General features: G+C 38.4%; 1 protein-coding gene across 6 annotated transcripts; it reads right to left on the bottom strand.

Annotated features, from left to right (window-relative positions):
* Nucleotides 1-3105: 3105 nt before the first annotated feature.
* On the bottom strand, nucleotides 3106-58091 carry FYB1 (FYN binding protein 1). Of its 6 annotated transcripts, none has more exons than XM_050329518.1 (19): nucleotides 57786-58091; nucleotides 46741-47863; nucleotides 34305-34479; nucleotides 32590-32639; nucleotides 31401-31420; nucleotides 30521-30567; nucleotides 29370-29487; nucleotides 27108-27264; nucleotides 25951-26095; nucleotides 23051-23079; nucleotides 21797-21872; nucleotides 21117-21257; nucleotides 20403-20434; nucleotides 19287-19353; nucleotides 17929-18022; nucleotides 17505-17622; nucleotides 7206-7239; nucleotides 5970-5993; nucleotides 3106-5854 (listed from the first exon to the last, which is right to left on the bottom strand). In XM_050329518.1, the coding sequence occupies exons 2-18, from the start codon at nucleotides 47834-47836 to the stop codon at nucleotides 5984-5986; spliced, it is 2409 nt and encodes an 802-aa protein (XP_050185475.1). In that variant the 5' UTR covers nucleotides 47837-47863; nucleotides 57786-58091; the 3' UTR covers nucleotides 3106-5854; nucleotides 5970-5983. The 6 variants fall into 6 exon arrangements, with proteins under 6 accessions (XP_050185475.1, XP_050185472.1, XP_050185473.1 ...); XM_050329515.1 differs by having other exon boundaries at nucleotides 3107-5854; nucleotides 17505-17667; XM_050329516.1 differs by lacking the exon at nucleotides 57786-58091 and adding an exon at nucleotides 52671-52786 and having other exon boundaries at nucleotides 3107-5854; nucleotides 17505-17667.
* Between the last annotated feature and the right edge of the window lie 2069 nt (nucleotides 58092-60160).

Here is a 60160-nt window from a genome sequence, read left to right as displayed (position 1 = left end):
TAAACAGCCTAGCACTCAAAATACAAGAATTGTAAGTCTCCTCAGTGCCTGGTGAGTCATAAAACCTCTTCTCGTGTCACCCACAGAGTTAGGAATCTTGCACAAAAAATGAGCATTTAAACAGAGCAGCTTTTAAAAATGGGATAAAAATGAAAGTGCCAGGGACAAATGCAGAAGTAGTGGAACAGTTTAAAAGTATAACAAGAGAAAGGAACAAGGAAGCAGAAAAGCAAAGAACAGAATGCCATGGTCAGAGGATCAAGGAAAAGAGGAATAATTATAGGGAACAGGAAGTAATCAAGAATAAAAGTAGGACAAAGAACATCGTAGGCAGTGAAGGGAGGTAATGACAGTAAAAATATAAGGATTTCTTTAGATCAATACAGAAAAAGAAACCAGGCTTACCTGTGTGAGCTGGAAGGTGCGTGACAATATTGTCCAGGGCAGGACAACATGAAAGAAGCTGAGACGCAGGAGAAGGGAAGGTAGCTTGGCAGTGTGTCCCTTCCGTCAGCAGGAAAAATGGATGGGAGCCCCGGTTTCTGTGTCTGTGTTTTGTGTACATTTTCCACCTGAAGCGCACCCACACGTAAATGAAGGCAGCTTTTCCTGTTAGGAACTTGAAAAATCTGGAATCGGGCCAAAAAAAAAAAAAAAAAAAGGCAGGGAAAAGAGCCAGTGCTGATTTTTCTTTTCTTTGTCTGTCTCATGATGCCAGAGCAGTAGGATTTGCTGATATTACTAAAGTATTGCAAATCGTATAATGTTTCTTAAAACCCTTGGTATCCATCTAATTCGCATTTCATTCATGTTTGCGTTGACATTTTGCATACTTCCTTTATGCCTGATAGTGAACCATTTTAAGCTTAGGCAATACTTATATGTCTGTGTGTTATGAAAAAAGATACACAGTTTCCCATATTCTTTTCAACAAGACCCACAACATAAAATGCCTCAATTGAGAAACTCTGTACATTTAATAATAGCTTAATCTTCTCTCTCTAAGTACTTTGGAAGAAGGTGAATAGATGTGATTTACCAAATTCTGTGTAGGAGCCAGCTGGCTAGAATGAAACACAAAAAGGAAAAACGTGAGATCCTTGTATTTTGCTGCACACAGCCAAAGAAGGTGTCCCGGGACTACTGCATTACTATATAGCACAAGGCTACAACATGTGGTAGTGGTGTTCTGTAGTACCACAGCTACCTGGAGTGGCACTGAAATATCCTCATGTTTTCCAACTGGCTGGGATGCTGGAAACTGCTTAGAATAACCCTCCAGCTGTACTACCACTTTATTTCTCAGCCAAGCTAAGCAGTCAAGGTGAGGGCTTGTAGGACTATGCTGGTATCTTGGGAATTGCTTCTGATAAATAAGTTGACTCTTTCAGAACTGGTTTAGGTGTCTCAGCCAAGGATACGTCCAGACCATATGCACAGAAGGGTTTAATTCTGGCAAAAGCCATAGACATTGCTCAAAGCCGCACCAACAAAGTAGCTGTCAACATGGAAAATGGGAGATAGCAAATTATGTAAATGAAGGTAATAACGTGACCATTATTAGAATTATTCCCCACTTTTTATTAAGTTTCATAATATAATCTAACCTATTATTTACATTAAATTTCAATTGGTATCTCCTATCTGCCTCCCTTTTAATTACTGTAAACATGGTTCAAATCTGATTTCCTTTTATGACAAGGTAACCCATCTAGTTGATCAAGTACAGACTGTTGATGTAATCTTTTTGGATTTCAGAAAAGATTTTGATGGTGTCTCTCCTAGTATCCTTCTGGACAAAATGTCTGGCATACTGCAGTCACGTGACAGTTGAGCAGCTGGTTCACAGGTTGGGCACACAGTGTTGTAGTGCTTGTGACTGGTCACTAGTGGGGTTCTGCCGGGCCCCACCTTAGGCCCTGTGCTCTTCAACATTGTTGTAAACAACTTCTATGCAAGGCTCAGAAGGACACTAAATGATGTTACAAAAATGAGAGCTATTGATTACCTCGAAGGCAGAGAGGCCCTGCAGAGACACGTTGACAAATTAGAGAGATGGACAATCATCAAGCTTATGAATTTTAACAAGGGCAAGTACTGGATTCTGCACCTGGGATGGGGCAACCCTGGTTGTGTGTACAGACTGAGGAATGAGTTAATGGAGAGCAGCACTGTGGAAAGAGACCTGGGAGTCCTGGATGATGGCAAGTTGGACATGAGTCAGCAGTGCCCTGGCAACCAGGAGGGCCAACTGTGTCCGGGGGGGCATCAGGCAAAGCATCACGAGCTGGTCCAGGGAGGGAATTGTCCCACTCTGCTCTGCACTGGGGTGGCCTCACCTGAAATATTGTGTGCAGCTGAGGGCACCAAAATATGTAAAAATATATTGAGCTGTTAAAGAGTGACCAAAGGAGGACAATGAAGATGGTGAAGGACCTCGAGGGGAAACTGTATGAGGAACACCTGAGGACACTTGGTCTGTTCAGCCTGGAGGAGTCTGAGGGGAGATCATTCACAGTCTACAACTTCCTCACAAGGGGTAGACACTGTTTTGACCAGGACCCCAGGGAAGTTGTGTCAGGGGAGATTTAGATTAGATACTTCACCCGGAGGATGGTTGTGCACTGGAACAGGCTCCCTAGGGAGGTGGTCACAGTGCCAAGCCTGATGGAGTTCAAGAAGTTTTTGGACAATGCTCTCAGGCACATGGTGAGATTGTTGGGGCTGTCCTGGGCAGGGCCAGGAGTTGGACTTTGATGATCCTTGTGGGTCCCTTCCAGCTCAGGAGATTCTGTGATTCTGTAGTAATACAAATTTTGCAACCTTTTAAAATGCAAGTTGTTTTCTCTCTTCTGTGTTTAACAACAAGTAGAGGCACAGAAAAGGAAGATAAAATAGTGAGAGTCCTAATCTAGGAAAGTACAAAAAATTAATTAATTTAGCTTTAGCAGTTTGGTTTTATATCCAAGATTAATGGACATCTGCTACAAATTGTTTTCTGTTCACGCTTTCCTTTCAAATGTTAAAATGGTGATAAAATGTTTTCCTCTCTGACAAGATAGATCTATTCCTATTCATGGGAATCTGAGATACCATTGTGATGAATGCCATGAGAAACTTATAATTCTGGGTGCAGCATAAGCTTCAGAAGATTTGCACTAAATAAAGGAGTGGCCAGAAACTGAATGAGCAGGGCTGAACAACTGCCCTTTCTGTTAGCTCTCATCCAGCCCATGCACTAAATGAGGCAGGGATCCTGTGGAAAAAAGTACTGAGCCATCATGTAATTATAGACTGGACACACAGATAATGATGAATCTGCACAAGGAGTCAGAACTAAGGCTTTGAGAATACAAGCAGGTTTATTGCCTTTCCTACCATTTGAGTTCTTCACACTACATGCAAAAGTTTTTCCATGTAGGGTGGTCTATGGCTGCTGAAGAGAAGACATAAGGGTACCCTTTTATGGGTCCATTAGTCTCCTCAGAAGTTGTCTTATTTGACGTAATATATACTCACACACACCAAGGCAAACACATGCATATGCAAACGTGCTTACACTTGTGTCTGTTATAAAGTAATGTAGTGTTAAGGGGTAATCTAAATAATACAGAGAATCTATGTTCCTCCACTGAATTTCCTTCCCCTTACTAAAGGATTGATCTTCACAGCTGAGACAGATTATGCAAAGGGATCACACATAGAGGAAGGTTTTGTTACTACTGTGGGAGGAGTAGCCAGGGGATTTGCAATTATGTGGATCGAGAATATAAACCTCTTACACAGGAATGTGCAGGAGATCAGCTGCATTCCTGCACTGCAGAGCCTGTGGTAACAGCAGAGAAATGCTACAAAGCTACTGAATTAGAGAAGTCTTTTTTGCCGTCCCCGTTTTGGTTTTGCTTAGCCTGTTTACTGGGACAGCATAGAGATACAACACAGATGGAAACCAACTCTGTTTACCTTAACTGGGGTTTTCATGCTGAAGCATAATTTTTATGTCAATATTTTGATGTTTTCGCTGCTGAATGTTTTAGCAGGCACAGCCAAATACTCCAGAATTATAGACTGAATTTGGAGAAGGAAAAATATCACATGAACAGCCTTCCTTTCTTTCTTTATGACTTTTAAAAGATAATAGAATAAATTACAGGTGAGAAACCCTAGAATATAGACTGCCTAGGTATAGATTTTCCTGTCTGGCAGATTTTCTGCTTAAATTTACTTTCTGGGTAGCAATTATTGACAAATACCATGTTGTATTTTTGCTGCCTTTACAACAATAAGAATGTTGATTTTCATTCTGTTAGCTGCTCAGTGATAATTTTGAGAAGCTACTGTGCAGCTACTGTTGTTCTACTTGACAGAAGATTGTGTACTCACATTTCTTGTCAGAAAAAAAAGCATTCTTTTATTCACAGGAATTTTAGAAGGAAGAAAAAATTGCATCCAGTGAATGGCATATTCTATTTTACATGGAAGAAAAAGCTTACAATGCCACTAATTTTTCAATTAGTATTACCTTATAAATACATTTCAACACCCTTCAACAATCATGTTTTATTTGATCTGTGCACAAAATCTTAGCTTAATATATCTTATGATCATTTATTTGATTTAATGTATCATATAGATATAGATGTTAGGAAGAAATTCTTTACAGAGAGGGTAATCAGGCATTGGAATGGCCTACCCAGAGAGGTGGTGGATTCACCATCCCTGGAGGTTTTTAAACAGAGATTGGACGTGGCCCTTAGTGCCATGATATAGTAATTGCAGTTGGATCAAGGGTTGGACTCGATGATCTTGGAGGTCTTTTCCAACTCAATCTATTCTATGATTCTATGATTCTATGATTCTATAATCAATTTAGTCAGTATTATCAATACAGAAGCTCAATGCCTTCAACACATCAATGCTAAGAACAGGGAAAAACTATTCAAAATTTATTTCTGAAAAATCTAAAGAAGAATAAAATTCACTTCTTTTTCAGAGGGACAGAATAATTTTTGTTCTACTGAAGAACATTAATACAAGATGTTCGAAAGGAAAATTCTTTTGTTGGTCTTATTGCAACACATGAAGTTCTACTATCAGTTAAAAACAGAACAAGGCTGGCCATGCATACTAGAATTTAATACAAACTAATTTTGAGACAATTAACTGTATAAAGCATGAAACTACGTATTGTTAACTGCCACATAATTGTTTATTTCTCATGTCTGCATGCCTTCTCAGTTCTTTGGCATATCACTAACTTGTTGCAGATACCCTCTTAAATGCCCCTGAAAAATAAATAAACCACTAGCAGTGACACAGTCAATTAGTCAGACATGTTCATTGCATTTAATGTGCAGAGTCATATTTTGTACCTGGGTGTTGCTGCTGATGCTTACACATGAAATCGGTATTTTTATGCCTGGATGCTGGTTAAGTAGCAAATATAAAAGGGGAAAGTCAAGTTCATGTATAGCTTTTCAGTATTTTATCAGTATTTTTAAATACAGTACAAAAGTAGTTTTTAGGTTATTATCTCCACAGTTAATTTTTTTTTTTATATCCCCATATCCCTCCTCTGAGATGCATTTGAAATGTATTTGATTGTATTTAAGCCATCAATAATGGGAATTTTAATGGCTCAGATAAATGCAATGCAATACAATGTAGTTCAAAGCAGTGCAGGACTAAAGGCTGAACTCCTAAGAAAAGTTAATTCTACATTTACAGGGGTGTAACCAGTTAATTTGTAATTAAGCTTCCAGAAGCAGGAGTCCAAACTAAAGGTGATCTTCATTTAAGTTGTTAGTTCAACAGAATCATGCATCCGAGTTGTTATCATAGATAGATCATATTTCTGAAATGGAAAACAATGCAAAAAATATTAGTATTGTGTAGTGTTTTGGCTCAAGGAGAAAATTATTAATTGTAATTGAATATAGCTACTGTATTCTTTGAAATGTTCAACATACCCTCAAAAACGTTGTCATATATCTCTTCATCGCAGTAAGTTAAAAAAAAAAGAAAAACAATACATTTAAAAATCGAGACATCAGATATAAATTACTATTTGCATGCAGATAAGAAATAGAGTAGCAGTATGGCAGACAAGCTATCAAGTAATTAATTTGCTAATTAGGAAAATGCAACCTTTGTGGTAATAGAGCAGTGTTTAGCAAGATGGTCAGGTCAGAGGATTTTCAGCAAAGGGTTGACCTGGATACATTTCTTTCTAATATGAATGGCTGGCTTTTTTAAAAGGTTGGAATTTTTCAATTACATTTTTAAGCAACAATTCTCATAGACGTATTTCCTTAAAAAAAATTAAATACTTCCTTGGTTTTTTTTAAATGAACACTAGAAATAATGAAAAAAAAAACCAGTATGACCTTGAAATTAATTTTGTTTCTGTACTTGGCAATGCCATAATAATTTTGGAGGTTTTGCTTTTTAGGTAATGAATTTAGGTAATGTCTATAAAAGATACATGCTTAATGAAAGGAAATTTTCAAAATATTTCACTTAGATATGGGAAGGAGCCCCTGGAAGACAATAAGGCTTTGTATATGTATATATTTATATACATACACAAATATATTTATGTATATATATTAAAAATTCAAATGTGTGTGTGTTTAGATGCCTCTACATTCTAAATGTGACAATTCTAAATATGACATCTATTTGATATTTAAGGGTGTAATATAAAGCCTGTTGAAAGAAATGGAAAGGCTTTGTCTGACAAGAGTTTTGGATTAGAACCGAAATACTGAACCCTATGCAATTATTTGGAGCAAGACTGGGCCAAATCTGCTCAATTGAGGTAATACTGAAATAAAATTAAACCTAAAGAAAATTGATTTTAGTCGATTTTAGTTAAACATTTGAAAAGGATGTCAATACACCTAATCACATTAACTTGCAGTTCATTAATAGGTTCTAATACTAATAATGTTTAATTTATGTAATTTTTCATGGTTTAATCAAAGTTTATGGTTATGCAATGAGAAATGAGGCCCTGGCAAATTTCCAGCATGGATGCATGTGATTAATTCTTGAGAAATTATAACTTCATAAAAAAACCTGCAATTTTCAGGACTAGAATGACAGACTAAAATAATTCCATTTCACTTTTTTTTTTTTAACAGACAGTTTAAAAGAAATTGAGTGTTATAGAAAATTTTTCAAAAAGATCACTTTGTACTTACTTTTGAACTAAATTGCTTCTCAAGACATAGCCATCTGTAAAAGTAAAACATATATGCATTTAACTTAAATACTCTTGTTATTACTTCTGTTGTTAGCACTAGTGAAATGCCTTTTTTCTCTTTTATATACATCCAACAGAAAGACAAAATAGTTGGATAAGAATGTACAATGAACAGTTACTTGATGAAGCTTTTACTATGTCCAGTGTTTTAGTTATTCTTATAATTCTTTATAAATTCTGTTTAGTGTAACACAGTGTCCTATACAGGAAATCAGAATGCTATAGTAGCTGTAAGACCAGTTAGGTATCTACTGTTTTGGATACTTTGCATATTCATAAAATGTTGTTTATCTTGTTTCTTCCTTCACAATAATTTTTTTTTCTGATAGATAAGACATGCAAGTTTTTTGGTTTTTTTTTTTTAATGCATGGTGATGTCCAACTAGAAAATCCCATATTTTTTGTTAAGCCTTTTTGACATCCAAGCCCTAATTCTATTCTATCTGAAATTGTCCTTTCTAAGATCTGTAAATATACTAGTAGAGGGAACCATCCCTTATAAATGTATGTCACACGTAATAAGCTAGTACTGTTCCCAAAAGCTGATAAATATATAATATATAAAAATATCCTATTTTGATATTTTTGGCCAGTGTTTTGATATATAAAAATATCCTATGGTTCCTATATAGAATATTGTAAAAGCTATCCAAAAAGACTAATATCCCAAACAGTCCTGCAAGTAGTAATGAAAAACTTCTTTCTAACAACAGTTTTTTGTTTATGGTTTTTTTAAGGCAAGCTCCTTTTAAAACACCATAATAGGCAGCTTTTTGTCATAAACAAACATTTGTGTCTTTCACTTTAACTTGACATATTTCTGTCTTAAAATAGGTAGATATCAGATGTTATATAGATCTCAAAATTAAATAAGTTTTTTTCCCGGAATATGCTACATATATTAGATTGTGATTTGATCTGTAAAGACCATAATACATTTAAAACCATGAGATTTTAAAAGAAAACTTCTGTCTTGTGCTAGAGCTGAAGTTGCCTAAAAAGGCATTAATTTAATGTGTTAATATTTTATTTTACACTTACCTGCATTAGCTACTGTTTAAGACTTATCAATTACATGAACTAAAAAGTAGTTCTGTGCATTTAATATTTGATTACTGCTATATAAGATAAAATTTGCTTGATTTGCCCATATTTCTATCTTCAGGGTCATGAAGATTTGATACGTACATAAATCCTGCCATAACATGTGCCTACTGAAAGTGTTGAACTGCAAGTAATCTTCAAAAGTCAAGGAACCCAGTGCTCCAGATTTTAAGTCACCTGTGTATTGTCTAAGGCTGAATGCCAGCTGGAACCTATGAAGCTCTGTCTAACCAGATTGTTAGCATGGTTGTCCTTCCCCAGATTTTATAATCTGGGATAAAGTAATGGAAATTGATTTTTTTTTTTTTTTAAAGATGTCATCTTTTTAAAGTTCTCTTTAGGACAGTCCAATAATTTCCAAGACTCCTGAAGTCTTCGTGGAGTAATTTTAAATCATTCTAATCTTCTGAAATACATGGAAGCAAAACTTCTCCACTCACCCTCATGGCATGCAAACACAGTGTGCTCGCAAGTAATGTGCATGTGACAGTGCTTAGATCATGGCAAAGCATAATCTAAGGTCTTCTGATGGTCCCTGGGCCTCAAATAGGTGAGAAATATAGCTCCTACTGATCTCACAGTCTTTCAGAGTTACTAATCCGAAGTTATATGTCCAAAGTTTCAGTTTCTAACTAATTCATTGATTTTTATGGGGCTTCCAAATAGGGAATAAGCTAGCAGGGCAACATCCTCTGTGTTAATTACTTCACCTCACTGAAAGCTATGACACATTGTGCCAGCTGCTCATTTGCATCATAAAGGAAGCTCAGAGAGGAAAAAAACTTTCAGGCACTGAAATTCATTTATATCCTATTGTTTAAGCAAAATCTATGAACTGAATTGAAAGTTTTTGTGTATTTAAAGATGTATGTGTTCAGACCAAGAAGGAATTTAAAAGGGTAAATAAAAATCAGTTCTTTATTTCACTTTTGACATTTCAAATAATTTAATAACAAAATAAGGGATAGAAGAATATGTTCCTAAGATCAGTAGCCCTTGCTTGGAAAGGTGTAAACACATTGCAATATAATTTGTAATTTTAACTGTTAGAAGAGACTTGAAGCTGTGAAGTGCTTCAGAAGTTAATGATTAAATCAAAGAATTCATATGCAAGAAAGTAACAAAGCCATCTCTAATTGCTGATTTTCAGTCTATCTGGCCTTCTGAAGGTAAAATCATAGCTTTAAGATCTGAGGAACTTGATCAACTACAGCAAATAACCAAAACTGTCATGCGTTTACTGAAGTAGAATTCAAACTTCATTAACTAATGTAGAAATTGACAGAGATCTCTACAGAGGTTTTCAGGGAGGATATTTTTATTTGTTTTGCTCTTTTATGCATAGCAAAGCAGTAGCTCCTGTCATTATCTGAAAGGCTTTGAAGACTATGAGACGAAAACAGCCAACATGAACTACTTTCTACTTTGTTATTAGCTTGGTTCAAAAAATGCAGCTTTGAAAGCTGTTTTTTTGGGAAGTGGCTCTACCAGTGAAATCCATATTTTGAAAAACATATGTGTGTTATGCAAGAAATTCTTGCTCACCCTGCAGGCCTGCCAGGAAGAAGGCTGTACTCCAAACTGTAAGAGTAGAGTATAGAGGGTAAAAAAATAGCAGGAAAGTGCTTGAATCCCCTTCAGAGGTTTGTAGCATTAGACTCTCTTCTACATAGGTCAGAGATAAAAAGTAAAGCTGAGAGGGAAGATACTGCTTGTTCAAACGATACTTTGAACCTAGGTTGTTCCAGCACAAAATGAATTTTCATTAGGAGATTTGAAAAGTATTGTAACAGAAGATCATTAAGAAATTGAAACCATCAGGAGATGGTCTGGAATTTTCCAAAAATTCAAAAACTTCTGCCAATGTGTCGTGGTTTTGAGTCTAGGCCTTCCTTGGTAACCAGGCTGTAACCAAGGAACCAAGGCCATGTTCCCAGAATTGTACATAAGCAAGGGTAAAAATAAGAAGGGAAAGAAAACTCTTGCTCTCTTTCTTCCGGCAAAAGGTTCTTTGCTATCATCTGCCTGGGTGAAGGAGTGAGGCCTGGTGTGCCTGGTTGGCCTTGAGAAGCGGATAGTGCCGGCATTTGTTTGGTGCAGTTCACTGCTATCTTGAGGAAAGTATTTGTTTTCTGTCCCTTTTTCCCTTTTTTCCCTTTCCCTTTCTTTTTCCCTTTTGGGGGGTTCCCTGTGGGTGATATCTTGTATATAATTCTATTTATATATATAAATGTGTGTTACTTGGAATTTGGTTTGGGTTCTTTTGATTTTGTACAGTCTTTTCGGTCTGTCCGAGGAGAGGGAGAGGGAGGGGGAAGGTTTTTTCTCTGTGGTCTGGGCACTTGGCTGGGAGCCAAGTCCAACCTGAGACATTTTTTGGAGGTCCCACTGAGATCAGAGTGGGTTGTTTTGGTAACAATTCTTGGGCAGGTGGCCAAGTTCTTGCAAACATAGACTTTGTTTGGGAACAGTTCCAGGAGAGTTGCCAAGAGAGGTTTGCTTATATAAATACACCTCTTGTTTAGGAACAGTGAAAACAACCATATAAATAATGGCCACTTTCTTAATTCTCAATGTAATTTTAGCAGCCCTCGCACATGTTCTGGGCTACTTCATGTGGAAACATCCAAACCCAATGGTGTTTGATTGGAGAGATATTTGGTACAGGTATTCCTCCTTCCTTGACATTAAACGCTGGATGATGGAGATTCCCAAACTGACTGTTGCCTCTAATTATTATCTGAATTGTGTGGCAACAATGTTGTTAATGATGAAGGTAATGGACATATTATTTAGAATTGGAAGGATTGTGTTGTACTGGTTTCCTTGTTATAGGAAAGGTCAAACCTCGAAGGGATTAGCTGGAGCTTTGGAAAGGGGCTTGAAAAGGGCAGTTCCTGGTTGGCAAGGAGCATAGGAAGATTTTGGTATATGGATAGGGCATGTGGCACCTCCCATTACTTGGGACTTCACGCCAGAACAGGTGTTTGATCCTAGTGAGATAACCCATCGTTTAATGGAGGGTTGTCTTTCAAACAAGGATCCAAATACACGAATCTCTGCTCTGTACTGGGGCCTGGCTAGTGCTTATCAAGCCACCATAGACCATCTCAGAAGGCTAAGGGTGAGACAGGGACACAAACTATGCCACTTGGAATCAATGATGTTCCTATGGAGTCCACCAAAATCAGAGTCCAGATGCCACTTGAAACCAACGCTGCTTTTAACGAGTCGCTAAGTGTAAGACTAAGGCACAACCTGAAGCCAGCACAGCTTCTGCCAAACCCGCTGACATTGGAGTTCCAATTATGGACTTTATGAACATGGGAACTCACATGACAACACCTTCAGCCAACGCTATGACTGAGACCGGGGCCCATACCACAGGCTCTGAAAACACTATTGCCCCGTAAAAAAAAGATGTGGATAAGGGAGGATGCAGGGCCCACAAGCCTAGTTCCCTGATTGAGGCATGTAACTGAAGAAGAAGAAGAAGAAGAAGAGGGAGCAAAGGGACCAAGAATTCCCTTTTGTAGGGAGTTTATCGCGTCCAAGTATCAACTAAAGGAAGAGGGGACGGCTGCAACAGATGAAGAAGTAGACGTGAGAGAAGGACCACATCCCAGAGAATTAGGAGCATGTCCAAAAGAGAAGGGGATACGTCCAAAGGAAGAAGAGGCAGCAGCACAGATGGCTAATAAAACACAAAAACCACCAAAGAGAATGTTGACACCCGACTACACCCTTCTTGACTGTTCAACGGAGGAGATGGAATACTATCTGAGATCCTTGTCCCAGGGTCTGGAGGACTATTCGTTACGTCCACCTGTGAGAAGCTTATCCTGGCGCCATGCTCGGTCTCCACCTCCATGTGAGAGAGGCAGAGAGAGAGTGGAAACAGTTCCGCATAGATACATCAAAAGAGAAGTGGAAATTGATACTAGGGACCTCCAACCTGAAGTGGGAGTTGTGCGACTGTCTGAAGTATTATGGTCAATGACCCAGGCAGAGCTCCGGGATTTAAGAAAAGATTACAGTCACCGGCCTGGTGAACGAATTTTAACCTGGCTGGTATGATGCTGGGATAATAGAGCTAGAAGCCACATGCTGGAAAGTCACGAAGCACAGCAGTTGGGATCCCTGGCTCGAGACCGTGAGATCAAACAAGGAATTGCAAGAGAGCCATATAATCATAGTCTCTGGCTCTGGATCCTTAATGCTGTGAGAGAGAGATATCTCCATTTAAAGAATATTTACCGAGTTCTCCAGGAAAGTGGACGACTGCAATACCTGCAGGAATTGACCATGCTTGAACTCATCTATTGTAATCCGGACTATTACGATATTTCAGACCCCATGAATCTCCCATGTACAAATCCAACGTGGAGAAAAGTGATTAAAGGTGCCCCTGCACCATACATCAACTGCTTGATCTCAGTATTCCATCCAAGGGCAGATGAACAGGATGTAGAAACCATGTGTCAATGGATACAGAGCATAGTGGAGAATTTGGAAGATCTGTCTGATGTCCGACATCAACCCTCCCACTCTAGGGAAAGCATGGAGAGAGATCATGAATATTCCAGATATGAGGATGACTACGAAGACAGAGATGACAGAGATTACCGACACTACAGAGACAGACCAGTAAAGTGGTCTAGACCACGAGTTTGACCTCGATCTTGATCTTGGTCCAGATCTCAGTCAACAACTCCTCCCCTTACACGCAGGAGGGAAGGCCTTAAACGCAAATCACGTAACCAACTGTGGTCTTACCTGCGTAAACAGGGAGAGAACATGAAAAAGTAGGATGGGGAACCCAATTCCAAACTTGAGGCCAGAGTAAGAGAGTTGAAGCAGAAGAAAGCCAATAAGAAATTTGTCTATGTGGTTGATGCAGATTTCTTGGAAAAGCAATTGCGATCTCCAAGACACAAGAAGGCTGAAGTCCACTTCTGTGACGACAAGAAGGCCTCTGGTGGAGCAAAGAGGAAATCTGACAGTGAATGCTCTGACAAGGACCAATAGAGGGGCCCTGCCTTCTGCCAGGAGAAGGAAAGGGACCAGAAGGATAATCGGGTTTACTGGGCTGTGTGGGTTCGATGGCCTGGCACATCGGATCCACAGAGATACCGGGCTTTGATAGATACCGGTGCCCAGTGTACATTGATGCCGTCTGAACATAAGACTACAGAGACTGTTTTTATATCTGAAGTGACAGGAAGGTCGCAAGAGTTGTCAGTGGTGGAGGCTGAAGTAAGCTTAACTGGAGACCAATGGGAAAAGCATCCCATTGTGATGGGGCCAGAAGCCCCTTGTATCCTTGGTACTGATTACCTCAGAAGAGGATACTTCAAGGACCCAAAGGGGTACCGATGGGCTTTTGGTGTAGCCACGGTGACTGAGAAGAAATCCAAGCAATTTTCTGCCCTGCCTGGCCTCTCAGAAGATCCTTCTGTTGCAGGATTCCTGCGAGTTGACTGTTAACAAGTGCCAATAGCCACTACAGCAGTGCATAGGTGACAGTACCGGATGAATTGAGATGCTGTTATCCCCATTCATAAGATGATCCAGAAGTTGGAGAGTCAAGGGGTGGTCAGTAGAACACACTCACCTTTCAACAGCCCCATTTGGCCTGTACGCAAATCCGATGGCGAATGGAGATTGACAGTGGACTATCATGGCTTGAATGAAGTCACACCACCATTGAGTGCCGCTGTGCCAGACGTGTTGGAGCTCCAATATGAGCTGGAGTCCAAGGCAGAGAGGTGCTACGCCACTATTGACATTGCAAATGTGTTTTTCTCCATTTCCTTGGCAGCAGAGTGCAGGCTGCAGTTTGCTTTCGTGTGGAGGGGCGTGCAATACACCTGGAATTGGCTGCCCCAGGGATAGAAACACAGTCTCGCCATCTGCCATAGGTTGATTCAGGTTGTACTGGAGAAGGGTGAGGCCCCAAAACACATACAGTACATTGACGGCATCCTTGTATGGGGGGACACAGCCAAGGATGTTTTTGAGAAAGGAGAGAAGATTATCCAGATTCTCCTCAAAGTCGGTTTAGCCATCAAGAAGAGTAAGGTCAAGGGACCTTCCAGAGAGATCCAGTTCTTAGGGGTGAAATGGCAAGATGGAAGGCGCCAGATTCCAACCGACATTATCAATAAAATTGTAGCAATGGCTCCACCGACAAAAAGAGATCCAAGCTTTTCTGGGAATCATAGGCTTCTGGAGGATGCACATCCCCGAGTACAGCCAAATTGTAAGGCCTCTTTACTTGGTGACCCATAAAAAGAACGATTTTCAATGGGGTCCTGAACAACAGCAGGCTTTCAGGCAGATCAAGCAAGAGATTGCACATGCCGTGGCTCTTGGACCAGTTAGGACAGGACCAGATGTAAAGAATCTACTTTACTCTGCAGCTGGAGATAACAGTCCCTCCTGGAGCCTTTGGCAAAAGGTGCCTGGTGAAACACGAGGGTGACCACTGCCAGATGAAGAGATGTGTTATACCCTTTTCACTGATGGTTCTTTCTGTATTATAGGAGGGAACTGGAAGTGGAAAGCAGCCATTTGGAGTCCCACCCACTGAGTGGCAGAGGCCACTGAAGGTAAAGGCGAATTGAATCTGTTTGTGGAACTCAAAGCCATGCAATTGGCCCTGGACATCGCAGAAAGAGAAGGATGGCCAAGGCTCTACATCTACGCCGGCTCATGGATGATAGCCAATGCCCTCTGGAGATGGCTAGAACAATGGAAGAAGATGAGTTGGAAGCGTAGAGGAAGACCCATCTAGGCTGCTGATTTGTGGTAGGACATCACTTCTAGAGTAAAGAAACTGGATGTGAGTCCACCATGTAGATGCCCATGTACCCAAAAGTCGAGCCAACGAAGAACATCATAACAACAGACAAGTGGATCGAGCTGCAAAAATTGAGGTGTCACAAGTAGACCTAAATGGGCAACATAAGGGAGAGTTGTTCCTAGCTTGATGGGCCCATGATGCTTCGGGCCATCAGGGCTGAGATGCCACCTATAGATGGGCATGAGACTGAGGGGTGGACTTAACAATGGACACTATTTCCCAGGTTATCCACAATTGAGAAACCTGTGCTGCCATTAAACAGGCAAGAAGATTGAAGCCTCTGGGGTATGGTGGACGCTGGGACAAATATAAATATGGGGAAGCATGGCAAGTCGATTACATCATGTTGCCACAAACCCTCCAAGGTAAACACTATGTGCTTACCATGGTGGAAGCAACGACTGGATGGTTGGAGGCTTATTCAGTGCCCCATGCAAAAGCCCGGAATACTATTCTGGGTCTTGAAAAGCAGGTCCTGTGGAGACATGGCACTCCAGAGCGAATTGAGTCGGACAATGGGACTCATTTCAAGAATAATCTGGTGGCCACTTGGGCACGGGAGCATGGTATTGAATGGGTCTATCACATTCCATATCACGCACCTGCTGCTGGAAAAGTTGAAAGGTATAATGGACTGTTAAAAACAACTCTAAAGGCACTATGTGGGGGAACTTTCAAGAATTGGGATAAGCACTTAGCCAAGGCCACCTTATTAGTTAATACTAAAGGCTCTGTCAACCGAGCTGGCCCTGCCCAAGCAGAATCCCTCCACATTGTAGACGGAGACAAAGTTCCGTGATTCACCTAAAGAGGTATGTTGGGTAAGGCTGTTTGGATTGCCCCTACCTTGGGCCAAGACAAACCCATTTGTGGAGTTGTCTTCTCTCAAGGGCCAGGTTATACCTGGTGGGTGATGAGGAAAGATGGAAAGATTCAGTGTGTGCCTCAAGGAAATTTATCCTTGGGGAAAAACTAATTCTGTGCTTCAAGTTGTGTTTTACAGGAGACCAGTCACCAAATGAGAGAGACCTGACCAAAGCTGATACTGGTATCTGATGATGAGACAGTGAACCAGCCCTAAACCAGAACTGTGATTGTGACCAAGAAAGAGCCAAAGATCCAAATTGAACTGAGATTGTGTTAGTGAGGATCTGCGACAATAAGACGTCTGCTTTGAAAGATTAAATAAAGATTTTATATATATGTATATATGTGGGATATAGGCAAATGCGAGATGTGTTACGTAAAATAGTATGGAATAAAGGGTGGAGAATGTAGTGGTTTTGAGTCTAGGCCTTCCTTGGTAACCAGGCTGTAACCAAGGAACCAAGGCCATGTTCCCAGAATTCCATACACTTTGTACCTAAGCAAGGGTATAAATAAGAAGGGAGAGGAAGCTTTCACCCTCTTTCTTCCAGCGAACTGAAAGCGAAGGTTCTTTGCTATCATTCTGCCTGGTGAAGGAGTGAGGCCTGGTGCGCCTGGTTGGCCTTGAGAAGCGGATAGTGCCAGGGGTTGTTGGTGGGTTCTCTGCAATCTGAGGAAAGTATTTGATTTTTGTCCCTTTTTCCCTTTTTTCCCTTTCCCTTTCTTTTTCCCTTTTGGGGGGTTCCCTGTGGGTGAGCCAAGTCCAACCTGGGACACAATACAAACCCTAGCCAAGGGCTTCAAAGAAACACTTGAAGGCCTCGTGCAGCTCCCAGAACAAGCAGATGTGCCAACAAGGGCATATGCCTTGGATCAGCTAGGGGCCAGGGGGAAGACTCCTAAGCAATTTTCCCCCCACCTGTTGAAAAGATTAAACTGCATCTCTTGCAACCAAAAGTAAGAGTATTGTTACTGATTTTCTCTTGGCTGCAATCAATGGGCAAGTGTTATCCAAAGGTGCAGCAAGGACCTACTTTACTTTTACTAGACTCTATGGGGTAACATAGCTATACTCCTTCTGGCAAAGAAGGACAGACAGAAGCAACAGAAACATCTGCTGATCCTAGTTGATGCAAAGTAAAATTTACATAATGAAGTTGCCTATTGTTCTCATATTTGGTATATTTTGTTCCTTGGAGTGTTTTAGGTTTTTCTAAGGCAATCTGCTCTTAAAACAGAGCAATGAAATAAAAACAGTCTGCCTCTTGTCAACTACCAGACAAGGTAAAAGACAAGTACTAGGTTCTACTTGGATATGTTAGGGAAGGGAGTTTTCACACATTCCAACTCAATCATTCTCTGATAATTTGATATATACTGCAGTTTTTTCATAAAACTTACATTTTCCCTCTTTGTTACGGCACAGGACCTTGGTGTCATCCGTACTCTCTATAATATCAAGAGACTCTCCCGGTTTAATATGTAATTCTTTAGATCCCCATCTTCTTTTAGGCAAATTCTGAATTGTGGTAGTAGAGAAAAGAACTTTTATTTCACCTACATGCTGAAAAAAAAAAGTGCTCGTTAAAAACCATTAATGTACAGCTTGTGCTCATGCAGTTTTTACTAAATTTTCTAAAATTAGGCAAATAATTGTGTATGCTATATAGTATGTGCCCATGCTTGCAGATGCTCAGACCACTGTTATTACAAGTAGTAATACTTTATCTTCCAAAGGATTAAGGGACACAAATTAAAGCACATCATATAGATATTTTAGTTTTTATATTTTATGGAAAAAAACTTTACTTTGAACAAAACTTACTTTGAATTGTTTCTCTTCTTTTTCCATCTTCTTATGCTTTTGTACATCTTCTTCATCCAATTTCCTTTTTCCAAAGCTTTCTAGATTCGATGAGCTAAAGCAAGAGGTTACAGATAAAACCAAATCAGCAGCACATCTGAGGTACTGGTAAGCCTTCTGATAATTTTGGTGAAAATGCATTTTCTTTCGTGTGTCTTTATCATGTTTTTGTTGCTCTGCAAAACTAGTATGGGTAATACAGATTAATAAATTAAATATAGATTTTATTTCAAAATTAATAAAAAGCTGGGGTTGTCTTTCCTGTTTTTCTCTGATGTTAATATATTATCACAAAAATGAATATTGAAGTATTAAGTATCTATCTATCTGCTACGGCACTTTAGAATTTCTCAGCAAGGAGCAATTTTTATGAAGTCTGTGCGTCTTTGGGCAATAAGTGTCTCACTTACATATGTTAACAGCCTTACATATGTTAGTCCTATATGGCCATAAAAAACCTTGCTGCACCGGGGAATCTGTATTACATAACCCATTTCAAGTTCTGTTGGTTTTTTTCCAAATCCCTGATAGTGTTGCCTTCTGCCAAGCAGCATGGAAGTGTTTCATGCCCTAACTGTCCTTTCTGACACTACCCCTGGGACTGTAAAGAGTGATTCTCCTTTTTGATCCTTCTGATCTCTGTAGGAGTTGTGGATGACAGTTTCATTGGTGATGAATGTTTGTGTGTGTGTGAACTAACCTAGACTTAGGTTAGAAGGACTATGTGTTTCCATTTGGATACACAGTCCAAAGAACTTTCTCTGTTTTAATATCTCCAGACTAGATTATCGTAGGGCACTCTGTTGCTCCATCTGAGTGGAGTAATTGACACCAGAACGTGACATTTTGCAGTCATCATCACAGACGCGTCTGTGCTCATAACAGTCTGTGCTCCAGAGATGACTATAATTTTCTAGTCCAGAATAAGAGTCTTCCAAGCTGAACTTTGCCCCTCCAGATGTATTTCATACTTATAACACAGAGCCCTGTCTCCTTTTCTCTTAAAATACTGGAGCAGCTGAAATCAAGTATGTATCCTAACAGTCCCCGAATTTTGATAGAAGAACTGCATGCAGAGAATCTGCAATGAAAAATACCTTTAGGCCATGCATCCATTTCTACCTCTTACTTTTTCTATAGTCTAATTATTGTTTCAATCTGAAATGGAGGAAGGAGCATTCAACTGCCATTTGGTTTGTGACAACTACAAAACCTGACAACACCAAATAAAGCAGACATTAGTAGCAATATGCCTCTAGTAAATACTTGAAAAATGTGTCTCAATGTGTTAGATTTCTAATCATAATATTTCCACTTACATAGCATCAGGCGGTGGTGGAGGGAAGTCTGAAGAATCCACGTCATCATACACATCCTCTCCACAATCTGAAATACGAGTATTTAGAGAATGAAACATTAATATGTGAAACTTGGAATACATTGTGTTACAATCTATGGTATTTTACTGAAGTTGACAAGAAAGTAAGGCAAGTACTGTAGCCATTTACTGTCTATAGTAACTGTGGATTCTGTTTAGCACAATCTACTGTGCAACACTACCCAGTCTTTTCAGATTAAGACTCTTTAATAGTAATAACCAGTAGTCACTGAAATTTTAATCTTCTGAAGCTTAAGCAAGTTTTAGCACATGCTGGCTAATGCAATAGCCTTTAATCTTCACTTCAATTAATCTGTGTCCCACTATAGTGCATCAAGATATATTTTTGGAGTCTGATTTTAATGTATATTTCAGGACTTCTATAGCACTCTTGTCAATCCAGCATTACTTAGAAGTGGATATGAATCCCGTGTATGTTAGTTTTTAGGCCATATTGCAATACCAAAGCAGCAAAAAAAAATCTTAGCCCGAGAATATTCTTTGAATCACATTCAGTGTATTTGTAGAGAAGAAGCAATTCTTCAGCTCATCAAATCAATGCCTAGAAAAATCAGTAGGATATAAAAGGTTTACAACTCAGTCCTGAAAACAGCCTCAAAAATTGGAAGAAGTTGCTTTTTATTCCATGGCTGAGCCAATGGTTATGAGTATTTATTATTTCACAGGGATACTGCAAGTGATAAAAGTAACAGCAAACATCGCTATTCACTTTTGAAGTCTTTCACTGAATGCTTCTTTCCAAGTGTATCTGTTCAAATTAAGTTCCAATAAAATGAAATAGTGTAAATCTCACATAGGAAAATCACATTAAATACATTAAATTGTTTTCTAGAGAGCCTGCAATATATACGTATCTCCTTGTCTGTAGCAAATCAGTCACAATATTTGAAATTTGTTTACTGGAACTGGGTAAGCAATAGGAAATCCTGTTTCCTTCCTTGGATGTATTTTTGTGACTAGAATGATACAGAGCAACATATACAGAAAAAAAGGGTCAGGAATCAATACAGACACTGAACAATAGGTTATTAATTACCTTTTCCAGACAGGTTTGTTGAAGGAGACGTGCTGGGGGGAGGAGGGGGGGAGGAAAGAAAGCTTATTAAGTATTTATATCACATTCACAGGCTTTTTGTAACATAAATAATTTAAAAAACTTGCAACACCGGGCTACAAGTAATCTCCAGCCATTTTGAAGTGCCACCGACACCAACAATGTTTAGTGACTAAATGTATTTTTTACCACTGAATCAAAGTAAACTTTTTCAGAACTGAATGACTAACACAGGTGATAAAAACACCAGTTGCTGATCTAACCTCTAGGTCAGATGGGTAGAAGACAATTTTTGCATTTTTCTGTTTGGCAGATTATTCCTAGAATTTGGATTAACGGGTCTAGATCTACCAGTTTATCTCATGTACATTGTACTGGTAAGCAAAGTACATTCTAACTGAGGATACAGCAAGTTTGCATCACCAGAGTGGCACAAAGGTGATGGATTATTTTGGTGCTTTTCACTGAAAAGAAAATTTGGCATATTTTAATTACTAGACTTTTGCAAAATACAGCTTGTTAAGAGAATCATTATGCAGGTGAAAAGAAAGCTCAGTGTTTTTGCAGAAAGTATCACCCTGAGCTGCAATTTTATGTATGATTCATTAGGCTGCTGTGAGGACATGTTAGTAGCATGTGATCAATGATTTATTAGAATTAGTTAATGTGCACTGTGATTTCCTGGCAGACTCTTACAACAAATTTCCATTATCTTCTGCCCCATTGCCTTTGGTTGTTTTTTCTCGTATACTTTTCTTTTTGTCATCTTTGACCTTTAGCCTCTTCAAGATTCCCCAGGACCAGATACCATTCTTATCTTCATCCTGTGATACAGACCTTTGGAGTATGCATGCGATTATCACAATGTAAAATGTAATGTTCTTTTTATAAGGCCCAGTTTAAATTATCCATTGATGCATATAATTATCATTAATGCCAACAATGTATATATACCACGAAGTGAGGTCACTTACCCAAATGCTAAAATGCTAAACTAGAAATATGTGCATTATGTTGCTTGTAGATACTGAGATGTATTTGTAGTATAGATATTAATCTAGTGGCTTACTGTTTTCATGCTGTTACTCAGGTTGCTAGCAATTTAGTTTGTTGTTTTGATTTCAGATCTATTCTGTCTACTTGGAGATTTGGAGATTTTCATCATTGCAACTGCTTTTGCTGACCTACCAAAATTAATTACAGAACAAACCTTCTCCAAAAGACAGAAGAATATTTTTAGTTTAGCTTCACAAATTCATACTGATGTATACCCACTTCCTGATCATCCTAATACTTGCTAATTGTTATGTCTAATTAAAAAATACTAAAACCTGAAAACATTCTGTTAAGGTATAATAAATTGTATAAAAACTTACCTTGCTATGGGCTCTCCATCACCAATTTCATCGTAAATATCTTCATTGGAAGGAGGTGGAGGAAATGGGAACACATCTTTGACAGATCAAACAGTGAATTAATGCAAATATATTTAATATAATATATATAACATATATAATATATATTTTATATATTTAATGCTGCAGAATAGGGTATTCATTACAGGCCTCTTAACTATATCAGATGTGTGTGCAGTTTAGGCAATATCCTTGTAAATGGAATATTTCTGTAAACCAGCACAGTCTGTTTTTTTAAAACAGTGATTTAAACTTATCCCAGCTGGGAATGCCATCCATAGAATTTTAATGTGGCATTGCCAATCACAAGAGCATGGATACTGAATACAAATGCTTCTGTGCTGTAGTCAATGAAATTCTAAATGATTGATTCGGCCCAGACATTAGGATGACCTTTAAATTTTCATGTCTGACTCAAGTGACAACTGAAGATGTCAGACCAACACTCTCAGCAAGGGTCAACTTGTCTTCATCCACAGAAGTCAGAGACAAGTGAGATGTAAGCTCCCCATTTTGGTCTCAGCTTTGACCTTTGGGCCCCACCTCCTTCAGCGCAGGGTTAGCTCAGTTTGCATGTCCAATTCCAGCCACTGGTCAGAGTAATCACTGAAATCTGTACTTAGCTGGCAGCAGCTCCATTCAGTACTGCCAAGGGATGCTTCTACCATGACCAGTAGAAAACTCTAAGCTGAGAAGATGAGCTGTGCTCTTGTGATCAGCAGAGAATGCTATATAAATATATAGGCTACCAAAGGGGAAACTGGGTTTGAATGTGTGTTCTTGACCATGTGGGGCTGCTGCATCTGGGACTCCAGTGTGTTACTGTAACTGAAGTTAACTCTGTTAGCAAAGCGCAGTTTTATTTGGTAGCATTACTGGCTTTTTCAGAACTAGATTTCTCCCGCACAGAAACCCTTGCTCATCTTAGTATTTTGACAGCTATATCTGTGCTGTTTTGGGTATGATTTACCTTCGCACACACACAAGAACAAAGTTCGGTCATCTGTCTTGCTAGTGATTCACAGTATCTGAAGACAAAACTTCTGTCTCACTAAGGTTCCTGTAAGCGGTGGGGAAGTTCATTTGGCCACTATACTTCCTTGTTTGTTGCCCATTAGCAAACATTTAATATGCTTATGGATAATTAGTGCATTATTTGGAAGCTGTAAGAAATACACACTAACAACTCCCCCAAAATGTATATGTAGAACTTACTTCCAGCTCCGCTACTGTCAGCGCTCAGGCTGGAAAAGCAAATAAAAGATATTTTAGAGAAGAGCAGTCATCCTTGAGTAAAAGAAAACATCATGATCACCCATCCCTTTGCAGTTATTAATTGTAAAACTTTTGGCCTTGGCACTTGTGTACATGTCAGCTGAACATTACAACATACACTGGAAGCTCAGACACGTGCTTGTGTTTTCTATATGGGCAACAACTAAATGTGCCAGCTCTTCCTTTCTCTCTGCTTTCACCACACATCAGTTTCTTACAGTCAGATAAGTAGTTTGCATTCTCACTAATGCCAAAGAAATGTGTAATCTAGTTCAGACTTGAACTATCTCCTAGATGAAGAAAAATTAACTCTTACTAATAAAGCAGGAAAAATGCTCCATTGCTTTTTGCTTTTTTCCTTGAAAATAAATAGTTATAAATCATAAAAGAGTATTTTAATAAATCACTGAAAGGAACTGAAAGGGGAATAAAAAGTTAATCAGTACAATCCTTAGTATTTTATAAGTAAAGCTGGGAAACAAATTCTCAGTTTTCACAAATCAATGCAAATATTTCAAGCCAGGGAAGGTGCACTTTTTCGTATAAGCAGAATATTGTGTCCTAATTGTTAGCAATTGTTAGCAATTTCCAGTGAAGTGTCATTTTTCAACAAAATCCAAATTGACGTCTACAGCTGTAAAGATTTACTATATAAAGAATATACTTTATATTCCTGTTGATATCTTTAAACTAAAGTGCAAAATATGCCTTTGGGTCATAGGATAATTTATGTTGGAGGGGACCTTTAGGAGTCATGTAGTCTGACTTGATGGGAATAAAAATATAATCCAACTGAACACTACAGAGTGCATCCAGACCTTCAGATTCATTCCTTATGAGAGGATCTTCATGAAATGAAGTGTTAAACAAATCAATGTATTGCTCAACTATCTTTCACTGGGTACAATTTAAACCTCTAACTGCATGTTTCTAACATTTCAAAGTTTCCATGTTAGCCATGTTCTAATAGTAGTAGAGAAAGCCCTGTGAGTTTCACAGTAGCTGAGATTATTTCCAGGTTAGAGTCTTACTTAAAATTATACATCAAAACAAGTTATTTGTTAAACTTTTGTGCCAAGAACTCCTGAAATACAACAGCCGTGATCACTTATTAATTTTGGAATATTAGCAATACTCCTGATAATGAGCTAATACTATTTGGTCAAGAGATTTTTTTAGAATGGCATTTTTACAGTGGTTTCAAAACATGTTGATGTATGTCAGACCTTCCAATAATTCATGCTCATGAACTGAACAGAATGCTATTAATCACTAGAGAAGATAAAAATGTTAAAATACAGCTTAAAGGATTTAATGAATCTGAGCCAATCATTCATCCTTCGAAGTTCCTTGGAATACACTATTATTTTAGTACACAAAAGCGTCGGTATTAATGTTTGCTTTTGAATTCAATAGATTTTCTAAATTCCTTGCATTGAGGTGGTTAATTATAATTCTTACCATAGTGAAAAGGGTTGGCCAAAGATACTTCTGCAATGAGGTAACTATTGCTGAGGTTACCTGAAATGTAGAACAACTATCTCAAGTCTCCTGGCTAGGTCATGATGCTATGAGACCAATGTGCAGGGAGGAAAACTGATATGGAGCAACCTGGCAAAGTATCAGATTGGTTGCTCAGGAATGCCATCCTGAAGGCAAACTTTTCCAAGTGCTGTTTCAGGAGCTCAGTGGGGATGTTCTATCAGCTGAGGATCAGCTGCACCCAGCAGCCAGCCAGCTGCAGTCTTTTTATTCCAGGCAGGCCTACTAAGTTAAGGAGCCTAATGGGAAGCAGTGAAAGCAGTGTAATGGCTGTCTCAAGGTGGTTGTCCTACACACTGAAATTCTTTACACCCAAATGCAGATCACTTATCCCAGGCTTTGTGTTTCTGCACATCAGGACACGTAGTGGAGAATGAGCACTGGTTTGTAGCATCACATTTCAGAAGCAGGCCTTTATGTGAGGTCTGGTAACGGAGGGTACCACCATCATGCTAGGTTATGTGATAGCCTTGACTCTTGTCACAAGGTTACTAGGATATTTCCCCTCCTGCAAACCTGATCTTCTGCTGGAGGTGGCACTTAGAGAAGTGTGCCAAGAAAATCTTAGCTGCAGATCTATTTGACATGAAAAAGATGACACATTGAAGTAGAGAGTCTGCAATGGAGCACTGCATTGCAAATGCATGTGAGATTGTGCCACAGAGAATAAGCTTCTAGTGAAGCCAAAAACAGTCAAAAAAGCTCATACTCATCTCATAGAATTTGAGAGGCCTTACTTTCAGGATTAAACTCATTAGCCACACTCTTTCCTGAAGGGCCATCCTAGACTTGATTCCAGAAGTCCCTTCTCTTCAGAAAGAGATGGGTAGTAAGACTTATGGACTCACACTAAGGCTTATGAAAGCAATGAGGGTGATCAGGAATTCCCTGGTGCAGTGAATTGCTTTTAGAGTCTTTTATTATTTTGTGCTAGAAAAAGGACTACATGACTTCAAAAGGCAGAATGAGAGAAGAGAGGGAGTGAAGAGAACTACACTTCCTACCAGTGATTTGTGATCCTGTATGGTTTGTAATTTGTTCTCTTTTGGACTGCAACAGTGTAGATCCTGTTCCAATAGTATAAATTCCTCCTGAATATGAGAGCTTACAGATACTGGATTCTAGAATTCATTTATGTTCCTCTGACCAGTTCATTTATGTTCCTCTAACGAACTTACATGTTTCTTATACAAATGGCTGTTCCATGACAAGAGTTGGCTTTGTTGTTGTAAAACTTCCCCTGGCTAGGCTGACTGGGATGAATCATTTGTTTCTTTTCAGGTATTCCTTATACATACCTCATTGAGCTCTCCTCCTGACCAACGTCATCATACACATCCATGTCACTCTCTGAAAATTTCACATCAGCTCCAGTAGGTGCTTGTTGCTTTCTTTTCAAAGAATCATAATCAATCTCTACCATGGTTGTTTTAATGTACCCACCTAAAGGAATGAAATCATTAGGCAGAGACTGTTTTAAAAGGTCATGGTAAAGGGATGAGTTTAACAGAAGGTTCAGAACTGATTTTTTTTAATGAGTTTTGAAAACTTTCAAAGAAATATCTCATTCCAAGCAGCCTAAGCTTGACTTTCCACCTGCCAACACAAATACAAATCTCAGATCTGTCTCCCCACTAAACCTTCCTCAGGTGGTGTCCAGTTAATTTCATCCTTATTTGCTTCTCAGCTGTCAGCTCAGAATTTTCTGTGCAAACTCCAGGAATCATGAGGTAGACTCCATTTCTCAACTAGCCTTGGAACCACTGCAGTCTTGTGCATATTTTAGGTCATCAGAACACTTGGCCTGAGATGAGGAACCCTGTATCTCCTGAGGAGAATTTTAGATAGTCTTCTTAAAAATCATGCAAGTGTTTTTCATAATTTTGATTGATTTAATGGATCAGTCTTTTATAACCCAGGAGCCAGATAATCAACCCCTTTATCACACTCACAGATCCACTGATCTGTGGATATTTATACAATTAGAGAAATAGATTTCAGACAAAATAAAAACTAGAAATCAGTTAGATACTTTCCATAGGAGTAGGAACAAGATAAAGACTTAGAACTGGTCCTTATAGTCTCCATTTCTGTTTTAGGAACACCAGTGTTATGACTAATGGAAAGACGTGAAAAAATGTTATCCTTGTTACTTGCAGGGTGCAAAATTCTGATGCCATTGCAAAGCTGTCAGGGAATTTCCTCTCAGTGTGTCAATGAAGGTCCCAGCATACTGTACCTGTCTTATTCTAGTGCCTATAAATGTGACATCATGTTTTGCAATAACTTCAGTATGCACTAAACCTTGCATGCTAGCTGGGCGCAGGAGGGTGAGCTGAGGTAATTTGGTGGCCAGTTAATCAGCTTTGGTAAGGCTTCTCTTTGGTGTAATGCTCACATGTTTGCTGTCATATAGTGAAAACATTCAGGAGCACAAGGAAGAAACAGAACTCACAGCATCCTCCTATTCTACCGAGCCACTTTCCTTCTGGGTTGTCTGTGAGGCGAATGATTTCAATCTTATCCCCCTGTTTGACAGTCAGTTCATTCTTCCCTCCCTTGTAGTCAACACAGGCTCGTGCCTGATGAAGAACTTCAATGGGTCCCACTAACTGAAGGAAAAAAGCAACAAAATAAATCACAGATGTGGAAAATGGAGATTTTTTTCCCCCCAGACATTCAGAATAAAAGAAAAAACTGTTATGATAATTACTTGTTTCATTGACATTTAAATTAGTCTAGGCAAATAAACAGAAAGGTTTTGTCCTGCCCCTAGTTTAAATTAATAATCAGAAATTAAAAGAGAAGGGAACAGCATGGAAGTAGACCAGTTGAACTGACTGGCAAAATCACAAAAATACAAAGATAAAACCAACAAACTAACTGTGGAGCCTTTCATGAGTTTACAAAACAGATGTATTTAATTCCAGTGCACATCTCCATGTATTTCCAGCAGAACCACTCCCCAAATCAGAATCTCTTTTAGGTTCTCTAAGACCTCTAAGATCATTGAGCTCAACAGAAGAAATTTTTCCTAATATCCAAACTAAACATCCCCCAGCACAACTTGAAGCTATTTCCTCTTGTCCTAATCCTGGTTATATGGGAGAAGAGACCAACCTCCACCTCACTACAGCCTTCTTTCAGGTACATGCTGGGATTAATAAGATCTCCCCTGAACCTCCTTTTCTCTGGGCTGAACACCCCAAGCTCCTTCAGCTGTTCCTCATAAGGCTTGTGTTCCAGACCCTTCACCACCTCCACTGCCCTTCTCTGGACTCTCTCCAGCACGTCAATGTCTTCCTCGTAGCGAGGGGCCCAAAACTGGGCACAGGATCCAAGGTGCGGCCTCACCAGTACCACGTACAAAGGGACACTCACTGCCCTGCTCCTGCTGGCCACACTATTGCTGATACAAATAACATGAGTAAATTTCGTTAACATTAAAGAATCTGCCACATAATCCCCCGTGTTTACTATTCTTCTCTATAAATGGTCTTGCAAGTACTCACAAGAGGTGATCACACTGTTTACTGAAGTTTAGGGTTTGCTTTGTGGGATCTCTTTGTTACAATATGGAGGAACCATTTTGGATTGTAGTATTTGTGACTTTAAGATATATATGACCTTTCAGATGCATATTGCTCTTGCCAATTAGAGACTACCTCAGGAATATAGGTGTGTAGGTGACAAATAAATGTGAAAGAAAATATCAACTAAAATATGTTTGTTTGCATTTAAATATAATAACATTCCTTAATGGCTTTAGGACAGCAGTCTGGAAGCTAAAAGCATTCTGTGCACTAATACCTACACTTTACAGGAGTGGTTAACCCACTGTTATTAACTAAGTGGTTCTTTAAAATTTGCTTATTGGCTCATGCCAGTCTCTCCACAGCAGACCAAGGCTTCAATATGAGACAATCAGCGTGGCTTTACTGTGTACTGAGAGTAACAGGAAATGAAACAAAGCTACCCACTATGTACAATGACACTGAAAACAGCACAGTGGAGTATTGTGAACAGACATTAGTTTAGAGAAACTGACTGGCTGATCTGCAAACTATGGGAGCATGCTGACCACCAGATATATAAATATTATTTATAACAGAAAGAACTGTTTTATCCTTTAGCCTGAGACACAGACTTTAGCTCCTCTTCACATGCTCTTTTCACTTCCTCCCCATTTAAGCTGAATATCCATTTAGGTACCTTTATGCCAAGTGCAAGGGCAATATGCTGCAATTTTGAAATCTGTCCAGGGCTGGATACTTTTGTATCTGACTATAGTAAAGCAAGTAACACTAAATATGTATGGGATACAATTCCCACTTTTATTAAAGACTTTTGATGGTATTCTAATGGTGCAAATCACTAAAAACAGAAAAGTGAAAACAAATGTTTTTAAGGCTTTATATATATATATATTACATAGAAGAAAGGTAAAAAGATAATTTAAAGAAAATTGTAAAAGCACTGAACAAAGCCCTTGTCATCAGTGCAGAGCTTGAAGTCAAGCATATGCCAAACATATACTTGCTAGTTTAAAACTTAATTCAGATTTTACCCAGGTATTTGAACTACCTACCATAACAAATAGTTTTCTAGCTAGATGATAAGTGTATTTTGAACTAGACAATGCTAAATAATCCTTCTCACATGTCTTTGGCCAGACTACAAAAGGAAAAAAAAAAAAAAAAAGAAAAAAAAGGCTTACTTTGAACTTCTTCCTTAATTCCAATTCTTTCTTTTCCTTTTCCTTTTGTTCTCTTTTCTCCTGCTCCATTCTTCTCTTATCTTCTTTATTCTGCTTCTTCTCTTTTTCCCTTGATGATCTGAAAGTGCATTGCCAGGAATGAATGTGTGAAGCAAATCTTCCCTGGAGCTTCTTTACCCAAGGTTGATAAAAAATTACATGTGATGAAAAAAGACTTCTCCAAGAGAAATGAAAGCTATGGATTCTAAAACCTAGTGAAGCATCAACAAGTAGGGTAAGGAACCCTTTATTACATATATAATTTAAAGTGGCTGTCCTTAAGAGGACAGCACACCAGGAAAGGTTACCTGGAAGTAAAATACCAGGTCTACATGTGTGTGTCCAAATATCCCTGAGCTAACTGTGTTGAGCAAGCTTAGAAACCGGTAGCAGTTTCATTCCTTTTTTAGGATAGTTTTGGTAAACTGACTGAAGACCATTTGTTTGGGTTATAAAATGCATTAAAATCATTTATTTGTAAAGGGATAATAAATTTTTGCTGGAAGCCACTCTAAATCTGAAGTATTCTACATCTATTACTTATTCAAAGAGAATTAGAGCTTTTCTTTGGCTATTGTTATGCAGTAAATCCCATACATTTAGATATTACCAGGGAAAAGAGTCCTCAAAGTAAAGGTCTAAATGGAAGAAGAATAAGAGAGCTTGTATTCTGGCTAGTGTACTCAGGCAATGAAAATTGTCAATCCAGCCTCCCACAGGAGTTTGGGGAACATCTATCTGAAAAGCAAGAAAACAACCACAGCAAAAGATCCATCTGGTACCATGGTACTTTGGGCTGAGCTTATTTTTCCTCCTAGACTGTAATTCCAACGGGTGGTTCAGGCATGTTCCTTAGATCAGAAATCAGACTTCTGTTACCTCAATCACAGTAACCACATCAGTTCACTACAGGAGATTTTCCAGCATGGGGCATGGCAGATCTAACTAGAAAAGGACCTTAGAACAACTGGACTTTCTTCAGGTGAAATGAATGAACAAAATAATCCCTGGCAGGGACTGCAGTGGAATGGCACTTCTGTGCCAGATGAAATATCTTTGTTAACAAAGATAGTAATAAAGATACAATAGGTTATGGAGTTTAAAATTACTACCTGATGTCATTTATGTCTTCATACATCTCTATATCACCTTCTTGGTCCTAAAAAAAAAAAAAAACAACAACAAAAAAACCTCCAAAATAACAACAAAAAAGCAACCGAGTTTTAAATGGTCTAAGTACAATTGGAAAGAGATGAAGAAACTGAGCCTGCTAGGTAAGCTTCATATAAACTGTATGAAAAACATTTATAGCAAAATGCAAATAAAAATTACTTTAATCTTCCCAAAACAAGTTACTACATTATACAATCCCACTATTCTTTTTTCCCCTGCCTTTGTTTTTACAATACCACAACTATGAAGTTCTGGACTGTTAGAATCACACTAGCACACTGCTTAATCCAAAGTGGACATTTTAGTTGCAAAGTTAGTCGTGGAAAATCTTCATCTGTGCTGATGGTTGCACTGCTATGATGAAGGTGTCAGAGTCTGCACTATTTAAACTGGAATGCTAAGGATCTAAATGGGGCTCAGATTAGGGTCCAAGAGACAATTTTAGTCCTCCTACAATCAGGTACTTAAGCATACCAATATAAAACTATGCTTAACTGAAATATTAACTGAAATACTCTATAAATAGAATGCAGCAGGATCCTTGTTTCTAGAAAATTTTAGTATTAGAAGGTGTAATTTGCCTCTTTTTTTTTTCCTTAATAAATTTTTGGTGTCTAGCCATCTTTGAAAATTAGTTCTGGTTTATTCTGCTTACCTGAATTTATTTCTGTCCTTCACAATAAGTAAGTGCTTCTATAACTTACTGTCAATATACTGGATCAATTCTGCAATTAATTTTCTAATGTATTTAAGGGGTTTTATTAAATTTGGAAGTTTTTTGCTAAAAATGATGGGTTTATCTTGGAGAATAGCACTTACCCCCTGTGTACTTCCATGACCTATAGGAGAAAAAATAAAAACAAAGTATTTATTTTTTCTTGTACAAAAAAAAAAAAGGTATTTATTTTTTCTTGTACACAAAACAATTAATTGTAACATTAACTGTTTTAAACTGCTAAAAATACAAGTGATATTGACCAGAAGTATGTGCAACTCCAGGTTTTTAATGAGGTTGTGAATGCAAAAATCAGAGTTCTTCTAAATTTCTTTTGTAGTACACTCTAAAATAAAATTATCTACAAAGAGCGTATTTAACCCTGTATTTTAAAAGTGGAAAAATTGTTTTAAAGATTCTTTAGTGACATTGAAAAATTTTCCTATGCTATTTGTTTACAAAAATGCATATTTATATGAGAAAGTCACTGTTAAAAACCTAAGAAATCCAAACAGATCTCAAAGAACTTGTTTGCACCAGCCCCACAGCTGAATAAGGAGGCCAAAGGCTTTTTGGCTAAGGCAGTGTCTGCCCTGGGCTGCAGGAGAAGCAGCTCTGTGACTCTCCTGCTTCCTCCTTAGTCTGCAGGGAGTTAAGTAAGACAAGCTCGGTTTCAGCTCCACATCCTGCATTGCTGTCCGTCAGGGATAGCCAGCACACTAAATGAAGCACACTGTGCCTGGCACAGACTGACTCCCCCCAACGAGAGATCAGAAGGCAGATTGAAATTCTTTGTGTCACAATCTGCTTCTCTGCTGCTCCTGGTACAACGTAGTGACTCACTGCCTCTAACTGAGGCAGACCACAAAGCAACATTAAAAGCACAGTCAATAACTTTTATTTTTTTTTTAGCAAGTATAAAGCAGTGCCTCCTTCACCAGACCACACAGCTTCAGGTCTGAAAGCGCAGCATTCATTTTGGTTCAGATTTAAAAATCTGGTAATTTACAGTCCTGACATATTGCTAATGAGGAAAAAAAAAAAAAAAAAGAAAGGCGGGATGGAGGTAAGAGGGAAGTTATTTAAAGCAGTTCCTGAAAGTCTGTCATATTAATCATAGAACAGTAGAACAGTTAGTGTTATGAGACAACCATCTTCACCCATAAAACTGCAGAACCAGTTTATTAGTTACACAAGTCATGCACAGAAAACAATATTCTTTTGCTTATCTTATAAATACAACTTTCTTACAACTTTTCATAGTTGTCACTGATTAAAATGCATGCAACTTACCCTGTGAAACAAATTCCACATCATCATAATTTTCTTCATTCTCTGGATTTCTGTAAGTATAAAAAAGTGGACATGTGAAACCTATGAAGGTGGTTTTGTGATTATATTTTCATTCATCTTTGTCCTACTGCTTTTTCCATCTATTTTATACAATGGCTGGACAGTCTATTGAGCCCTATATCCTACTTGGTAGAAACAAGATTCTCTAAATTGTTCTTCCTGACTGTGTCTTGGGGTTTCATATGGGGACACCTTGATCTTGAGGTTGTTAGAATCCCACTATCACACACAGATCAAAATGAGCCAAAGGCAGTCAGATACCAAGAAGATGACTGTGATATGAAGAATATAATCAGCAGATGGGCTGACAGAATAAAAAAAAAAAATCTGTTGGGCTTTTTAACTATCCTTGCAGGTGCAGGCTTCTTACACGATACACGAGCACAACGCCAGACTTTTGCTCAGTGTTAAATACAGCTCTGAGACTAGTCCTTGGCTTGTGGGGCTTAAAGTCTAAACAAGGGACAAGAGAAGCAGTGGTGTAAGGTTAGGCCAGGTAAAAGGTCTCTGATGTTAGATTTAAAAGTGCTGTCCAGCTGAGACAACCAAAAAATTGAGAATATAACTAGTAATATCAGGGTCTTTTAACTTTAGTATGTCTTGTAACAGCTGAAAGAAAATTAGGCCTGACAGTGATCATCAAGGAAGGGTAATCAAAAAAAGGACTTTGAAGCAGAATGGGATGTTCTAAAATTGGCCTGATAGCAAAAGCACAGAGACAGGTGAAAGCACAGGTGTCAGCACCCAGGCACAGGTTTTCAGCGGAGGGGAGACCCCAGAGGGCACAAAGGAATGGAAGACCAGAAGGGCCATCTGGAGGTGAATTTCTCGTGTCCCTGAAGCGAAGAAGAGGATACCCAGGATGGCTGTTGCAGGTACTGTGGCCTTGAGGCCGGACTGATGCTGTCACTGTGGCCAAACTGACACATGTGCTGTACTGGCACACACGTCTCTAACTCTTCCTGCCTGTTGTTTGTTGCTCTTTGTGGTAACTGCTGGCCAGAGAGCAGCTCCTTATTCATGCTCAACTTGATTCCAGTCAGTTTTGACATGAGACCGAAGTACTTATAACTCTTTGTCAGCAGGAGGTTCCACTTTTGTATGCAACTCTTCAAAGAAGGATAAAGAAAGGAGCCCCGTATTGACAGAGGCTTCTCAGAGTTATCACGAGGCCACAATGTGTCAGTGATGCAGCTTCACAATCAGGGTTGAGCTCAGTTCTTCTGGTTTGCAAAGTTGCTTCCTGGGCTATTGACTCATAGGCATGACTCTCCTTGCTCTCTTACCCCAGAAAAATGCAGGGTAAACCTTCAGTTATTTATTGCAACTGGTTTTCTACTTGTGTATGAAGTCTTTCAACCGGTCTGGAATAAAACCTCATTTTGTTCAACTCCCCTCCCCCCGCCTCTCCAACAGGGCAAAAAAAGTGTTGTTATAGATAAGGCAATTCAGGAAAACAGCTGAATAGAGGAAAGGTTCAAATTAATAAAAAATAATTGCAGGCAGGCCAGGGCCAGGGCAGGACAAGGAAAGTAGCAAGACTTCACTCCCCCAGAAACCTGGGACCACTGCAGCCTTCATCTGCTGCTGCATGAGCAAAGTAATAGCCAGAAAAAGGTAAAACAATAAAGACCTTGAGGTTTATGTTCACTTACCTTATTACAGAGCTGGGCTTGATGTTTCTGGGAGGCAGACTGGGAGCTTCCATAACCTCCAGGTCTGGGTGAGAGATTGGTTTAGGGGATGGAAACTGTGCAGCGCGATCTTGTAGAGGCGCCAGTGGGGCAAATACGAAAGATCCTGTCAGTTTGACACCTTCATTTCCAGGTACTGAAATAAAGAAGAAAGGACTGAATGTATGAAGCTGAGGACATAGCCTTGCTATGTATTACATGAAGTATTGGATAAAATATCAGTACTGAGCACATCCTAGTGCAAATATATTTTGTTGAACCTGCTTCTTATATATCTTTGTTGCATTATCTTGCAGGAGTAGAGAGGAAGAGGCTCTGCACAGAAGAATGTACTGCCTGCACAAGGTCTTGTAAAAGTCTTTGCCAAGACATGAACAAGACGCAAAAGTTTCACAGGCCATCCAGTATATATAAGTGCCTGTGCTTTGAAAATAAATTGTAGTATAATTCCACAGTTTGCTAGAAAAGACTAGCTGCAGAATTTCATGTGACTTATGCACTCTTGATGACTTTTGCTTTCTCAGAGTTTTAAGGGAAGGGATGAGTGATGAAAAGATATTTGGGCCCTTATTAAGAGATGTACATGTTCCTTAACATCTTCAAATATGTTTTTAACGGAAGTTGTAAAAGGCTGGACTTAATTTTCTAGCAAGCCTCCATTAGAAAAGTGGCAGTTTAAGAAGCTGCACAGAAGCTACCCCATCAACAGCAAGGTGTAGTCTTAAAAAAATGATGCTGCTGTGCACCATGCATAGAAGCCATAATTTCATGAGTGAGCTGGTGTTCATGTGTGCTGCACTGAGTTCATGCTCCCTGTACAAGCCACAACCAAACCAAAGTAACCATTGCTTTGAGAGTTTATGTCAGGAGAACTTATTCAACAAAATAAAATTAAATCACTTGTTTGGATGTCATGATGTTAAACCTAGAATTTTGTGTGAAGTATCATTAATGGATTAAAAGCTACCCAGAAAGAATTGTCCTCAGCCACATGGGGGGAAGCCAAAGAAAACCCAAGGAGGAGGAGAACAGAAGGAAAAAGGAAACTCAGAGTTCAGTTAAAACCAACTGCAAGTGAAAAGAAACCCCTTTCTCTTCTGGAGATTTTCTTTAAGTTCACACCTGTATAGTTAAGATTAAAATCTTGTCAAGAAAGGAAACGCTCACACCATGGGAAAAAAGTGCCTTAAACACAATACAACAACAAATACTTATTAATGTTTAATATCAAGACATAACATTACAAAAACTACTTAAAGAGCTTTTTTTAGCTGCTGAGGTGTCTGAGATCCTAACTTTGGATAGACAGGAAGAGGGGAATTGATAACATTCAGAAGGACCTCTCATGTGCCACATGGAAATCCAAGTGAAATTACAAAGCCTTGACAATTTGTCTACTTGCTATGAAAGAACTCAAAAATATATAGGTAAGTTTTGCTTCATGGCTGTATGGACCAACCTGTCAACATACATATCAACAAGGGTGCATTTGAAACCTGTTGAGTTCCTTCATTACTTAAACAGCAAAGTACTAATAGCCCCAACACTGCTGATTAAACACGTGGATTCTTTTGTGTTTTTGTTAAGGAGCACATTTCTTCATTCAACATGTATGCTTGCATTTGAGTAAAGGCAAATTTTGCTTAGATGAGCCAAAGTTACACGACTGCTCCTGCATCTGGGTCTCTGAGGATGACGTGATAGCACAGGCTTTATTCATCCACAGGTTTCATCAGCTATGATCTCTTATTGTTCTGAAACCCCTTATAAAAATGAATAGCACTTACAATTTAAACATATATCTGCAGCTGAGTTCTAGATTCTAGCCAAAGAAAGCAACCAGAAAGAGGGTTTATTCTTTCTTTTCTTTTCTTTTTTTTTTCATAAAAACCATGTAAACTTACTCTCAAATTTATTTTTGTGTTTTAACAGGTGTCCTGTATAGTTTTTCTGTGGTTAGATTTCTGTTACCCTTACTGAGTGTTGTGTATATGCATAAAAGCATTATATCATCATATTGTGTTACTTCATTGTGATTAGTTTGTAGGACTAAGGTAAAAATTCTGCCCAAGTCTCAGTGCATAACACTTCTCTCATCTTATATGCCTTGGAAGCCAAATCCAGGCAATAGGAAACTGGGCCAGGAAAGGACACCACATGCATTTTAGATTCAGTGCTTATTTTTAAGTAAAAGGGCTGAGCGATTTGTTATTTTTGTGTACATTGCTGTAATCTAACAGTAACTAAGTGATCATCATAATAACAGAAATAATGCTCTTTATTGTCTAACTGTCAGAACAGACTCTTCTCTGCCTTTAAAGATGGAATTTGCTATGCTTAGTTTTAGACTGAGACTGATGTAGGTGTAAAATGCTTTAATTCGAATACTGAAAATAGTGGGATGAGTTAGGTAGGAAGGTGACAAGCAGTATAAAAAATATGTTATAATCAGGCCTAATGTGGCAAAACTATAATAAAATTTTAATAATGTGTTTTTTCCTGTTTCAATGGAGCATTTAATTTTGATTCCAGGTTTGTTTTTTGTTGGTTTGGTTTGGTTTGGTTTGGTTTTGGTTTTTTGGTTTTGGTTGGGTTTTTTTTTGTTGTTGTTTGGTTGGTTTTGTTGGGTTTTTTGTTGATTTGTTTGGGTTTTGGTGGGTTTTTTTGTATCTGGAACACTTGGTACTCTGAAAACCTGGAAAGGCTCTGTGCAGGTAGTGGAACTGCAGCCAGCTGCAGACATTTAGATCAAGAATTCAAACTGAAAGTACGTTCTGGCTTCACATGCACCTAGAGCACTCTCATCACAGGAAACAATGTTAGGGGTGATCACTGGATGGTAGCTTTGACCATTAAGACCTCAGTTTCCAAGTAGCCTCTCACCTCTTCTTAGGACTGAGCTTTTTTACATGCTGTGCTGCCCTGAATAAACAGATGCAGAAACTGAAGTCCTTCAAAAAGAGATAAAAGACCAGATGAACAGGGTCTGCAGCTGTAGAGCAGCTAAGAGGAACTTAGCTGTTGCCATAGCAACTGTACACAGAGCGTCCCAAATATCCCATTACACTGCTGCTTGTGTAATTAAACTTCTTTAATCATGACCAGATCTTCAGCACTTACAGTAGAACTGTGCATAGAACACTGAAAGATAACCTTCTCAAACAACTTCAAAGTGGGCAGAGACCAAAAGGTCACCTACATTCTTGGAGAATGTTTATTTACCAGGAAGTTCAAGACACTGAAGTTGTCTTGAAGCAAAACTTGTGACTTTGACCCTTGCCATTCCTGGCTTGTGAGAAGGAAATACTAATTCCTCTTTGGTGCTCATATGACATCTAGAGAAAGATCCCATCTTCCCTTTATGCCCAGATATTCTGTGTTCAACTACATCAAGAGAAATCAATCTGCATGTAATGGTACTCTGTAATTTCCATGCCTCTCCCATGTCAACTCAAATAAGTGAAAAACTGAAGGGAAGTTCTAGCACCGTCTGGAGTCTATACTGGAGTAACACATGCAACAAATACTGCTTGGTGGTATAGGAATCTTATGGAAACCAGTACTTTAGTCACAGACAGTTCTCCCTTTTTCAAAATTGTGAAATAAATTGGACTCATGTGCAAAGGAGATATGGGCTCCAGTACTGACAAAGATGAAATGACATGCCTCTGTTTATCACCTCACTAAATACCAGGGTATCTCAGTGCTTGGGCAACAGATTGGCACAAAGATAAAGATGAATAACCAATTATCAGACTGAGCAGAACAGAAACAGTAAAAGAAAAAAAAAAGCCACATTTTTTAGCACTCACACCTGCAGTTCAACATCCATTCACTGATGATACAATCCCTGCTGATCAATCCAATCTGTATTGCAATAAAATGTGGTTATTTGGCAGAGAGCTTTTACTTGACAACAGTGGCAAATAATAATTTTGATATCTCCCTTGAAGTAGGAAAATATCCCATCCTAGGAGAGGGTGGTCTGGATTCAGCTATTCGTATTTCTCTCATACTTGGCTGAATTGCAGCAACAGTGTGCACCTGCTCTCAAAGTAAACAGTGCCTTAGAAATCCCAGTTAGCTCAGAACAGCTGTATTGATATTATCAGTAACACACTCTTTTCCAAATGCATTAGCCTGGCCTCCAACCTCCAAGCACTCCAGAATTAACAGCAAAGAATGGACTCCTAATGATGTTTAAGGTATCAGGCTGTAGCATCTGAGCTATTAATTCCCTTGACTCAGAAATTTCTGGTTCAAAACTGAATTAGAAATTTCTAAACAAAACTAAAACCAAACAGCAATGTATATATCACTCTACCTTCCATTTTGAGTTAACTCTGGTCGTATCTGCTTCACCTTAAATGCATAGACATATGTAAGAAAATCCCTTTCAAAACAAGACAGTCTCTTGCATGTACAGGTGGAAAACTCTTTCTTGACTAAAAAGGAAAACTACCTAAAAGGAAAACTACCCCACTTTTCACTTGGCTTAGTGTATGGCCTTTGGTGAAAACTTATTCCCTTTGATCCCTGATGCGGTGTCAACTCTTTCTTTTAGTAACTTAAAGAAAACCTGACAATGATCAGGCACTACAGGGAAACTCCAAGAATTCTGCAGGGAAAAAATGCTCAGAATTTTAAAATTCCTAATGAATTTTTATAGTTTTCATAAAAAAGAACTTCAAGATTTTTGAATCAGCTACACAGTAAGAAAGTCTTGCATTTGAAAGAATCACAATTCTGTAATGCAAAGTGCTTTTGAGCTACTCTGTAAACACAGCATGTTTTTCAATCATACTGCAAAACATTTCACCACTTCTACATTCAAGATCTGGGAAGTTTTCTGGGTTTTACAGAGGGTTTGCTAAGAACCTGCAACAACATCTGCAGCAGCTGATCACCCACTTCCTACCTAATTCGTAATGTGCAGAGAGCCGTGCTCTGCTCTGCTTCCCTAACCGCATTTTCGTTTAGATACAAGCCAGGGTTTCATGTTTCATGGTTATGCTGTTACAGAGCTGCTCAAAGTGAGCAGGTAAACCTAAAACATTGCTGAAGCTCAGTGCTTTTGATTATCCTGTTGATAGACATACTCTGACAACAGAGACACAAAGTTCATTTGTGACACTGCTTGCACAAAATAAAGACCGTGGAAAGTTTCTGATTATTGCTCTCCTTGAGTCCAGACTCCACTTCTAGAAATTACTGGGTAAAATCCTTTATTAATTTTCTTTTCTTTTCTTCTCCTCATCCCTCCTGATACTCCTTCCAGTTAGATGATAAATCTCCCTTTTTCATCTTTGCACAAAAGAAATCACGTCCAAAAAAGAGGGGCATAAAGGGAAAAGGGGAAAATAAAGACCTAATTAATTTTCCATCCTTTTTAAGATCACTTTCCTGATAATTGCTGATACATCATGAGAAACATGATCAAAGCAGATGGAGAATTTGTCCTCTTTTACACACAACTTCTCACTGATCTCAATTGGAAAATCTTGTTTCCAGAAGAGATGAAAAGACTACCTTATTGGTGTTAACACCTATTCAATGCCTTGTATTCTCAAATTGCCATAGAGTTGACACATTAAGTTCAAGACTTGATACTCGGTAGAGGATTTTTTCCCATTCTATGTATGTAGTGACAAGCAGATGAAGGATATACAGCACATGAAAGCGAGCATCTAAAACAGTATTTAAGGTTGAGAGCTGAAAAATATTAAGCATAAGTAATAGCCTTACTCCCAAAGGAAAGCCTGTGGGTTTCATCCAAAGTACTTTAGCATGTAAAGTTTGCAGGACTGAGCCTTATTGTGTCTAAATATGAGGTTAGATATTTGTGAAGCTTCATCTGGGCAGTGCTGACTGGCATAAGTGATTTCAAACTACAGATGTGTAATCCTATACATAGAAGCTTATACTACACAGAAGCCTATACTTATGTAGAGGGGAACATAAAAAATTAATTCTCAATTGAATTACAGCTGAAACTTTTCATTGTCTGATAAAAAGCTTTAATGGTTACTTCTGTTTTTAATAAGAAGTACTAACCTGAGCCAGTTAATTTTACATTACATGGTATCACTTCAAATGCAAGAATAAAGACAGCAACCAGAATAGATGACATGTAAGATAGCAATAATTTAAAATAAATATTTCATAATTCATTTATATTTGAAAGAGAAGGCAAAAGAAAATGTGTAGAATGATGAAAAGACAAAAAAAAAAAGAAAATGTACTGGGAGAAGTTTACTTGAAATGTGACTATCTATTTCCCAAACCAACAAAATGATAATGTCATAAACAAATTTTTCAATCTGAAAAATAATTACATCATACATAGCATAGTATATAAAACTTCAGTTTCATAAAAAAATCCCGTGCAAAAAAGTCTTGCGTTCAGATAGTAGAAGTTTGCAAGTTTTCTCTTCAACATCTGCAAACAAGGAACATCATTGTTCCAAATGCACACATTTTGGGAGGGTTCAGTTTCAGGTGGAAACCAGTGACTTCATTATTAAAATGAACCTTAGAGGATAAAAAAAATTGTTAGGATACTATTTCAAAGTCTTCCTAACAGCTTTGCTATTAAATGCTTGGTATTTTGTTTATCTCTATTAGTATTGAATATTGAATATTTAATGTTTAATAATTAAGATTAGAGCTTTCAGGAATGACTGAAAATTTTCTATATATAAAGTATCATGAACTATTATTTTTATTTTTTAATATATTTTCTATAATGAACTATTTGAATGACTACCTTAACTAGTCAACTTATTAACTTTTACACCCATATAATGGAACCAAATGATGAAGATTCATAAAGACTGTTTCTTTCTGTGGACCAAAATAGGTTCAGAAAATAAAAAGATAAAAGTGCTTACTTCAGTATGATACCTATTGTTTCAAATTCAAGCATTATGCTTGCTGCATAGGTTTTACATCTGTGAGCTGATAAGGAAATACTATTTAAACAGTACGGAGCAATTAGAACTTCCAACTCAAAGAGAAATTTCAGTACATATCAAACTTCAGATATATGAGAAGTATAAGCTAAACATTTGTGTATTATGAGTAAACAGATTACAAAGTGTTTTTTGGAGCTAGAGACGTTTAGGGTTCATTATTCTCCAATAATGGTACCAGCAACACATTTAGAACTTCATCACCACAATACTTTTGCGTATTAGAGAAAAAAAGGAGATTTTTTCCCAACTTTATCGTAAGTGTAAACAACAGATATACATTCACCAAGCTAAGCAGAAGCATAACAGGACTCCAAATCCCAATTTTTAAAACCATGAAGTAATCATCAAATTTTGTTTGAAAGTAGACAGTTATTAAAGGAAATATTCAAGGAAAAGGAGTTTAAACATCTGTTTGAAATGGTTTTTGTGTACTTTTGCTTCCTAATGCACAACAACAGCAAGCTACCCTCAGAAAATCACCTGCAAGGAAACACTCAGTTTTGGTTTCCCTCAAGATCCATGTCATCTATACCTAATATTAAGTTTATCTGTTTCCTTGGGCAGATAAATAACTGTCTCATTTATATTTCCATCCATTCCAAGGATGGCTAAATTAATTTTTAAATTGCAGCGATTTATTTTTTTCAGTTCTGTAAGCCATAGTAGCAGTTTAAATTACAGTTTTCTCCACATATTTTAGCAGAATTACATGTTAAACCCTGGACCAATGAAACGCACTGCTTAAAAAACTTCAGTGTCTGGGTTTCCTCAATAGCTTTAATGTTCTTGTGAAGCCCCTTAAAAATTCTGAAAAATTTTCTGTCTGACTGAGGTAGACTGAAAGCATGTGTCCAGTTCTTTCTCACTGAAAAATCTGGTCTTAGATGCACATGCTGTAGTTATAGTACATGTAATTATAGCTGGAGAATGAAGATGTGATCAAAAGACTGACAGAAATTTAATTCAGCAGGTCTTGCAGAACTTCCGGGTTAAACTATCGGAAAATGACCAAAGAAACGATATTGAAATGAGGAAGGAGTGAAACTGACCTGATACCAATCCCATGAGCAAGAAAACTCCTTTGGAGTGAGACCCACACAGGTGGTGTCATTACAGTTGTACTAAACCATGTCCATTGTGTGGGATTTCATATGCTGCAGTCTGATTTTCATGACAAATGCACAACTTTGACTATATTCCAGTTGAGCATCATTCATCAGTTCTAGGTACTTCAAAGATTGACTCTGCTGTTTCTGAGAGGTGTGCTGTTTCTCAGTATAATGCTGCTGAAACAGGAATGGTTTGGGTTCTCTCACTTTCAGAGAAGGAGAAAGGAATGTGCTTAGAGGAATGCTAAATAGCTAAAAACTACATACAAATGCTTGTCCAGATTTGTAGTTGTTTTCAAGCAAATTCAGGAAAATTAAGTTCTTGGCAGATCTATGTGACCATCACTTCTATAGTTTTCAGTTAAATGTATGGGGGATCAATAAAAGTAGAAGTCAACATCATGAAATGTAATATTAGAACAGGTAAAAGGCCTTGCAGATCTTCAAATTCTCATCAATACTCTAACTCCAGTACATTTTTGATAGTGCTTGAAATTCAACATTTTATCTATGTATAACAAAGTCCAGACACATAATTATCATGCTATTCTGAATTATCATTTTGACACGAGCTGTACAGGGTTTTATGGTATGTTACAGTTCATCTGGGCAAACACAGGCATCACATCACTACATACAGTGACCGCCACCCCATTCTGAACAGTATTGTTGGTTAGCAACAGTATGGTTGTGACCTCACATGGAAAGCTGTCAGCAAAATGACTTTGTTTCTCTTCTTTTTAATAAGATCTCGGGTGTTTATTATAAAAGAGTACAGTTGGTATTATTTTCTGAACTAGAGAGTACATGTGTGGTTCAGAATTATTGATTCTTAGCTGACATAAATATGATCTCCTCTCAGGGAAAATTGCTGTAATGGGACATAACAGAGGAATTTACCAGACCGTCATGCATTCACAGGCCCAAACAGGAATTTCTTAAAGACTGACTTGACTGAAAAATAGTAACATGTCAATAGTCAAACTTTCCTCAACAAGACATTTGTTACCTACAGAAGTTTTATTCAGGACTAGGTGAAAATTTCTAATTCACAACAATGCCAACATCAAACTTGCATCCCTGAGTTTTCAAGCAGGCATGGTGGATGGCTTAAATTCTTCTCCCACGTGTGACTAAGACTGCTGTGTCAAAGGTACGTCCTTCAGCATCTAACATTTAATGTTAATAAAATTCATGCCCAATGAATACTTGTTTACAAAACCCATTAAAACATCTTTCATGGGCAAAAAGAACAAACAAAGAAAAAGGGGTGAATTGATACTTCTGAGAAAGCAGAATTCAAACTCCTGTTTTAAATCAGGCAATACATGGTTTTCTGCAGTGCAGGCACATACCCTTAACACAAATGTAACAACCACCACATGCAGAGGTTTTTTCTTCTCAAACGACAACACAAAGCCTAGCCTTTGCCCTAATACAGATCAAAAGCTCCAAAGATTAGATCTCAGAAAGTTTTGTTGCATGGGAAAACTATTTCAATTTGCTTATTCTTCTTTTATTCAGCACCTGAATCACAGCAGCAAATTAAGCAACTATGGCAAGCTGTTGTTTACCAGGACACAGTAATGAGCGGGAAGAGTCTGTGCTGTGGGGATGGTGTCTTCCTGACATTACTTTGATTCTTGAAATGACAGTTAAAAAAAAAAGAAAAGAATACAGTTCAGTTTAACTGCTCTTCCAATATTGTTATTTATGTTCTAAGAAATACAGCAACAATGAATAACTGTTGATCTGAAAAGAAATTTGTTCAGGTTTCACTCTAGGTCACCTGGGCTCTCCACCAGAACTGTTCTATGTAGTCTTCTGGCCAGAAAGAAATGAGCTGCATTAATTAAAAATAATTAAAGAACATCAGGGTCTTCATGCCAGCTCTGTGGGGGAAGGCTGAAGTTCAGGGTCTCTATGAACAGCTTCTCACTGATGCTGTTTCTAAATCTTTCAGTCTTGTCCTTAGCCTATGACTGAGAGACAGAGAAGACCATGTCTGATTCTTCTTAGTTGGGTGTACATTTAGTTCTACTTAGTTGGGTGTGCATTTTACAACATGTTTGGAAAACAACCCGTGCCACCATGCTGGGCAGCTCCATCCTTAGTTCCCAGTGCGATTCATCCAGTCTAGTGGTTGTATCAACTCTTGGTTAGTGACAACTGGAGACCCCACTTCTAGCAAAAGTTCTGGTACTATTCTTACAGCCCTGCTCACAGCGTTAATTTGAAATGCACAGGATAAATATTTCTAACCTTCAGTTTCAAAAAGAGGTTGAAAAAAATGCTTTGTGTCTAAAAAAGTACATTTTTTTTTGTTACTGGGACATTCCTAATTTCTGAGTGGAAATAATAGTAACACAATATATAGTTGCATGCAGACTCTGTGTTTTTAGAGAGGATTTTTGTCTTTAGAGAAAGTCAACTCTGAGATTTTTCATATCTTCTGTCTCAGGAAAACCAGCCTTATGTATATTCAGAGCTGCTGAAGAACAAGTCATACTGTGTTCTAGACAGAAAGTATGAGGGCAAACTATGTATCTACAGAATTACATGGATGTACCTGATGTACCTTATATGCACTGCGTGGAGTTACTAAGAGCATCCACTGTCAGCTACTTTGGAGCTCTAAATACCATCATTGGGCATCTCCCTTTCCCACTACCTACAACAAAAATTTAAGAAACAAAGTTTGATCTGTTGAATTAAATCTAAGAGAAATGGTTAATGCAGACTAACAGAAGTGAAATGTGTATAACCGCACACCATTAGATACAGGACATAACAGGCTAAAATTATATAAGCTAAAAAAATATATATGAAGATAGAATATATTCTTTGCTTCCTGTGCTTTACACAGACAGCAGTGCTTTCAGGGGGAAAAAGAAGAAAATAAAAAGAAAATCCAATAAAAATGTAACACAGTAATGATTTTTTATTTAAGTCCTTGATTCTCTCGTGCATGGAAAGGGAGGCTCCCTGGGACACATATAATTTAAAACTTTGATTTTAAAATGTGATCAATATTTTGTATGCATTCATAGTTTTGAGCACCTGGTGCTAGAAGTGGAAAACAGAGAGCCTCCGTCAGCTACTATAAAACTTAGAAATTTATCAACTGGCATTGTCAAAGAGTGACTGAAAGTTTTTGAGGAAAAACCCTAGCCCAAAAGTTTGAAATAAAGGTGATCTAGGGGAAAATCAAAGACATTCAGAATCTCTGCAAATCGGTCTTTCCTTCAAGGAGGTGACAGTGGATATGTGGGTCTGACTTCAGAAATTCACATTTTTATGGGAGCTTTTCAAGACCGTATTTTGAGTGCCTCAGAGACAGCTTATACTGTTGTTGAGCTTCTCTAACGCAGTGAAAGGAATTTGTTGGAGCAGTACTCTTTGCAGAAGTGGAGTCACAGCAATTTCCTTTTTTTTTTTTTTAACAGGGATTTGTGTCCTCTTAGATATTTCAAATGTATTTACAGACATTCTTGTCAGATGCAAGACCATCTCAAATGTTACAGAAACTTAATGACAAGCCTTAATATTCACGGCTGAATTATGGCCATCACAGAATTCAGAGACTTGGTTCTTCAGAAAAATAAGAAGACAGAGCCTCAGGTACTACTACTTGCCACACTACTGAAGTCATGCAAACCTATCAGAAAACACTAAGTCTGGGAGATGCTTTTGGAGTCCAAATTCATAAAAATTCTGGGTATAAAATCATTGCAGCTCCATGTAAGAACATTTAATGCTGTCATTTTGCATAGTGTTGAACTTTCTAAACAAACTTTAAAATACATCAGATTCTAGTGTTCATGATGTGATTAGTCATTGTGAAAGGCAAGAAGGAAAGACAAAAGTGTGGTTATTAGGGGTTATGGTTAAATATATATAATATTATATATCTGTAATACTTTGGTGACCCTCAAGCTGTGGCCATGAAGTTACTGTCAAGAACAGGACATCAACACCTCATTTATAGGAAATCAGGACTTAAATGTCTGTTGAGAAAATACTCCCTGACATAAGTTTTTATCTGAGCTTTATCTAAGTAGTTTTGAAAAAAAATAAACCCAATATGGAAAGCATTCATACTGCTTTTAGTTGCTGAAGGATAAAGAATATAATTTTAATTTCTGTCCTGTACAGAAGCATAAACTATACACAAGCATAAGTTAAAGTTTTAACGGGCTGTCTGATGCAGAAGTGCCATGTTATTTCTGAACAGAAGATTCTGTCTAAAATTAACCTGGTACTAAATGCTTCAAAACACCAGCACTAAAGAAAGCAGGAACAGAGTGGACTTACTCTTTTTTGGGGCCCTCCTCTGGTACCCTTGCAGTTCCACACTTGGAGGTCTGTTGGGCTTTGCTGGGCACGTGGATGTCTTGAACTCTGGGGCCAAGACTCTCTGCCTGGGTGTGGGAGCACCATCTTCTTTCTTTCGTGGTTTATCTGATGACCTTACTGCACCAAGTGCTGTATTGGTCTTACAAAACTTATGAGGAGAATTTGATCCTTCCTGGATGACTTTCTTGGTAACGGTGGTCTTGATAACACTCATTGCCTTTTCTTCAGTCTCTTGCTTCACGTTTATGAAGGTGCCTTGAAGTGAGGTCTGCGAGTGGCCAGCAGGCTTCATACCTATTTTAGGAAGATGACTGCCTGCAGCTTCTGCAGCTGAGTTATTTTCACCCATTTCCTTTACTTTCATAAGTGAATGCGTATTTGTTCTAGGGCCTGCCAGTCTACTTTGAAGAGAATCACATTTATTGGAAGTGTCTTTATTGTTAGAGACTTCGGTGTTAAAAGAAGGTTTTTTAAATAGAGAAGGCTTGGGCACATTTTCTTGTGCTGCAGGCATTAACTTTTCTTTAATTCCAGTTACTTTTGGAGATGCTGTTCTTGTCTCACTCTTCTGTGATGCCAAATCTGATTTTGGTTTTGCTCCCAGAGTATTTTTTTCTTTACCAGGAGGTGCAGAGCTGGGGAACTTGTTCCATGCAGGTTTTGGATGTTGAGGCTTTGGGTCTTCTTTTGCTGGGTAACACGTGTTGATGGGGAATTTAGTGCATTCAGTTTTTTCATTGTTTTCTCTGTTTACTGGTTGAAGATAAACACCAAACACTTGTGCCACTGTATTCAGATGTGGTTGCTTTTGTTTATCCTCTATCTCTTCACAAGCTAATGGCTTGGCCACCAAAGAAGGCTTATGAGAAATGGTTCTGGAGGAGGTACTGGGTCCTTCAGTGCACGTTGCATTTTCTTGAGCAGCTAGTTTCTCAAGGGCTGCTTTCCGTGCCTGTTGTATTCCTTCAGGAACTTCTGTTTTGGGGATTTTTAGGGGTTGACTGTGAGCCAGATCATCCTCTGTGTCTCTGCCACCTGACTCCGATTTCTCCATGAGAAACCTTACCCGAGACTTGCGACTCTACAAGCACAAAGAAGAGAAAAAGAAAGCAGCAATGAGAAAGTCCTGTTACAATATTCACACATACTGTACTTTAAAGAGTTTCCTGGTGTGAGGCTTGTAGTACTTCTGATTGGCTGAGGAGGTGTAGCACATCTTCCTGTTGGGTTAAGAGAAGCTGAGCATTTTGTTATATCCTTGCTGTGATGATACAATCTTTTAAAATTGTCATTCAGGCACTGCCTTTAGAGAGTGACCATGTAGCTCATTTTTGGGCTTATTATAATTTCTGTTTATATCTGGAATTGGGAACTGAACATATAATAAATGTAAGAAAATACTACTTTAAATTAATATCTACCTAAAAATTTAACTGTCTGTGGTGAGAAGTATAGATTGTACTAGGACCTGATTAGGCAGATTAGAGTTTTCCTGCCAAGCCTTTAGAGAACTGCAAGTTCCTTTGTGAAAACAGAAATTCTTCTGGTTGGGGTGTATCTGTGTCAGTTTTTCTTTCCGTTCTCAGCAGTGTTCGTCCCTACTACTCCCCCCACCCTTGCTTTGTCCCTCTTTCTCTTCTCCATTTTGTATCTGTGAATGTGTGGATGGAACAGGAAAATACAGGAAGCAAAATTGGAAGAAATGACAATCAATACACGCAGATACTGTCAAAGATACTGAAGTTCTTGGGGAAAAAAAAAAAAAGTTCAACAATTCCAAGTGAATAAAATGCAGCTTCATTCAAAAACAAATATTTGAGTTGATTAGCCCTATTCAATAACTTTCTGGACCAGTCTTTAATATGAACTGAAAACAAAAGCTCAATACATTTGAATTCAGTACAAGTAAAACGCAACACAGTGAAGGATGGGGACAAGGGGAGTGAGCTGGTCCTGTTGCACTGGGCTGGGACCACTTTGGACTCCAGGGGCCCCCTGAAACAAAAAGTCCTTTCCTAGCTGACGGTGGCAGCAGGGGTGCAGCTATGGCAAATACACTGACATATCCAATTCATGACTTGTTTGACTAGGATCTGGATTTTGTGTGTGAGTTAAAATGTAAAACTAATGGCATAAAGCAGGAATGTTATAAATAGGAAGGGTTCTGAATAATTTGTTTGATGTATATGCACTTACACATACACACACACACACATATATACACACAATTCCACTGCAGAGGTACATATATGTATCACTAATTGTTTAAGATTTCTCCCACAATACCTTGCAAAGCACTGATTTTAACCACTTAAACAGAAAGTTAAGCCAATTGCAATGCCAGAGGAAATAATAAAGTCTTTTGTCTTTGATCTCTTTTGCCTTTGTATTAATGCATGTTTTGGATTTTTTAAGTTCTGTAACAAAACTAAACCACCAGAGGTACTGTAATTTGACTTCATATCTGAACTCTTCAGACCCTGTAAGCTGATCAGCTGCTTGGCCAACTCGACATCTCATTTATTTTAAAAGTTATAGCAATAAATTGATTATTTTACTTCTTCTTCTATTTGAAATTTAAGAAAATGTACTGTGCAAATGACAACACTTGTTACGGACAGGAGACATTAACCATGTAAAACTTTGAAAGCTGGGAATGTGGCCTTGAAGAAACTTACTATAATATATACAGTTTCTGAGAAGTTTTCTATACCTTTGTAATGACACAAGTACATGAATTACATTCATACATGCTTTAAAATGCACTGAACCATTCACTCCCATGTTAGGATTGCCAATGGATTTTTTTTAAATAAATTTCTTCTCAACACTGTGAACAAACCTTGTCCTTGCCATGCATATTTACAAGCTCTTCAAGACTAAAAAGCTCCTGGACACATGGAAGGGTTTACAATTGGCACTAAAGCCTCTTTCATTTAGTTAAAATGAGTAATAAATGGTAAAGGGAACACTAGGAGTCGGAAGAGAGTAAGAAACTTGGTGAAATCTTTCTACTTCTCTTTAATGTACATCACCAGTTTCTATCTTCATAAGCTACATTCTGTTACAGGCCATATTGTGGATTCTAATGCACAACCTGACAGGCCAGGTAGACATACTGGTAACTGGGACAAAGAGAAAGTCTTTTTTTTTTTTTTTGTTGCCCTGTTCACAGAGTAATCTCCACAGCTTCTGTGTTTCCCTTCTCAAAGTGGCAGCAGTTACCTATTTCATTATCACATACAGTAGGTTGTAAATCAAGAAATGGGAACTTGAACAGATTCTGAAGTGAGATTAAGTTCCCTCTACCCTTCCCCTCTAAAGTGCAAACTGCCTGTGCAGCAGAGGAGTCTCATGCAACAATTATTTGGGTTATTTTCTAAACTTTCTCTTTGTTCTCTACTGGGAAACTCAGTGCAAAATATTTTTGGCTTTTCAGCTTCTGATATGAACTGGAAGCAACACATAAGGAGCACAGTAAGATTTGCTCTGATACAAGATGGTTGCATGTGTTTGTTCAAATCTAGAGCAGTTCCCTGCAGTTCCCATGCCACACATTCCTTTGTATACACAATGCTTTTCCAGCCTCCCACTGCCTTCAGTAGAGACTTGCACAGGTACCAAGATAAACTTGTACAAAATTGTTCCACAACGAGATCTTAATTACACTTCAGTGTTAACAAGTGTAATTCTCCATAATTTACAAAATAACTGCTCATTTCTGTACAGCAGTGCAGTGTAATGAGAACACAAAAAGTATGAAAGTTTCAGCTGTATTCTTTCTGTATTTACTATGAATTTTTCAGTCTCAACTAGAAGCTTGATTGAAAAATATTTGTTTTGCCTGGGCATACATAAGATAGGATATAAGGAATAATGAACTGGGCAGAAAAGACAAGGAAGATTGCATATGAAAATTAGAGAAAAATACAGATCTGAAAATTATTCTGCAACCTTATAAAGGCTTGATATAACTTCTACTGAAGTTAATGGGCTTGAGGCAATGTAGTTTCTTGTTTAGATGCTAGTGCTATTCTGAATTAATGATAAATTATTGCTTGACTATTTCCTTTTCCAGAGAGGCTTCAGAATTACAATTATTCAACTTTGTTGTTTCCAGAAGAGTGAAATAATTTCCGCATTGCTTTTCTTCAAGTCTAGCTATAATTTCTAGTTAAAGAAGACTCGCTCTAAGAGTAAGTGCAGCATTTAGAAAGTGGAGTTGAGGTTTTGCAGTGCTCTCTACCTAGTAATGTAGGTAGCAGAAACATGAAAAGAAGACAAAAAACCAGAGTTTGCCCAAGCAAGAAAACCTTCTAATACAATGTTTGGTATAAAGAGAAATGAACCCTCATCTCACACTAAACAATGAAGAGGCAGGCTATTCTGCTGCCTGGGGTTTTTGTAAAAGGAAGATTGCTACGATGGAAAGGATAGATAAAAATCTAAGGGATTCTCCAGTGAGAGGCTGACAGCCTCCACGTTACTCTGAGAGTATTTCAAACATCCTTCTAGCACCAACAAGACAAAACCAGCATGCACGAGAGAATGTGCAGTTGTCAAAATTACACAAGTCTGTTCCAGCCTGATCACAGTGTATTCTGTATCTTTTCCACTGTGCATTGCTCTACAACTTTTTTACCTCTCTCTCGTCACATTTTCTCATCTTCTATCTAATCATGAGACCAACTACTCATATTGCAGGAACGTAAAAGGACAGCTCCAGATGAGCTTGAGACCAGGACTAGTGAGGGCACAGGGCCGGACCAGAACAGCCAGATAACATCCCAGCTTAGTCCCAAACTACTGCTGTCACAGCCTGTGCAGACTAAGGTCTAAGCATCAGTGAGGTCTAAACATCAGTCTGTGCATGATCATCTCTTCATCCTATGTCCTGATCAGCTCATCACAAAGTTTCTCTCTTATTGATTCTTTTTGATACATATCTAAGTCAAAATCAGAAAAACTATCAACCATTGGCAACTCAGTCTTCTACACAGAAGCCTGGTGGTTTTAATTTTCCATCAAGATCTTCCATCCAGTAAAACCAGACTATTTATTATCCCCTTGTGAAAAACGATTACATTTCTGTAACACAGTTTTGTATAAACACAGAACTTCATTAAACTTATTAATTTTCTTTTTTTAAATTATTTTTCTCATATGGTTTCTTTATAAATTATTTATTTCAGAATAATTCAACTCTCTAGTAATCTGCTCAGAAATGTAACAAACGGATCTCTCTCACTTAGAACCCTATTCATATATAGTGCATACAATGACCTTATAAATGTCTTATTTGACTGGTTATCCCACTAAAGTGAATGTAACAGCTCTAAGTTCCAAAGCAGAAAAACCTAGGTTCTTGTCGCTGCAAAGTTCCTACTCTTATTTCGAGAATTTCAGGATCCCAGACAATTGTAAAGGAAATTTCATGCAGTTTTAAGGCATTGAGTAAGGCATTTTGACTCATGGGTGGAAATGAAAATATTTTTCATGACCAGCTACTAACAAAGTGCACACACTGATATCTCAATCCAGAGTATGGTATATTACAAAAATACCCCACCCACAAAGAAACAAACCACAAATAATGCAAAAGGAGTTAAAAGAAAATAACTGCCTTTGAGTGATACCATTTACGCTATTATTCAAAACAGAAAGTTGACTTAAATCAGGACCACTCAGTAAAATTTCAGTGAACAAAACTTTGACAGATGAAAGTATGTTTTGTCAGCTTAGTATCTTTTCAGCTCCTAAGCTAATTCCAAGCAGAATCCACAAATAAATTTCCAGTTAATTAAGTTACATGTTATACCTTGTACTGATTCTATTTCTTTGGGAACTTTGCACACTTATTTCTAAGACAAACACGTACAACAGTTTACCTGGATACCCCAAAGCTCTCCAGTATTTAGATACAGGCAGAAAAATTATCTCCTTCAATGCAACAATCTACGGGTATTTCAGCCTGGTCTGTTTGCTGAGAGGAGTTCTGCTTCTCTGAGAATGTTTGCATAAGAATGTCACTTGTGGTTTTCATTATCATGAACAGTAGAGAGAACTGTTCTCTTCAGGATATTAGGCAAGAAGTGGTGTAGGAAAAGGGAACTAAAGTGTGTTCAGACTGGTTGGCTGCTGCCATCAGCAGTATGCACCATGTGATGTTCAAAAATATTGCATTTTCCCCATATTGTGTAGCCCTGAAAAGCTCTGTTGGTGCACACAAGCTCAAGTCTTCACAGAATAGCAGCTAAGGAAATGTGTGTGGCAATTACAGGCATAAAGGTTGGGCTGACCTCAAGTCTAGTGCCCTGCTACCACTGAGAATCCTGCATGCACCCACTCATCAGGTGTCAGCTGAAGTGTTCATTTGCTACCACCTATGCCAGTAGGATCTCAAGGGATTCCACTAGCCAGCTTTTTAATACTTCTGCAATGTGGAGATACTTCTTTTTTAAAAACTGCGATCATAGGTTTCTTCTGTCCTTCTTCAGAAGGGTGTTTGTTACACAAGTCAAGGAGTTAGAAGGATGATATAGGATAGGAAAGCTGACATTGAGAAGATAAGCTTCACAAGAAATTCTAAACTTGTGTTTGTGCCAAAGGTAAACCCAAACCACAAAGGCGGAACCCTCTACAAAATGCAGCTCAGTGAAGTTGCTGGAGGTCTGCACAGGGATGAGAGTGCAGAAGAAAAGCTTTGTGTCTTTGAGTTAATTAAAGGCTGTTCTGCACAACCTTCTTAGTATTTTTTAGAAGTTTTGAGATGTCAAAATAAAAGATTGGAAGAGTATTATGTTTCCAGCTTAATTTTACTAAAACTTCTATCTTAGTATGTTCAGAAGTTTATTAGAGTGCTGGATGGAACTTATTTGAGTTAAAAACACTGCTACATGCCAATGATAACTGATTTTTTGGTTACATAATATAATTTTTTTTTTAAGTGGAAGTTCTTTATGTTATTCATTCTGCTAAACACTGTATTTATAAAATAATATATATTTTGTGAAAATAAACAATCATCACAGATGATAAAGCATTTATTATTAGTACTAGGGCAGATTAGACTTTGTGACTTGCTATTCTATCTGGCAGTCTTAAAACAGTTTGACTGTTTTAAGATGCTAACTGTAACAATACAGTCATTTTGCATGGGTAAACATCACTGCAAGGGTTTGCTCACAATATCAGCTCTCTACAAATCATGCAATGATCAAAGAATTAGCTCATCTCTGCAGCTCTGAATGCTAGACAGTTCCTTCTGTCTTCTCTTTTATCCAGTAAGCACAAATAAGTATAACCCTGACTGATAGAATGCTGCTGAGAATATAAATTGCAACAAACACAATGAAAATAATAGTTTATGCTGTGCAATTGCTGTGAAAGTTGCCCATCTGCAATGCTTCATTTTACACTTGCAGGTGCAGCAGCTTCCTGAAACTTCTCTGGTTTTTTTCCACCTACTTCTGTGAAGGATGTTTGTGAATGATTTAGAGAAATTAGCTATTTTTAGGTGAAGAAAGAATATGAAGGAATTAATACTTTCAGGCACAGTATCCTCAAGCCTGAAAGCAATGTAAAGTTGTTTTGCCTTTTTTATTTTTCACAAAAACAACAGCAGCAGCAAAAAAATCACAAGATAATGTTCAAGCAAGACCAGAATATCAATAATGTTAATGTCTTATCATCTATAAACATGCCATCTGCAAACATGCCATACATTCTCTGCATAGAACAAAGCCAGCATCTGAAGCCCAGCACAGCAATGGTGTTACTGTTACAAGGTGCAAATTTTACAACTGCAACTTTAAATATGTTTTTTTATCAGACCATTTATTCAACTATTTTCATGTACCTTTGGGAAAAGTGCCTGCTTTGGAATTAAATTTGTCAAAAACCAAAGAAAGAAAAAAGGGAAGAAAAAGGGTCAGAACACTGGCCACTAGGGAGGAGTGTGGCCAGCAGGCTGAGGAAGGTGATCTTCCTCTTCTTCTCAGCCTTAGTGAGGCCACATTTGGATTATTGTATTCAGTTCTGGTCTCCACAGTTCAGGAAAGACAAGGAGCTACTGGAGTAGGTCCTGTGGAGGCCACGAAGATGATGAGGGAGGTATGTGGGAGACCACCTTTAGACAGATGCATTAATATCATTAAAGACAATTTGAAAATCTTCATAAGTCAGAATAATGTTGTTCTGTAATATAACAATACATGCAAATATGTGGAACACCAAGTAAGAGAAAGTCAATGTTAGGAACATTTTTCATTGCAACTTTGATTCCTGCCTCCTCCTCTCTCTCACAGGGCTTTTGCCTCCTGGTGAAAGGCTGGGCACAAGAGCAAAAATGACATATTTCTCTATTGATAATATCCATACATACTTGTACTGAAAAAGCTACGGACTGGTTTCATGCTGCTGCTGGGGGTAATATTTTGAGTACATAAACCTCATCAGAAGGCAAGGTAAAGAGCCAGAATTCCTGCTTTACAATGCTATGCCACTCCCCCGGGTCAGGAATTCTGGGTAGAAGTGCCTCCTCACCATGGCAGTGATCCTGTTACAGAATCACTTTGAAAAGTAACTGATTTTCAGTAAAAACTTGATGTTTCTGAACACTGTCAGGAGTTTCTGTTTGCAATTGCTACAGCACACTATGGGAACCAATGTTTGTGGCAGTGTCAGTCTGCATTATCTTTGTGTCTGCAGGCAGGCCTAGACTTCCTGAAAAATGTGCTGCTGCATTTCCATTGTATGATAAAAAAACTGAAGGCAGTTTTAGCACTTCTGACTGAAATTTGTTGTGGTCATGTCTGAATTAATAGCATTCCCTTGTGTCTGTCATGTTTATAGGAACAGCCAGCCTTTACAGATGCTGTTTGGGGACAACTAAAATGCAGGATTCCCTGGCTCCTCAAGTTAATGCTGTGGATCTTTCAAACTGTTGTTATTCAATCTCTATAATCTTATAACCATTGCCTATTATTGCTATATTTATATTTGCCTGAACGAGGAGTGAAGAAATCTGTTTCCAGCTGGTTCCCCCTCGGCATCCCGCCCCAGCTGCTGATACCAGGAGGAAGAGAAAATACCAAAGCAAGAGGAACAGACAGGTTTAGTGTATTGGACCTTTTGACCAGTCGTAGAACTGGCCAAACCTCAGAATTTCTCTCATGTAGACAATCTCACATTCTCTACTGTGGATTTTCTTATACAAGCAACACATTTTCAAGGATTTTCAGACTTAGAGTTAGGCATCTAGAAAAACTTTAACATTCAACCTAGAATGTTAAAGTTTAATTAAAAATAAATGCAGCCCTTTATATGATTTCATAGTTTTGTATAGTTCCAGACACCAGTAATAAAGACAGTGATGTGGCCTAAATAACAACAGCAAAGAAGATGCTGCCCCAGCATAAACACAAAGTAATTCAGAAGCAATTTTAATTAAAGACAATAAAGTTTAAAAATGAAAACACAGTTTAATCCAAGCAGTTTTAAGAAGAATGGTTCAAAAAAAAAAATTTCCAAAGGCTTTCTGCCTGGTATTTGCATAATGCCTGACATCCTTTTCTGTGTCCCTATTCTTTAGGTTTTTTAAAAAAACTTCATTTTGACTATCAGTGAATTCTGACCCCTGATGCTTAGCAAGTTGGTAAAAAAACCTCTTCTTTAAAGTGACTGATTAGCCTGTGATATAAACCTATAAACAAAAGGAAGTGCAAATTAGGTTAAATAAGAATGCATTCATCAGCAGATTAGGTTTCCATCTGCTGGAAGCCCTTTTGGTAAAACCGTCTTAGGCAGAGAGCGTACACAAAATCATACTAGAATACAGAGTTTCTTTCAAAAAAACCCGTTTCTTCCATCCTGCCCTACTCTCATGTCTTTTTCCAAGGCTCTTCTGCTAACCTCCCTTTCCCCTTTTTATCCCATTTTTTGGAATGTGCTATCTGGGAAATGAAAGATAAGTGCGCCGTGCGTCCCCTGTTCTGTCACACACAGTGCGATGGATCCCACCTGAGTTTGGTGGGTCTCACGGGAACCAGTCCGCCCAGCGCTTGGTACAGATACCGCGTGTGTTTTTCCTGCGTGCCCTTCCCGGTTTCTTGCACAACAGTGACCTCCAGTGGAGAAGTCACTCCCGACACAAATCCCAGCTTTCCAATATAATTTAGGCAAGCACGGACCTCTGGAAGTAATTTTGTCCAACTAATCAAAATCAAATCAAAATAGCGGGACTGTAAGTTGTTGCTTATTTTCATGCTGCATTTGGCAAAGGCAGAAGTTCTGTGTTCAATATATTTGCATAAATACTGTTTCTAAACAAACCTTTTGTGAAAGCAGCAAGGCACCTGAACCCTGCCAGGAGAGTAACTGTGTGCTTGCTGTGCAAATTTTAAAGTAGGGTTTTGCAAACAAAAGGTTCTGTATATATTTGGACTCCTTAAATACAAGTTAAAAAACCCCCTGTGGCAACAAGAAATCACCAAGCAACAGCACAGCAAGATGCTCCAAATGTAGCTTAACACACCACACTCCCCCTTGAACTACACTGATGATTCACACAGACAAAAATCCCTTTTATCTTTTTAGTTACAAAGTCCTGCTGAATCGAGATAAAACAATGCAATTGCTTTCTGAAAATCTAATTAGAAGGTGTGGCCCATTCCCATTTCTTGCTCAGTGTCACATTAACACTTGACTATGGAATTCCTATAGATACACAAACTAATTTGTCATGTTGGCCTTAGAAGAAGCCATTTTCTTTTCCTTAATTTTGAATTTTTTAGGAACATACAAACCAATTTACATGATGGAGCTAAAAAAAACCAAAGCAACATTTCTGCATGCCCTCAAAAGCAGGAAGTCAGAAGCAAAGAATTGATTTGAAAACTTCTAAAAATAAATTTAAAGTTTTGCTGTCACATCCATTGCAGCTATAGTGCTAAATCTTATGCATCCATGTAATAAAAAGAAAATGAATAGAGCTTTGTACTTACATAGTTAAGATATTTCTGAGTCTATAAGTCTGTTGCAGAGGATGTCCTGGATGGCAGTCAAAGATGTTCTTTCCCCTTTGATGTTAATGTCTCTTTTTGTAAAAGTTTATGCAGTCTAACCAGGTTTTACTGGAAAATTTATCAGCAAATTCTTGTTTTGCAGGACGAACTCTAATCAAGTATGCTTATCTCAAGGTCGTGAGACCTATGTGATCTTCAAACAGCTTTTTTTTAGATGACACTGAACCCACATGGAGCACAAATGATAGCAAATGGGTTTTATTTTTCCTTTTATGACTTCAAAGATTCTTATGAAGACTAGGTCTATGCTGGTGACAAAATTATGTAGTTATGTTTTCAGTAATCTTCAACTGAACTAAAAAGATAAATACATTATTGTTTTGTCTTTCAAACTCAGCGTTTCTGAATTTTCATGTATTTAGACTTCCCTATCAACGCCGTACATGTCTCCTTCTAGCTCAGACTTTCATGGATGTTTAAAATCTGAAGTAATTTTACACCTCTAGTAAGCTGAACTATATTTCTACCAATTACCCTTTAATTATTAATCTCTTCATAGCTGACACTACCAGAACCATAGGGTGGTTCTGGTCTGACAGGCTATTGAAATTCTGCAGTGCTGCAGACTTTCTATGCACAAAAATTGAATGAATAAAGGACATATAGCCATAACATTATTGAGCTGGACCTAGAAAAACCCCAAAAACTAAAACAGAGGTCTTAAGAAAAGAGGTGAAGGAAAGAAGAGGAGGTTTGAAGTTTAGCTGATATATTAGACAAAATACAATTCAATTGAATCCATCTAGGCTTAAACAGATTATATCATATAATGTCATTTGTTGAAATTTAAGTTATAGGAACTGGGAGAGGATGTGATCTGTCAGAAAGACTACAAGGTAAATAAGGAGATCACTAAAGCAATATCAGTTTAGCCCTGGAAAGGGAATTACTGAGTTGAACTGGGATTACTTGCAGTGTTCTGTAAGCAACCAGACATTGGTCATGGGATTGATCCTATCTGATCCATTACCTGGGTCAGGGCTGTGGTTCAAGAGCTGCACCTACACCAGTGTTATCTGAATGAATGGTTCTACTCCTCCTGAGGACAATCAAGTTATTATAAAGGAAGGATAGGAAGAGTTTGTGTATAGAAGTGATAGAATTTAACCAGAGTTTAATAATAAAGTAATAAACTTAGGGTTAAGAAAAGATTTTTTGCTTTGTGCCAGGTAGAGAATGAGTCACTAACATAGATTCATAGAATCATAGAAGCATAGAATCATAAAATTAACTGGGTTGGAAGAGACCTCCAAGATCATCAAGTCCAACCCTTGATCCAACCCCACTGTGATTACCAGATCATGGCACTCAGTGCCACATCCAACCTCATCTTAAAAACCTCCAGGGACGGTGAATCCACCATCTGTCTGGGCAGGCCATTCCAATGCCTGATCACTTTCTCTGTAAAGAACTTCTTTCTAATATCCAACCTAAACCTCTCCTGGCAGAGCTTAAGCCCCTGCCCTCTTGTCCTACTGCTGATTGCCTGGGAGAAGAGACCGACCCCCACCTGGTTACAACCTCCTCTCAGGTAGTTGTAGAGAGTGATGAGGTCACCCCTGAGCCTCCTCTTCTCCAGGCTAAACAACCCCAGCTCCCTCAGCCTCTCCTCACAGGACTTGTGCTCAAGTCCCTTCACCAGCCTCGTTGCTCTTCTCTGGACCCGCTCCAGCACCTCAATATCCTTCCTGAACTGAGGGGCCCAGAACTGGACACAGCACTCCAGGTGTGGCCTCACCAGTGCTGAGTGCAGGGCAAGAATCACTTCCCTGCTCCTGCTGGACACACTGTTCTTGATGCAGGCCAGGATGCCATTGGCCTTCTTGGCCACCTGGGCACACTGCTAGCTCATGTTTAGCCACTGTCAGTCAGACCCCCCAGATCCCTTCCTACCTGGCTGCTCTCCAGCCACTCTGTGCCCAGCCTGTAGCGCTGCAGGGGTTGTTGTGGCCAAAGTGCAGGACCCGGCACCTGGCCTTGTTGAACTTCATCCCATTGGAATCAGCCCAACTCTCCAGCCTATCCAGGTCCCTCTGCAGAGCCCTCCTGCCTTCCAGTAGGTCGACACTCCCTCCCAACTTGGTGTTGTCTGCAAATTTGCTAATGATGGACTCAATCCTCTCATCCAGATCATCAATAAAGATGTTAAACAGGACTGGGCCCAGCAATGATCCCTGGGGGACACATGACATGCACACGTGAAAAGCATATATAATTCGAGTTCACAGCAGGCCAATGATTTTGGGAGATGAAGGAAAATAATTTGTGCAGAGCTCTGATGAGGGCTCAGTTAG

Source organism: Myiozetetes cayanensis, unplaced genomic scaffold (assembly GCF_022539395.1).
Source record: "Myiozetetes cayanensis isolate MyiCay16 unplaced genomic scaffold, myiCay2020 scf4, whole genome shotgun sequence".
In the NCBI taxonomy this organism is placed as follows: Eukaryota; Metazoa; Chordata; class Aves; order Passeriformes; family Tyrannidae; genus Myiozetetes; species Myiozetetes cayanensis.
This window is presented reverse-complemented; position numbering and strand designations above follow the sequence as displayed.

Bases quoted from the DNA above. Each gene is read 5' to 3' on its own strand.
- FYB1 (XM_050329515.1), bottom strand. From the start codon at position 47,836: ATGGAGAAATCGGAGTCAGGTGGCAGAGACACAGAGGATGATCTGGCT. The intron at 32,640-34,304 runs GTAAGTGAACAT...TTATACTTACAG, and splicing joins AAGCCCAGCTCTGTAATAAG to AAATCCAGAGAATGAAGAAA. The intron at 27,265-29,369 runs GTAAGCCTTTTT...TTTTTCCTTCAG, and splicing joins AATTAAGGAAGAAGTTCAAA to TTAGTGGGACCCATTGAAGT.